We start from the raw sequence: 70807 nt of genomic DNA, 5'->3' as shown, positions 1-70807 counted from the left end.
ACAGGAGGCCTTAAAAGAGGAAATAAGTAAGTCCTTTAATGAAATAGAGGAAAATACAATCAAAGAGGTAGAGGTTTTTAAAGAGGAAACAATAAATATAAAGAAATACAGGAAAATACAATCAATCAGGTAAAGGAAGTGAATAAAACTGTTTAAGACCTGAAAATTAAAACAGAAGCAATAAAGAAAGCACACACAGAGGCAGCCCTGAAAATAGAAAACATAGGGAAAAGAACAGGAATTACAGATGAGGGTATCATAATCAGAACACAAGAGAAGCAAGAGAGATCTTCAGGTGTAGAACATACAATAGAAGAAATTGATGTATAGGCCAATGAGTATGCCAAATCTAAAAAGTTTCAAACACAAAACATCCAGGAAATTTGGGACACTGTGAAAAGACCAAACTTAAGCATAAGAGAAATAGAAGATGGGGATTTCCAGATTAAAGGCCCAGAAAATATCTTCAACAAAAATCACAGAAGAAAATTCCTCAAACCTAAAGAAAGAGATGGCTATAAATAAATGTACAAGAATCTTACAGAATACCAAAAATATTGGATCAGAAAATAAAATCCTCCTACAAAATACTAATCAAAGCACCAGATGTGCAAAACAAAGAAAGAATTTTAAAAGCTGCAAGAAAAAATGGACAAGTAACATATAAAGACAGACCTATCCGAATTACACCTCACTTCTCAACAGAAACTTATAGGACAGAACAGCCTGGACAGATGTCTTGCAGACCCTACAAGAGCACAGATGTGAGCCCAGATTACTATGCCCAACAAAACTTTCAGTCACCATAGACGGAGAACCAAGATATCCCATGACAAAACCAAATTTAAGCAATATTTTTTTCACCTATCCTGTCCTAAAGGGGATACTACAAGAAAAACTCCAACATAAGGAATGTAACTATACCCAACAAACACAAGAAATTAATAATTTCATAGCAAAACCGAAAGAAGACAAACTCTCTTTCTCTCTCTCTCTCTCTCTCTCTCTCTCTCTCTCTCTCTCTCTCTCTCTCTCTCTCTCTCTCTCTCTTTCTCTCTTTCAAACACACACACACACACACACACCACTAACATCAAAATAACAGGAACATTGGTCATCGATATCTCTCAATACCAATGGACTCAATTCCCCAATAAAAAAAACACAGGCTAACAGAATGGATTCGTAAATAGGATCCATCATTCTGCTGAATGCAAGAAACACACCTCTAAAACAAAGATAAACATGACCAACCACAGAGTAAAGGGCTGGGGAAAGATTTTCTAAGCAAATTTACTCAAGAAACAACTGTAATAACCATTCTAGATCTAATAAAATAGCCTTTCAGGCAAAAGCAATCAAAAGAGATAGGGAAGGACACCTCATACTCATCCAAAGTAAAACACATCCAGATTTTTGAATCCAAATGCAAGGACACCCACATTTGTAAGAAAAACATAACTAAAACTTAGATAACACATCTAAACACACACAATAATAGTGGAAGACTTCAACACCCCACTCTTACTGATTAAAAGGTAATCAACATAGAAACTAAGCAGAAAAATAATGAAATTAACAGAAGTTATGAATCAAATGAACCTAATAGATATCTATATAGACCATTGTACCCAAACACAAAACAATACAGTTTTTTCTCAGCACCTCATTGAACCTTCTCTGTGTACTTGGACACAAGCAATCCTCAACAAATACAAGAAGATTGAAATAACCTCTTGCATATTATCAGATCACTATGGATTAAAACTGGATATCAACAACAACTGAAACAACAGAAGCCTACAAACTCATGGAGATTAAACAACCCCCTATTCAATGACCACTAGGTCAAAGAGGGTATAAAGAAAAAAATCAAAGACTTTCTAGAATTCAGTGAAAATGAAGGTACAACATACCCAAACTTGTGGGACACTATGAAAGCAGTGCTAAGAGGAAAACTCATAACACTAAGTGCCTTCATAAAGAAATTGGAGAGTTTTCATACTAATGACTTAAAAGTACACCTAAATGCTCTAGGGAAAAAAATAAACAAGTGCATCCAAGAGGAGTAGATGGCAATAGATAATCAAACCCAGGGCTGAAATCAATCAATTAGAAACAAAGGGAACAATACAAAGAATCAACAAAATCAAGAGCTAGTTCTTTGAGAAAATCAACAAGATATAGAACCCCTTAGCCAAACTTACTAAATGGCAGAGAGACAGTATCCAAACTAACAAAATCAGAAATGAAAAGGGAGACATAACAACAGACAATGTCGGAACTCAAAAAATCATTATGTCTCACTTCAAAAGCCCATACTCTGCAAAATTGGAAAAAAATCTAAATGAAATGGATGATTTTTCTAGATAGATAGCACTTACCAAAGTTAAATCAAAATCAGGTAAACTATTTAACTAGTTATTTAACCACTAAAATAGAGGCACTCATTGAATTCTCCCCCAAAAAGAACAAAAACAAACAAACAAACAAACAATAACAACAACAACAACAAAGAGAGCCAGATAGGTTTAGCACAGAATTCAGAATTCCTCCCGATTTTCAAAGAAGAGCTGTCAATACTCCTCAAACCATTCCACAAAATAGAAACAAAAGGAACACTGCCAAGCTCATTCTAAGAGCCAGTCACCCTGGTACCTAGGCCACACAAAGACTCAACAAAGAAAAAGAATTTCAGAACAATCTCTCCCTTCTGAATGAACACTGATGCTAAAATACTTGCAAACTGAATCCAGGAACACATCAAAAACATCACCCACCATGATCAAGTAGGCTTCTTCCCAGGGAGGTGGGTGGTTCAATATACAAAAATCCACCAATGTAACCCACCATACAAACAAACTGAAAGTAAAAAAACTCACATGATCATCTCATTAGATGCTGAAAAGCCTTTGACCAAGTCTAACACCACTTTATGTTTAAAAAAAAAAATAGTCTTTGAGAGAAAAGGGATACCAGGCACATACCTAAACAAATAAAGTCAATATGCACCAAGCCAATAGTTAACATCATTTTTTATTTTATTTTTTTAACTTTTCACTTTACATCCAACTCACTACCTCACGCCCTGTCACTCTCTCCCACAATCCTTCCCCCCTCCCCTTCTCCTCTGAGCATATGGGGGCTCCCCTGGGTATCCCCCTTATCCTGGTACTTCAAGTCTCTGTGAGGCTAGGTGCTTCCTCTCTGCCTCTTCTCCCACTGAGGCCAGACAAGGCAGACCAGCTTATAGAACATATCCTATGTATAGGCAACAGCTCTTGGAATAAACCCTGTTCCAGTTGTTCGGGGCCCACCTAGAAGGCCAAGCTGCAACTCTGCCACACATGAGTGGGGAGATATACGTCCAGCCTGTATATGTTCTTCACTTGGTGTTTCAGACTCTGGGATCCCCAAGGGTCCAGGTTAGTTGACTTTGTTGTTCTTCCTGTGGAATTCCTATACCATTCCTGGTCTGCAATCCTTCCTCCTGTTTTCCATAAGAGTCCTCAAGCTCCATCCACTGTTTGTCTGTGGATGTTTGTATCTATTTGTGTCAGCTGCTGAGTAGAGCCTCTCAGAGGACAACATGCCCCTGTCTGCAAGCATAACAGAGTATCATTAATAGTGTTAGAGATTGGTGCTTGCCCATGGGATGGGTCTCAAGTTGTGCCAGTTATTGGATGGCCATTTCCTCAATCTCTGCTCCCTCCCCTGTGCCTGCATTACTTGTAGACAGGATAAATTTGGGGTTGAAAATTTTGTAGAAGGGTTGGTGCCTCTATTGCTCCACTGGGGTTCCTCTCTGGCTACAGGAGGTGACATCAACATCAAATTAAATGGGGAGAGACTTAAAACAATTCCATGAAAACCAGGAACAACTCAAGGCTGTCCACTCTCTCCTTATCTCCTCAATATAGTACCTGACATTCTAGCTAGAGCAATAAGACAACTAAAGGAGATCATAGGATTACAAATTGGAAAAGAAGTCAAAGTATCACTGTTCCCAGATGATATAATAGTATGCATAAGTGACTCCAAAAATTCTACCAGTAAATTCCTATAGCAGATAAACACTGTCCAGCAAAGTGGCTGGATACAAAATTCATGCAAAAAAAAAATAACAACAACAACAAAGAAAAAAACACAAAAAAACAGTGTGGTCCCCCTTTATACAAATAATAAGTGGACTGAGAAAGAAATCAGGGGGAAAATACTCTTTACAATATTATACAAATATTATAAAATATATTGCTGTACTGCTAATCAAGCAAGTGAAAGATCTGTATGACTAGAACCTCAAGTCTCTGAAGAAAGAAACTGAAGAAGATATCAGAAGATAGAAAGATCTCCCATGCTCATGGATCAGGAGGATTAACATAGGAATCCACCTTACCAAAAGCAATCTAGAAATGTAGTGTACTTTCATCAAAATTTCAACACAATTCTCTATAGAAACCCAAAAGAATAATTCTCATCTTCCTATGGAAAAAGAAAAAAATCCCAGATAGCTAAATAAAATAAAACAGCTTCTAAAGGTATCATTATTCCTGATTCCTAGCTGTTGTACAGAGAAATATTAATAAAAACAGCATGGTATTGGTATAGAAACAGACAGACTAATCAATGCAATCAAATTGAAGACCCAGAAATACACCCACATACCTATAGACACTTGATTTTTTACAAAGAAGCCAAAACCATACAATGGAAAACAGCATCTTTAACAAATGGTGCTGATATAACTGTATGTCTGCATGCAAATAGATCCATATTTATCACCCTGCACAAAACACAAGTACAAATGGATCTAAGAGTTCAACATGAAACTGGATATACTAAATCCCATAGAAGAGAAAGTGGGAAATAGCCTTCAGCACATTGGTACAAGAGATAACTTCCTAAACAGAACAATGGCTCAGGCTCTAAGTTCACAATTAATAAATGGGACCTCATGAAACTAAAAAGTTTCTATAAGTCAAAGGACAGTATCAATAAGACACAACATCAGCCTACAGATTGGAAAAATTCACCAACCCTACATCTGACAGAGGGGTAATATCAAAACTATATAAAGAACTTAAAGAGTTAGATACCAACAAACCAAATAACCCAATTTTAAGAATGAAGTGCAGAGGGGGTGAGAAGACTCAGCGGGTAAGAACACTGACTGCTCTTCCAAAGGTCTTGAGTTCAAATCCCAGCAACCACATGGTGGCTCACAACCACCTGTAATGAGATCTGCCGCCCTCTTCTGGTGCATCTAAAGACAGCTAGAGTGTACTTATGTATAATAATAAACAAATCTTTGGGCCGGAGTAAGCAGGAACTGAGCGAGCATGGTCAGCCAGAGCTAGCAGAGGTCCTAAATTCAAATTCCAACAACCACATGAAGGCTCACAACCATCTGTACACTACAGGGTACTCATATATGTAAAGTAAATAAATAAATCTTAAAAAAAAAAAAAAAGAATGGAGTGCAGAACTAAACAGAATTCTCAGCAGAGGAATCTTGAATGACCAAGAAACATTTAAAGAAATGTTCAACATCCTTAGTATTCAGGGAAATGCAAATAAAAATGACCCTAAGATACCATCTTATACCCATCAGAATGACTAAGGTCAAAACCCTCAAGTGACAACACATCCTGGAAAGACTCTGGAAAAAAGAGGAACACCCCTCCTCTGCTTGTAGGAGTGCAAACTTGTTCAACCACGCTGGAAATCAATCTGTTGGTTCCTCAGAAAATTGGGAATAGTTCTACCTGAAAACCCAGCTATACCACTCCTGGGCAGATACTCAAAAGATGCTCCAGCATATATATCACAAGGACACATGCTCCACTACATTCATAGCAGCCTTATTGGTAATAGCCAGAAGCAGGAAGCAACCCAGATGTCGGTCAACTGAAGAATGGATGCAGAAAATTATACAACAAAACACTATTCAGCTACTAAAAACTAAAACATCATGAATTTTTCAGGCAAATGGATAGAGCTAGAAAATATCATCCTGAATGAGGTAATCCAGACCCAAAAGGACACGCATGGTATGTACTCACTGATAAGTGGATATTAACCCAAAAGTACAGAATATCCATGGTACAACACACAGACTGTAAGAAGTTTAACAAGAAGGAAAGTCCAAGTCAGGAGGTTTCAATCCCACTTCAACAAGAGACCAAAATAACCATGGGAGGCAGAGAGAAGGAGGGAACAAGGTGGGAGGGGGAGGGAAATGGGGGAGGGTTAAGGTCAGCTGTGAGGAGAGATAGGAGAGAGGGCCAGAGGGTAAGAAGAATCAATGGAAATTGGTGGCTGCCTGGGTTAGATGGTGGGGTATCTCTAGGATGTGACAGAGATCTGGTATGGGAGTGGCTCCCAGGAGTCTATGGGGGTGACATTGCTGAGACTCCTTGTAGTGGAGAGATGGAACCTGAAGTGGCCATCTCCCATAGCCACGCATGACCACTGGTGGAGGGATAAGGTCACCAACCCACCCACAAAACTTTTGACCCCCAAATTTGTCCTGTCTACAAGAAATGCAGGGACAAAGGTGGAGCAGAGACTGAGCAAATGATCAACCAATAACTATCCCAACTAGAGACCCATCCCATGGCAAGCACCAGTCCCTAACACTACTAATGATACTCGGCCATGCTTGCAGACAGGAGCCTAGCATAATTGCCCTCTGAGATCCTCCACCCAGCAGCTGATTGAAACAGACTCCAAGACCCACAGAGTCCAGACAAAGCAGGCCAGTTAGAGGACTGGGATCCAAGACAGGCAGCAACTTTAGAGACAGTCCCCACTCCAGTTGTTGAGGGAACAACATGAAGACTGAGTGGGACATCTGCTACATATGTGGAGCTAGGGGAATGAGGCCCAGCCCATGTGTGCTCTTGATTGGTGGTTCAGTCTCTACGAGTCCCCAAGGGTGCAGGTTACTTGACTCTGTTGGTCTTCCTGTGAAGTTCCTATCCCCTCTGGGGTCCTCAATTCTTCCCCCAACTCTTCAGTAAGATTCCCTGAGCTCTATCCAATGTTTGGCTGTATGAGGGGGGAACATTGAGGGAAATAATCAGCATATAAAGTGAGTAACTAAATAAATTGATTAATAGGAAAAGAAAAAATGAAATGCTGGAGCTGAAGAGATGGGTCAGTGGTTAAGAACACTTGCTGGCTTTGCAGAGGATGGGGGTTCAGTTCCCTGCACCCACACTCAAGGGCTCACAATGGCCTATAGCACTATCTCCAGGGGGATATGACACCCTTTTCTGGCTTTCAAAGGCATCTGCATACATAGACAGAAACATGCTCATAAATAAAAAAATAAAAACAAAGACAGTAAATGCAAGTTTACTAAGATTTTGAGAAAACAATGGAAACACTTTTATACCTTACTGTGAGTATAGGACATGTACACATATTACAATGTTCAGATAATAACTAACCTTGTAAAAATAAGATACTGACCTTTGCTCTAGATCAAATTTGATCAGGGTACTATGAGGCCTCACTACAATAGGATACCTAGTTCTTGCTAAGCAAGCACACTTTTCTACACGCCATGGGTCTCCATGGAGAGAAGTTAGATTAACACATCTAAGATGGTATAGCCCTGCACTCACCAAAGGCTGCTTCTGGTTGCTCTAAAGTAAGGGTAATTTTAGCCAGCATTTAGATGTAACACCTTAGGGGAGGGACAGCAAAGCAAAGCTAGTAGAGGAGTCTTACAAAAGAGCCGAAACTCTATAGGTAGTTTCTGAATCTATATCCTGGATGTCAGCAGAGGCAGGAGGAAACGCTCCCCACATAGAATGTGAGTAAGTGAGGAACTCCACAGACAATCAAAAAGGAAACAGAAGAAATAATCAATGCAGAAGGACAAGGATTTTTCAGATTGTAGAAACCTCAGACTGTTACGGCATCTGCTTAGATTCAGCACAACTCAAACATCATGTCAATGCAGATGACCAAAACCAAAATCATTATAATCAAGCCACTACTGGTCCATCAGGGCTGCAGAACAGTCTCAGGAGCTGGACTGTGACCCTGAGCCAGAATGTTACAGAGCTTTTAAGCTGGAAAACCACAAACATCTATGGCCAGCTACAATCACGTTTTTCCACCAATCAGGATTTAGGGATAGGGGCTTTCCTTATGTGGTTGATCTATGTCAAATGATACAGAATGTAGGTTTTAAATCCAACCAGTTAAATCCATTTGTTCTTCTGTGGTGAGGAATAGTCATTCTGTTTGAGGGGAACAAAAGATGGGTAATGGAAGCTGGTCGGCTATTAGGAAATCCTCAGCATTCCCTCTGACGTGGGAACTTGAACCTAGTTTCCCCTTGTGATTGAAATGGAGTCTCAGAACAAAACAGCAATTTTTAGGGCAAGTTTCTTTTGCTTGTTTCCCAACAAGACACAGACTATAAAAGTCATACATGAAAGATTTTAAAGGGTGAAATGGCTTCTTTCCGCTGAGGCAGTGTTAGCCCTAGAATGGCACATTAGTGAACTGCCAGCCCATGGGCCAAGGTTGACTCACAATCTGTGTTTGTGTCTCTTGTAGATGAAGGACAATTCTTATGCCTTTAAATGACATTTAATGACATGCAAGACTAGTACTTAGTACTCAGGGGTCCAGAGAAAGCACATGAAATACACGGATCTTCGTCTCTGGAAGATAAATAGATTAAGTGGATGGGGACCTCATGTCCTTTGTCTCAGTAGGTTTTCTTTCTCTCATACATCCAACTTTGGTGCAGGAACCAGGAACCCAAAAGCACCATTAGTCACAGGCAAAACCAAAACATAACAAAAGCATCTTTGTTCTTTGTAACTAGAGAAGCAAGAAAGAGGCAACCTGGACAGGCAGGAAATACCAGAGAAATGATGGTGATGACTGCTGTCAGCGGAGGTGGAGTAAAGATTCCCAGCCTTGCACCACCCCCCAAATGTTCTTGTGATGTCCTCACAAAAGGAAAACTAGAAGTCAGGACCATCCACCTTACCTGCCACCAAACATGCCTCCTGCCACAGGAGAAGCAAAATGTCCATGCAACACAGCAATAATGCACTGCTTCTCTGTTTCCATAGGCAAGCCAGTGGAAGCCTTTATCCTCCAGTGATACTATAGCAACTCCCATTGAAGGGACCACCTGGGAACAGCATCTTCTCCCAGCAATAAGGAAGAGGCTCAACCCATCACAGTACTACCAAGGGAGCCACAGGTGAGACTGTCTACATCCTCTTGGATGTAAATGGCAGCCATCCACTCCTATGCTGGAGGATCAGCAGAGAAAGCCACCTCAAACAGATGTGATGAGATGCCAAAACCAAGATCTCCAAATGATCAAGAGAAGTGAAGGGGGACAATTCCGAAAGACTGTTGGATTGCCTGATTCTATTTCTGTAATATTGAGTGACATAATTACAAAAATAAAAAACAGACCAGCGCTCATGAGAGTATGGAAGTGTGTGTGTTTGTGTGTGTGTGTGTGTGTGTGTGTGTGTGTAGACATCACTATGAATAAGAAAAGAGGAATCTAGGTGAGGGAAACCATTCAGTGCCTTGTGTGTACAGGTGTGAGTACTCTGCCCGTTATACTGTACTGTAGCTTTCAAAATACTTCCTGCAAGGAAAAGTAGGTAGAGGGAGTGTGGATATTTAGAGAAATCCAGGTTAGGGAAAGAGGATATAGCCAGTTGGTATAGTATTCACTTAGAATGTACAAAGCCCTCATCACCAGGAGTAATTTTTTTAAGGTGTTAGGGGTATTGCTTTAACACAACACTTTCAGAGGGAGAAGAGAAGAATCAGAAGCCAACCTCAGCCATGGCTACATAGCAATTTCCAGGATAGCCTGGTCAAAAAGAAGGACAGACAGACAGACAGACAGACAGACACACAGATGAAGGGAGGGAGGGAAGAGAGAGAGCGAGAGAGGAAGAAAAGAAGGAGGAGGAAGAGGAGGAGGAGGAAGAGGAGGAAGAAAAGAGAAAAGAGCCGAGTAGTGATGGTGCATGCCTTTAATTCCAGCACTTGGAAGGCAGAGGCAGACAGATTTCTGAGTTCGTGGCCAGCCTGGTCTACAGAGTGAGTTCCAGGACAGCCAGGGCTATACAGAGAAACCCTGTCTCAAAAAACAAAAACAAAAAACCAAAAAAAAAAAAAAAAAAAGGAAGAAAGGAGAAAAAGAAAGAAATTAAAATGCTAATCTATTTGGGTTTTGAGATGGGTCTTGCCCTAGAACTGAAGAATTCATTCCTCTATCTTGAGGCCTAAGATTCCTACCTCACCTTTCCTCGGGCTGAGACTACAAGCATGAGTTATAAAATTCATATTTCAGCATCTACAAATGGCTGTACTGGAGCATAGCTGCCCTAATCCATTTACTTCTCACCCGTGACTGTCCTCACATTTCCGTGACACAGTCAGTAATGAATCACCAGAGCGGACTACATAACACACAATAATCTCTTGGCCTTTATTTAAAACAAACAAACAAAAACCCAAATAAACATTGCTGACCTATACAAATCAGACCAACAATAAATCCCAGAAAAATTCATGAGCACAGATGTGCATAAATACATACATTTAGACATATACAAAAAAAAGAAGGAAAAAGAGAAAGAAAATAAAATGAAATGTGATTCACCTTTTTGTCATTAGATGATGTTTCTCTCCAGAAGACGTGTTTTCCACCTGGAATAAGCAGTTGCAAAACTGATCCATGGGGTTGAGAGACGGCACAGCAATGAGAACAGAGATTTGGTTCCCACCACCCACATCAGGTGACTCACAACAAGCTCCAGGGGACATGACATCCTCCTGTGGCTTCTGCAAGCACTGCACACACATGCTGCACATACGGGCATGCATACATATAAATAAAAGTTACTACGTTTTTAAGAATTACAAATTTTAAGAATACCTATTATCCCAGCACTTAGTCGGTGGAGGCTGGGGGATTAGCCTCCATGCCTACACCCAAGATGAGTTTAGTAGTAGAAACTTAGAAGTTGTCTGACAAGTCCAGCATGGCGTTGGTAGGGGTGGAATGACATGGTTGCTGGCTATGGAAAAGGGCCAACAAGGCATAGGCATCCACGAGTGTCCATGGCTTCTTTGTATAATAAACTACATATTTTCACATTCATCCTTCAAGGTATGTCCTCCCTGTTAACATTAATGACTCTGAGATAATCAGAGGCAGCCTGAGTCTAGAGGCGAAAGTGTGACTAATGCCTCAGCAAAATGATAGGCTGCTGGAACCTTCAGGACAGCCCTTAAAGCATGAGTTCAAAAATATATCCTTTCTCAACTATGTAAAATGTAAGGGTGCAATATGAATTATATTGGGGGATTCACAAATCTAAAGGAACAAAAGCAGTTGTGCTGTCAGCCAGCTTGTCAGAAAGATATTAAGGAACAATATAAAAAGATTTAGGGAGTGGTGATAGCAGGAGATCCCACCCAGCTAAGATTTTGTTTATGCTTTATACAAGGGCAGGCAGTTTCCTGAGTTTAGGGTTGGCTGGGGACATAGCAATGTTAGGTCTAGCTGTGGTAGAAATAGTAATTTCAGGGTGGATTCCCACCTAACCAGTCTATTGTCTGTGCTTATAAGAGGTGGGCAGATCTCAGAATTATTTTGCAATGTTAAAAAAAAAAGTATGTGTGCTTGCTGTCCTCTAAGAATCAAAGGGCTGGGGCCATGAGAGGCTGGTTCATAGGACAATCAAAAGGGCACCTGGGGTAAATGACTGGATTGGTGTGTAAAGACTGGGCTTGTGATCTGCAAGAGATGAGCTATGCAGAGAATTTTTTAGAACAGCAAGAAACAACTGCTTGGAGAACTGTCTTGATCAGAGAATAGCAAGAATAGCAAGAGAAAGCTAGAGAGAGAGAGAGAGAGAGAGAGAGAGAGAGAGAGAGAGAGAGAGAGAGAGAGAGAGAGAGAGAGAGAGAGAGAGAGAGAGATGTCTGGAGATCTCCAGAGAAAGCAGAACACAAATCGCCGACGAAAGCTGTCTTGAGCAGAACGTCTCGAGCAGAACATAGGCTGCCAGCTTGGGCCCATGATTTGAAGGGGTGAGAGACAACGCTTCTCTCAGAACCCCTCTTTAAGCTGAGGCTGGCCGGTCCTTGGCGGTTATCTACATTCTGACTTGAGGGAAGTGGTGGAGTCAAGGTTAACCTGTCAGCCTCACTTGCTCAAGGACAAGATAACTTTCTGGAATGCTGGGAACTGTAGTTCCTGGGAAATAACAAGCCCCGTGTTTTCACTCCTCTAAACAAATTCGTACCGGATGTGCCCGATCGAATGTGGGCAAGAGGCACACAGGCAGAAAATATGTCAGGATGTATGCTTACCCCCTATTGGACCTGGAGGAAAATGTAGTAAATTATGGGTTTTCCCTTTATAAGCCTCTGCAGATCCTGGCCATTCCCCAGGAGCCCATGGATAGACCTTGCCAGCTTCCAGTTAGGCTCAAACTGTGAGACTGTTGTTTGTTTGTTTGTTTGTTTGTTTGTTTGTTTTTGTTTTATTTTTCTTGTAAATCTAAGGCTTAACAGAAGCAACCTGGTTCCTAATGGTGGACTCTGCTCCAGGTGCAGCCTCACCATCTTGGATACTCTAATCTGAGGATAGTCTACCTGGCCAGACTTTTACTGTTCCTGGGATCCAAAGGGACTGGAAGTTTCGACAATGGCCAATTGCTGTGCCTTCCATTTTGAAGGGAGATGAAAAGTTAGATAGAGAGACATTCCCTGAGTGACCAATGTGTCTGTAGAACGAAGCAGAGGGAAACAGACACGGAATGCAGGCAGAAAAGCAGCAGGCTTCCATACTGCACTCTGTTACCCTACGAGCTCAAGTGAGCAGTCAGTTTTGTTGCTTTATGAAAAATCAATTACAAGTGCCTGTGGTAAAATGAGAATATCTCCTTTTGTTTTTATCTTATTGTTTAGGGTCTGGCATTCTCCGTGTGAATCAATGCTACTGAATTTGAACTGAATTGATCATTTTTGATGCCTAAAATTCAAATGCCTCAAGGAACCCTGAAAATATTTTTGTCTTAGAGTTACTATTACTACGAAAACACCATGGCCAACAGCAAGATGGGGAGGAACGGGTTTATTTTGCTAACAGTTACACACCACTATTCACCAGCTAAAGAAGTCAGGACAGGAACTCAAGCAGGGCAGGAATGTGGAGGCAGGAGCTGATGCAGAGGTCATGGAGGGAGGGGTGCTGCTTACTGGCTTGCTCTTCATGGCTTACTCAGCCTGCTTTCTTACCCAGCACTGTCAGCCAGAGAATAGCAACACCCACAGGGGTCAAGGGCATGGATCACCAATTTAAAAAAATGCCCTACAGGCTTAGCTGCAGTCCAATCTTAGGAAGGCATTTTCTTCTTCTTTTCTGTCCATAATTAATTTGTTTTCACCTTACATCCCAGTTACAGCCCCCTCCCTCCTCTCTTCCCAGTCCCGCCCTTACAAGTCTCTCCACCCCCCACCCCTGTTACCCAATCACCTTCTCCTCAGGGAGGGGTACGCTTCCCATGGGTACCACTAAGCACCTCCTCTCCCATTAAGACCCAGTCAGGCAGTCCAGGTAGGGGAAGGGGATCCAGTGCAAGGCAACAGAGTCAGAGACAGCCTGTGCTCCACTGTCCTCCACTGTGCCAAGCTGAACATCTGCTACAAGGGCAGTGGGAGGGCGTGCTTAGGTCCAGCTCTTGCATGCTCTTTGGTTCGTGGTTCAGTCTCTGTAAGCCCCCATGGGTCCGGGTTAGTTGACTCTGTAGGCATCTTCTTAATCTACGTTCCCTTCTCTCCGATGACGTCAGCTTGTATCAACTTGAAATAAAACTATCCAGCGCAGTTTTCAAGAGGGCGGAGACATTTTCTAAAATTCAGCATCTGTCTCTATTAACTCGAGAAAGTACTCACATGTCGAACACTGTTACCTAAAACAGCGGTGACCAGGTCTTCCTCTGGTTTCCCTTTTCCAGGCCTTGCGCTCTCTGTCAAGGGAACTTAGAGGAGACACAGTGTAGTGCAGAGGGTGGGAGGAGTTTATAACAAGGGAGAGTGGAACATCGTGAAGGACCAGAGTGACCAGAGGAACCACTGCGCCAACCTGCTACTTAGGTTGACTTTGTATGAATTCCCAAGCTTTCCTGAGCGAACTTTCCTGCTCACGTGACTGGAAGGCCCAGGTGGACTGACTCGGTGGTGTGGTGCAATGACAAAGGAAGCATCCCTCCACTAACCTCAAACTACCTTGCTCCTCCCAAGGGCAGAGACGACTCAGTGCTCTCTATATAACATTTATTTAAAGACCTATTCACACATATACATCTGTATTCTTGGATGCATTTTTATGTTAAAATTTACCAACCCAATATTGATAGCCTACATCATACTTTCTATTTTGTTTTTTATAGATATATAGATTTTATTAATTTTTTGGTTAGCATAAAAATACAAAAAATGGTATATTATTACATGTTATTATGTTTTGTTCTCATTTATTCCTCTTGACACATATTTTTTAATTAAAATACTTTTATTTTTTACTATTTATTCATTTTTAGGGGTATGCATTCAACAACTGAACATGTGTACTTCTTAAGAAAACTGACGAAGATAAGGAGAGATAGCTCAGTAGGTTTGGAACACTAGATGTTCTTCCAGAGCATCCAGCACCTACATGGCAGCTCAGAATCATCTCCAATTTCAGGCAAGCAAATGCCCTCTTCTGGCCTCTGCTGGTACTGCATGCACATAATATTAATAGATAGATAGATAGATAGATAGATAGATAGATAGATAGATAGATAGATAGATAGATGATAGATAGATAGATAGATAGATAGATAGATAGATAGATAGATAGATAGATAGATGGATTATATATAATATATATATGCAAAACATCCATACACATAAGATAATTGAGGGATTTTCTTTAGCAGCATACCAATATACTTTTTTTTGTTTTTTGAAACGGGGTTTCTCTGTGTAACCCTGACTGTCCTGGAACTCACTTTGTAGACCAGCCTGGCCTTGAACTCAGAAATCTGCCTGCCTCTGCCTCCCAAGTGCTAGGTTTAAAGGTGTGTGCCACCACTGCCCGGCTACAAGTATGCTTTTATTTTTACAATGACTGTTTTTATATTTTGCATATGAGTGTTTTGCCTGAATGCATGCCTGTGTGTCATGTGTGTGCAGTGCCTATGAAGATCATATATATATTTAAGATACTAGGTAGGTGATAGATAGATGATATATATGTGGCATTTAAATGTGTCATATACTTAAAATACTCAATACTTTTTTGCTGTTTCGCTTTAAAGTCCAAAAGGCCTATTTACTCTTTTTATTCTTGACCATCCCTTCACTGTTTTTGTTATTGTTTTTCTTATGTTCTCAAGTATAACAGCAAATGGTGAGTGGATACAGTTTGAATATTAGTTAATATTTCTATTTATGTTGATGAGTAACATGCCCAGCAGAAGTTCTAACTATGATAAACAAATGAATCAGATGTGTTTACATGTGTGTACTACAATGTGTTTACATGTGTGTACTACAATGTGTTTACATGTGTGTACTACAATGTGTTTACATGTGTGTACTACAATGTGTTTACATGTGTGTATTACAAAAAGAACTATTTTATTGAGATCACCAACCACGGAAGTCACTAGAAATAATAGCTGGGGTCGTGTTAAGGAGCTTATGACTTTGGTGTAGTTGGGATGAAATAAAGCGGGGTAGGTTTAAACTCATAAGATGTTTTTGGACGACACAGAGGCAACTCCTTTCTCCACTTTACAGTTATTAAAGTTATTCATGAGGAGCGGCAGCTTAATGAGGGAAAGGAGTTGCAAAAAGCTGACGTTGTGTGTGCTCAGAAAAGAAAGCAAGCAGCGGACCCAAGGTGTCATTCAAAGCTGAGGAGCAAATGGTCTCCTGTAAAACAATGAAGCAGTGTATATCGATAATGAGATATAGAGTCCCTATTACACAGATTGGCTATCCTCAGAGTTTAAAGAATTAAAGAGGCATCAATAAATACCAGTGTTAGACGGAGACGATTAAAAAGTGCCTTAATATTAAAATCAACCCGCCAAGCGAGACAATCCACAAGGCCACAAAGATTAACAGCAAGGTACGAGAGGATACTGCAGAGGAAAGAGGTGAAAACAACTCAGCCATTGCTGAACGCCATTCCTCAGGCAAATGAACACTAGGAAACTATAACTATTAAGAAATGCTATGTTTTTGCACCTGTACATTTTTACTGAGCTCAGAATTGGGAGTTAGAGGCTAACTTCTTCAACTATTCAACAGTATTTGATTGTCATAAAGATGTCATAAAGAACGAGTTTTCACAAATGAAAATATCCCATTGCTATGTGAAGGGCAGCAATCGAGACTATTCCAGAGGATTCGAGTTCTTTGCCTACAGAATAAGAAGAGGCTCGCTTCAACCAGCTTCAATCAAGATGTGGGCGTGGTAACAGCTGGAAAGGCTGCCTCCAGATTTTCAAACGCAAAACACGTGGGAAATACTCATACGGACTAAGTGTGAGCTTCCGGGCACCCGTAGTCCAGTGTCAGTGGCCCGAGCGCCGGAAGTGACTTGTGGGCAGCGTCTCTTCCGGGTAGAAAATAGCTGGAACTTTCACCAGTGTTCAGTCTGCCGCCAGCCCCCGGGGAAACCATGGAGGCCGCGCGACCGGCAGGGACATTCGTGGTGGTAGGAGGTGGCATCGCTGGCGTCACGTGTGCCGAGCAGGTTCGTGAGCGCGTGCTCCGCCCCTTCTGGACCCTGTTGTCCTGGTTACGGGAGATTGCGGGGCCGCCGGACGGCTTCGCGGGTCGCTCTTCCGGCTTTTCGCCACGCCCACTCGGCGGCGCCGCTGGTGGGGAGGCTGCGCGGAGCCCCGCTGGAGCGTTTGGGGCCAGGAGGAGTAGACAGTGCCTGGTTAGCTAGGAATCCAAAAGCGAGCCAGACTCCGGGTGGAATGGTGTGCCAGTGGGCAGGAGGACTTGGCATTTGGACAGAAAATTCTCCCATTTTTCAATTTCCTTCACACATGAAATTTAGTTTCTTGATAGGTGCCACGACGTTAATAAATAATTTCAACGTTACCTTGAACTCCAAAGATAAAATTTCACGTCTAGCAGAAGTTTGGGGCAAAGGACTACAGATGAGGAAATTCTAATCATAATAAACAAATGAATCAGATGTGTTTACATGTGCGTATTACAGAAAAGAACTATTTTGTTGCGATCACCAACCACTGAAGTCACCAGAAATAGCAAGAAGTGCTTTTTAGAGTTGTTAAACTTGAGTGGTGCATCTCCTGTTTATCCATCAAAGAGTTCATATTCTAAGTCACGTCATCACTGTGTTACCTTAATCTTAGGAGTTACTGGTAGGAGTGAATTAAGGTACGGGGTAATTAACTTCTCTCAAAGAATGTGTAAAGATTACCAGATAGAGAAGGAAAGCACACTCCACAGTGTAGCCTTCATGGGAAGAAAGCATGACTTAAATTGCAAGCAGAGAAGCTGATAAGAGACAGAAGCAAGGAAGACTGCCAGAGTTCAGACCACATAGGTTGATACGACTTGCTGTGTTTAATGAAAGTCTGCAAATAGATGGTTTCCAGTTAGGGGTGAAAGCTTTGTAAATCTGATTAGATACAGTGTGTGTGTTAAGGACAAATGGTCGACAGCTGTGTGAAGCAGGAAGCTAACCTGTAGATAGTTCTCAGGAGTATTAAGTTTTGAGAACTTGATCCAACAAGAAATATACAAGATAGATTACAGAATATGAAGAGGAACCAAAGGCAGAGAGTGGTCAAATATAGGACATTCAAATAGGTTGAGTCACAGGACTGTTATATGTCCTAAGGGTGTGGGGTTGAGGGTTCATGGGACATGAACAGGGACATGGGACAGGCAGTGGAACAGAATCCAAGATGAGCAAGCGATTCCCCTCTGGAGTGTAGGGAAAAGGTAGAAATCGTGAAACTGCTGCATGTTAAGTCTCTGCATTTTGTTAAGCTAAGGTTCAAATGACTCTGTCTTCCCTGAGTATGTACTAGTCAGAGAGGGAGTGTGAGGGCCATGGGAAGAGTCATGCTGAGATTCTGTTTCATATCGCAGCCTTGCTTTAATTTTATCCTCAGCGAAGGCAAGTAAAAACACTATTTTAAAATTAATGGAAGTAAGTAAGCAGTTTGTAATTGGCTGTATAGCTTTAAACTGGTATATGGAATAAGTCAGCCAAAGATACTGCTGTAGTGGTTTTACGTGTTCAGGTCTTTGGTCTCCTTTATCGTGACCATACTGTTCATCTTATCACTGTAAGGGTTTAACATTACCAGTGCTGTACCACTATGGATAACACTCAGAATAACACGATTTTACACGTGAGACACTGAAGTTTTATTACTTACAGTGCCATAGCACCATGACAGCATCATTTACTCAGTAATGCCTGATGTTCTCTCTCCTATCCTTTCTCCTTAAAACTCAGCTGGCTGTCAGTTTCCCAGAGGAAGACATTCTCCTAGTCACAGCCTCTCCTGTTATCAAAGCCGTTACAAACTTCAGACAGGTGAGAGGCTCTGCGGAAGATGTTGAATTTGTTGTGTCTTGAGAAGTCTGAAGCTTTTTTCCATTAAGTCTACATGTTCAATTGTTCAATGTATATTAGATAGTTACTTTTAACTGAACTAGAAAATTCTGAGGTTTTAACTTTTATCTCTTAATAAGACAAATCTCACTGTATTCATATAGGCCTCTAGGTTCCTTGGTAACTCAAAAAAAAAAAGTAAAAAGCTCCTGAAAATAGGCATGTTGCAAAAGCCGTACAGTCAGATTTCCATGCAGTGTTTGAAGAGCAGCCAAGGTCAATCAGTGATCTGCAAAGTTCTGTGCACCATTACACAAGCGAGGGAGTTTGATCTGTAGGGAGCTGAAGGATTGTTTGTGGTTGAAGACATGGCGGCAGAGCCCAGTTCTCACTCCACTGTAGAAGGCATGTGGTAATCCACTTTCTGTCAACATGGCAAAGTGCCAGAGTCTTTCATCCCCTCAAGGAACGGGATGAAAGAGGAGGAAGGGGGTTGGTCAGTCCTGATTAGATGGCTCAGTGTTCTCTCCTGCAAGAAGGTGGAGCATGGCAGCCAGTGTGTGCTAGAACAAAGCTGCCCACTGCTCGTCGGCTGAGAAGCGAGGGACAAGGGACTGAGTTTTAGTCTTCCTCCACAAGGAGCCTAATGTCCCTGCCTTTGGGTCTTTGGGAGATAGAAGAGATCAAACCGCAGCACTGCAGTGGGCTAGCCTTGTTTGAGAGTATGAAACAGTACTGTATAAGACAAGGCTCCTTAACATGTGCACTGAAAAGTCTGTTTGATCTCATAAAGGTTTCTAAAGTGCTGGAAGAATTTGATGTTGAAGAACAGCCAGGCACCATGCTGGAAAGTCGCTTTCCCAACATTAAGGTCATCGAATCTGGAGTAAAGCAGTTGAAGAGTGAAGACCATGTAAGACTTCTCCTTGTTAAATGATAGTTTGCACTGTTAAATCCCCAGGTTTGCTTCTTTTTTCCTAAGCATACTTCTGTCTCCACTATTATCTAAGCCCCTAAACTCTGTAGGCTAGAGTCTAGCATGAGTCCCGTTATTACATAAGTTACCTGCTGGGATGAGCTCTGTGCTTCCGGTTACACGCTTCAGATTCTGGTGGTGTTTGTAGAATACCCATTATCCAACACAAGGCACTGACATACAGCGGGAATAACACTGGGTACTTGGTCCTATGAATTGTCCATGTCATGGGGAGTGTACGCTACATTATAATAGTGTACAAAGGTACAGGCATGAAATTGCCATCAAAGCTCAGGTGGCCAAGATCCAGTAAGACTTGACAGAGGGAGCGACAAGCTTGAGCTGGGCCTTTTAAAGATGGTGAGTTAGAAGTTTCGAAGTAGAAAAGGGCATTCTAAGAACTGTAGCCCCCACAGAAGGAAATAGGGAAGACAGATGGTGAGTCGGTGGGATTAGCGGGTTGTGGAAAGGAGGCTGGTGAGCAAGCCTAAGAACATAAGATTGAGTGACTTCAGGGTTATTTGATAGCCATTTGGCATTGTAACGGTGTGGATAGTACAGCATTATAAGTGAGATACAGCTAACATTAACGTTGAGATGAACTGAGCTGAAACGAGTAGCTCTTGGCCAACCTCAGGTCACAGCCCACTTGCAGCTGCCCAAGGTAAGCAGGGCCGGGTTGGCAGGCACAGAATGACTGGAAAGGGTCCAGGTTTGAGCTAAGTTTACCAGCTCCTCAAGATGTTCCTCCTCACACAGGAGAATGGGTAAGGAATCTCAGGGATGCTGTGTCTGCATGCGAGCTTTAGGAAGGATGGGAACGGTGTCTCTAGTTGTCTCTGTGAGCAGCTCTTAAGTTATGAGTAAAACACAGTTCACTAAGAACAAAGGAAAAGTGCCTTGTTCCATGAAAGACAAGAAATTTGAACTCCAAGTCACAGTATGTATTCCTTGTTACAGAAACAGAGTCCAGATAATAGCTCAGTTATTTTTTACAAGTGGAAGTGAGCTCTGAAAGGCATACCATACAGGGACACTTACAAATCAGAATGTCTCCCAGTGACATCCAACAGCATCCCATGTGTGGTTCCAATCTCCATCTCTTGTATGTCACCTGTTAGGTTATAGGAATTCTGCCTTTGCTCTCATGTAGCTCAGGCTGTCCTTGAACTCCTGATTCTCTTGCCTCCTCTCTCAGTCCTGAGACAATAGATGTGTCACTGCTGTGCCAGCCTGGACTTCCACAGCTACTTCCAAAAAGTTAGCAATAGCTGATTTAAAAAAAAAAAAAATGTTTTGCATTTTAACCCATCTAAATGTAAATTAGTTTAAAACTCTGGTCAGTGACTTTGCCTTCTGTTTGCCAGACCAAATTCTGAAGGGAGACTGGGACGAAGTTTCTGTGTGAGCTACACTCTGTTGGATTATGGGGTTGCTCTTGGTGGAAAGTATGTGGGTAACAAAAGCCTCAGTGGGGAGTGAATGCTGTGATTGCCAGAGTTTGCCATCTCATACATCTGGCCCAGATGTGAACCCATTCGCCGTCCATATTCTCCTAGTGGCAAGTACTTCTCGGCTGTTTGCCTTCTAAAAGGTACTAGCTAGATGCAGGTTTTTCATTCCACATGAAGGCACAAAATGTAATTTTAGACTCACTAATGTTGACATAGCTTTAAAGCCATGGTGCACTAGTTTTTGAGGTCAGCATGTTTTCCACTTGAATTAAAACACAACACTCCATGATCAGGCCTGGTGTACTCCTGTGCTGCAGGCACTTTGGAGGGGAGACAGGAAAATCAGAACCTCGAGGCCATCCCCAGACACACTAGACATTGGCGGCTGTGTCGGCTGCATGAGAGCCTGCAGAACAAAACAGAACAAAAGTATTTTCTTAAATGTACACAACTTTTAAAAAGTGCACACGTAAAATCTCACTATTAAAGCTAGTAAATATTACTAAAGCTATTGTTACTTGTACTTAATAATTAAAATATCTTAATACATTTAATATTTCATTTTTCAAAAGACATAACTGCAACATGCACTGATTATTTGAACCCATTACAAGTATAAAGATTATTAAGGTATAATACAACTAGAATCACACAGTCTTCAGAAGAAGTGGGGGCAATATCATTTTAATTCGAAGTCACCATAATTCTGAGAGTCTCTTAATGCAAAACTCTTTGTTTCAGAGGAGGAAGCCTAGTGTCCATCTGATTCCCCACGTAAATTATGGCCAGTGCTTATCACCCCCTCAATTAGCTTTAATAGCTCTGAGCATGTAACGCCCCCCAGAAGCAGCCGCTAGTAGCTCCTGGTTTGCTTTTTTCTAAAACTTTTCTGCTTTCCTTGCCTGCCCTGGGTTTACAGTGCATCTTCACAGAAGATGGCCGTGAGTTTGTATATAAGAAAGTCTGTCTGTGTGCTGGAGCTAAGCCAAAGTTAATCTACGAGGGAAATCCACGTGTCCTGGGAATCCGTGATACAGACAGTGCTCAGGTAATGTCTACAGGGGGCGTCTGTGAAAGGGAAAGTGAGTTTCCTTGCGAATCGAGTGCTTCACTGACCATTAACTCCTACAGTGTCACACAAAGCTTTGCAGTTCTGACCCGTCATCATTTAGAGGCCACAGGATGGCTATGCTTTACTGCTGCCAACTTCACTTTGCTGACGAGGACAAAGACAGTGCTTGGCATTATCTTTTGTACCAACACATGTTCATCACTCCATATTGGGAATGTGAGATGTGCACCTAACAGTGTAACAATCATGTTTCCAAAGGAAAACTCATACTGAGCTTTCCCAGTAATTCCCCAGCAAGAAACAATCTCAGTAACATTTGCAAGGTCTTTGCAGGATTTGCTTGGCTTGTTGCTCTGCCCTGTAACAGGCAAGCCCTCCCAGGAAGCCTGCACTCTGTCCATGCAGCAAGGCAGCCTTCGTTTGTAAAGTATGTCAGGGTTTTATCACCGCTTGTTACCAGGAAGCTTTCTAGTTTCATCTCCACACCCAACAAGGGTGTGATTGCTTTCCATGTATATGACCCATACTCTTAAAAGCAGCTCACAGTTTTCTCAGGCTACTGTTGCCTTAATAACTTGGAAATTTAGAGGAAACTTTAGCAGAGCCAACTAGCTTCATATGAACAGTTAGGCTTACGTGACCAGGGCACACACACTAGTAACTGCTTCAGCTTAGCCTTCTAGTCCACAAACTCACTGACTCCCAGGAGGCCCTGCTACACAGGCAGCTGCATGGACCACGGGAAGGCATGTGTATTAGTTAGAGTTTTACTGCTGTGAATAGACACCATGACCAAGGAAAGTCTTATAAAAAAACATTTAATTGGGGCTGGCTTACAGGTTCAGAGGTTCAGTCCATTATCATCAAGGTGGGAGCATGGCAGCATCCAGGCAGGCATGGTTCAGGAGGAGCTGAGAGTTCTATGTCTTCATCCAAAGGCTGCTGGTAGAAGACTGACTTCCAGGCAACTGGGGTGAGAGTCTTAAGCCCACAGCCACAGTGACACACCTACTCCAACCAGGTCACACCTATTCAAACAAGGCCACACCTCCAAATGGTGCCACTCCCTGGTCCAAGAATATAGAAACCATCACAGCATGTAATACTAACTGGGTGCATACAGATAGTGTGCATTAGGGGGGTTATGTTAATATTTCCTTAAACATTGCAGAGAACATGGATCAGTATCCGTGGTACAAGTTGGGAGGAGGGTGAAAAAGGGATGATTTCCTCATCCTAGGGTAACTTCTCAGTGCTCCTTGTGTGTAGTTACTGTAAGGCAGTGCTCCTCAGCCTTCCTAATGCTGTGACTCTTTAGTACAGTGCCTCATGGCGTGGGGACCCCTAACCATAACATTATTTCACTGCCACCTCAGAATTGGAATTTTGTTAGTTATGAATCATAATGTAAATATCTGACATGCAGACTACCTGGTATGCGATCCCTGTGAAAGGGTTGTCTGACCCACAGGTTGAGAGCCACAGTTCTAAGGTAAATAAACACTGAGTAGTGCATCCTGTGTGCCTTTCGACTCTGTGCCCCTTTGTTGTAGGCCTTCCTGAAGACCTATGACCTGTGAGTCAGTTTTAGTTGATGATGTAAGTTTTTATATGAACTTGATGGCAGGGGTTAGAGGGGAGCAATGGAATCTGTGTTCTGATGTCATTCTATAGCAAGGAACACCTGAACTTGTAAGAGTGACAGAAACAGCCACAGGCTACTCGGAGCTCATCTTGATTTTTTTTTTGGGGGGGGGAAGGGGGAAGGGGGCTAGGGGTAACAGGGGTGGTATGAGGAAAGGTGGTGCAAGAGGCACGAATTGTCCTAAAATGGTAACATTTCTCCAGTGAATGTTAGACCATTCCTGCCTGCTACTCTTTAAGCTTCACGTACATGGTGTCGTCATCGTTCCCACAGACACTGGAAGACGTGGTGCCTTTGTTCCTTTTAGTGTGCAGCACAGGGCTTAGGAGGTTAAGTAGCTTCCCAGTCATCTCATTACAGCTGCTAAAGCCAACAACTCCTAATCCATGTGCCCTGCTTCTCAGTCCCTACAGCTGCAGGAGGTGAGGGCCTCTGTACCTAGGGCCTGCCTGCCAAAAGGAACAGATTCAGTCATAACTGGGTGTCTCTTGCTGAGGCTCTTGGGGCCTTAAAATGCGACAGAACGACAAGGGAACTCTAGAGAAGTGCTGTTGTCACGACCACAAGTGACACCCCAGGTGCAAGGGGAGGCCATAATGGTAATTGAGTATGGGTGCCCTGGCTCAGGGGGAATACGTTTTATTTTCTTGTCCCCCTGTAAACCCTGTAAAATATCCATGATTCAAATATTATCAATGATGCCTGTATGATGTCAAAATGCTATCTCATGATTTCTTCCTAACACAGGAATTTCAAAAAGAGCTTGCAAAAGCCAGGAGGATAATGATTGTCGGGAATGGTGGCATTGCTCTGGAGCTAGCGTGAGTATGTCTCCAACATTGAAGGGTCCGCTTAGATTGTGTGATTATTGGCAGATGAGAAGGCACATCTTGAGAGAAGTATACATGCTTCACCCATATTTTCAAAGAGAAATCCCAACCTGCAGAAATATTTCCCTAAACATGGCAGGTCCAGAATGTGTTTGACCTGGGCGGGTCTCATGATGTGTTCTACAAGTGACCACGGTTCAATGATCTGCATGTGTGTGCCTTTAGCAATTTCTAGTCACTGCTTCTACATCACCTATCTAGCTGGCAAAGCCCAGTTTGTTGTACTGGTTAGGGTGTTATTCTTACATCTTAATTTGTGGTTTGAAGAAATGAGAACACATTAATACAAAATATTTTCATCTTAAGAAATTTCAAAAGCCGGGCGTGATGGTGCATGCCTTTAATCCCAGCACTTAGGAGGCAGAGGCAGGTGGATTTTTTAGTTTGAGGCCAGCCTGGTCTACAAAGTGAGTTCCAGGACAGCCAGGGCTATACAGAGAAACCCTGTCTCGAAAAACCAAAAAAAAAAAAAAAAAAAAAAAAAAAAAGAAAGAAATTTCAATTTTAGTAAATACTGAGAATTTAAAGCAGGTGATAGTTCGTTAGAACTGCATGAAGATGTTAGCCTGCAAATCTCCTTCCAGCTTTCTTACATGAGCAGCTAGAAGAGCCAGGAGATAAAGCAGTGTTTTCAGTTCTGTCAGGTCGTACCCATCCAGCTATTGTTACTGCTTCCTTTGCAGCCGGATAAAGTGCTGCCTACCCCTCAAACCGCGGAAGCACAATGAAGAGGTGTTGGTGTTCACTGAACACTAAACTGACAGCCATTGTGATACACAGCCCATGCCATCACTGGGTGTATTCAATAAAGTGGATAAGCCTGCTTTAGTATTCATTCTAGTTTAACGCTTACTGCCCCTAAAGTGAACTCCACTCCTCTGTGCAGTCCGTGTCCATTACCTCCGCTGCACAGAACAGGTGTTCAGGGCTTCTCCTTGGCTTTCCTCCAGGAAACTGTACCATTCCTCCTAGGTATGAAATTGAAAACTGTACCATTCCTCCTAGGTATGAAATTGAAAACTGTACCATTCCTCCTAGGTATGAAATTGAAGGCTGTGAAGTAGTTTGGGCCATAAAGGATAAAGCCATTGGGAATACATTCTTTGACGCGGGTGCAGCAGAGTTTCTGACTTCCAAGCTCATGTCTGAAAAATCAGAGGCTAAAATTGCACATAAAAGAACTATATATACAGTTGAAGGTAAGTACAGTATCTGGCTCATTTCATTCACAGATGAAAAACTGTATTTTTAAACTGTAAGAAAATTCAGTAAAAAGTATTCAGGAGGCAGGAATGTAAGTATTTATTTCTTCATCTTTATATGAAATGTTCAGATTAGAAAATATATAGGGCGTACTCCAGAAGACCCAACAAGCAGCTGAAAGAGTCAGATGCAGATATTTGCACCCAACCAATGGACAGAAGCTGCTGACCCCTGTTGTTGAATTAGGGAAGGCTGAAAGAAGCTGAGGAGAAGGGCAACCCTGTAGGAGGACCAGCAGTCTCAATTAATCTGGACCCCTGAGATCTCGCAAACACTGGACCACCAAACAGGCAGCATACACCAGCTGATATGAGGCCCCAACACACACATACAGTAGAGGACTTCCAGGTCTATGTTCATTCAGAGATGATGCACCTAACCCTCAAGAGACTGGAGGCCCCAGGGAGTTTAGAGGTCAGATGAAGTGGAAGGTGGGGACATCCATGTGGAGAGAGTGGGTGGGGAGGAGGTATGGGATGTGAAACAGTTGGAAGGTGGAGGGGATGGGAATAAAATATGGAGTGTAAAAATAATAAACTAATTAATTAATGTAATGTAACTACTGACCTTTCAGAAGACCCAAAACTGATTCCCAGTACCCACATAGAAGCCCACCCCATCTGCAACTCTAGTTCCAAGGGACACATCACCCTCTCCTGGCCTTTGAGGGAACCAGGAACACAAGTGCTGGACAGATACATGCAGACAAAACACCCGCACACATTTTTTTTAAGTATAAAAGGGTATGGTAGCATGCATCTTTAATCACAGAACACAAGCAGTGGCCTGTCTGGTTCTAAGCTAGCCAGGGCTACAGAGTAAGACCCAATCTCAAAAGCAAAACAAAACAAAATTTGAACAACTTTCTTTTTTTTTTTTTTTTTTTTTTTTTGGTTTTTTCAAGACAGGGTTTCTCTGTATAGCCCTGGCTGTCCTGGAACTCACTTTGTAGACCAGGCTGGCCTCGAACTCAGAAATCCACCTGCCTCTGCCTCCCGAGTGCTGGGATTAAAGGCGTGCGCCACCACCGCCCGGCACAACTTTCTTTTAAGTTAATTAAAAATAGAAAATAGCCTGGCAGTATATATATGGGAATTTTAAATAATTGGCCCATTTGCAAAACAGTTGCTGCAATTGAGCAGTGTCCATGACTATTTTCTACAAAATCCACTGAGAACAATACTCAGTAGTTTAATTTTAATAATCTTCCAAGAAATTTTTGGCTTATAAAATTCAAAATGAATTTTCTAAATTTTGGAGACAATACAAATTGACAGAATTCAAAATCTAATAGCTAATTTGTGTACTCATTAAATTAGCAAGTAGACTGAGAAGACATACTGGGTGCTTACAGACAATGTGTAGGTGCACGGTTACCCACTCAGCGGCTGTGTCCTAGGGCACTCAATGAAGAAAACTGCTAATAGAGTGACAGTGCCACCGTGCTGCGTGCCTGCATGCAACAGTGCTGCCGTGCTGCGTGCCTGCATGTGAGAATCAAGACACTGCACAAAGGCTTCAGAGATTCTTTACCCAGCAGTTTTCAAATCATCTGTATTCATTTTTTAGAAGCAAAGAAGGAAACCAGAACCAAATCTAAAGCTGATTATGTGGGCAGTGCCCTTGGACCAGACTGGCACGGAGGCTTGGCTTTGAAAGGAACTGAAGAGGTAGGTTTCCATAAACCAACGAAACCTGTCCAAACACCAAATTTCTGGGTCACTTGACGTAAAGCATACCATGAAGGAAAGGTCTTCAAAGCCACTGTCGCAGTTGGCCACCCAAAACAGCAAATATGAAAACTGTCTAAGACAGCTGTTCATCTGGAGACACCTGCATACAGATACAGGGATAACCGCAGTTCTCTGTCTTCTGCTAAAGTCACTTAGATGCTCACACTGCTCTTACAAGGGTTGTTAGGTGGAGGCAAACATGTACTTCATATTTCTAACTGAATAAGCAGATGACTTGCTATCACTTATCTTGACATACACTTTAATGTTTTAGGTTACAAAAAAAAGCCATCATTCAGATATTGCAGGAATACAAATATGTCTATTTATTTTGAAACTTTCAGGTTTAAGTGGGTGGGAGGGGAGCTGGCTAAATGATATCTAATTGGGGATAGGAATGACATGAAATCACTGCTCCTGGATTCTTGGGTCTCCTAAGATCGCACTTTAACATCTACTGAAGGTTTTAAGAGTCCTTCAGCAAACACTGCTGCCTGCTGCACGGCCAGGGGGGCCACACTGTGTCTCTGCAGATGTCATTTCCAGGCCCCCTTCACTTGCCATTCGCTTGGCCTTTCCGGTGCTAGGTGGGTGGCTCCTGCTCACCCCTGTTGCCCTCAGCCTGAGAGGCTTCCTGGGAAGCTCTGCTTGTCACTGTCTACACAGGCACTGTCTGAAGCCTGCTGACCAGTAGTTATTTTGCTTCCAGTTTTCTCACAGTATTCACATTGAAACCAGATGTGAAGTAAAGAAAATCTACCTTGAAGAGGAATTTAAGATTATGAAGAAAAAGTCCTTGGCTTTTCCAAAGGATCACCATAAGTCAGTTACAGCTGATAAAGGTAAAAGGAAAATTATTACTTAAGTTAGTCTTGCTATATTTTAAACTGCACGTTTTCATATAAAATTTGGCCTAACTACAGGCCCTCATTTCACTAATTCCATGTCATGCAATTTTCCATTTTACTTGTCAAACCCTTGACAGGATTTGGACCATCATGACCCAACCCAGTCAGTCAGTATTTCACAGATCAAAACAAACTAGCTCTCATAAGTATCATGCCTTCTTCACTACAAAGTCTGTGTGTTTGGGACTAAGTGCAGATCCCCAGACTTACTCTATACCACTTGTGAGATGTGGAATCCTCCACACACTGTCCTGTGAATAATCAACACTGCCGTCAGGCAACTCATGTCCTGTTGTCTTCCAGCTTTTTGTAGAAAAGGGGATGGTAGAGTTCACAGAGAGACTGAACAGTGAGGAAAAACATCAACAAGAAAAAGTAGGGGGCTGGAGAGGTAGCTCAGCAGTTAAGAGACTGCTCTTCCAGAGGTTCTGAGTTCAACTTCCAGGAACCACACGGTGGCTCATAACCATCTGTAATGGGATCTGATGCTCTCGTCTGGTGTGTCTGAAGAGAGCGACTGTGTATTCACATCATAAAATAAATCATTGATAAAGGAAGAAAAAGAAAACAAGAGGATTAAGCACCGAGTGACATGAAGTGTTAATCAAACTGTTTCACAGGTAGTTTAGAAAGTGATCGTGTCTGCCCGACCACAGGACAGTACTTAGTCTCCTTTAGAGTACCGCGCTCTTGAAGCTGCCAGGTACAAGACTGCCATTGCGCTCAGTTGTCTCGGCCAATGGACCTTCAGAAAATAAAGTGGCCTTCCTTCTGAAGCCGTCTGCCTTCTCGCCGTTCCTGTTACATTCACATGACACTGTGGATAACTGCTAGAGATGACACTGAGAATGTTTTTCTTTTCTTTAAAGAAATGTGGCCTGTGTATGTGGAACTGACCAATGGGAAAATATACGGCTGTGATTTCCTTGTCAGCGCTACAGGAGTCACCCCAAACGTGCACCCTTTTCTTCATAGAAACAATGTAAGGTGAATTCTTTCCACTTGCCTATTTCTTATAGTCCTGATCTTTATTGTGTCTACGTTTCAAACAGCCATCATTTTAGTATTAGCTGTAACCTAAGATGGCAGCAACACATGATTTACAGTATTCTCTTCTACTTAGCATCCAGCAGTTAACATCCCGCTTAAGACCATCTGGAGCCATAGCTTCCACTTTGTTGGTGACAGACTAACCTGTAAGAGTTCTCAAGAGTAAAGCTTACAGACTGTTATATTAGCATTTAGCTTTTCAAGTCTTAAAGAATGTTCTTCTGATTAGGGCTGAGGTAAACATTGACTGTTGGGTATTTCTGAGGTTGAAATTCTGGGACATTTGGATCTGTTCAGTAGGAACTGGATCCCTGGACAGTCTGGCCAGGCATGTGCACTCCGCAGCTCCTTTCCCTTTCTGACAGAGCTTGGCATCCGTTAGCACGTACAGGCCCGACTTGCTCACTAGAGTGAAAAGTCACGCTCTGACTTTGTCATCCTTACGCTAATGAAAAGCTGCTCAGTTTGCTCTAGGAGAAGATGGCGGCCTGAGAGTGGATGACCAGATGCGCACGTCACTTCCTGATATCTATGCTGCTGGAGACATCTGCACTGCGTGCTGGCAGCCGAGTCCAGTCTGGCAGCAGGTGAGCCTGCACGCGTAACTGTGTGTCTGTTAGTCCATGAGAAATACAGCACTGGCTACCGATGAGTCCAGCTGTCTGTTGCAGCTTTTCTACTTTAAACTGGAAGCCACTGGAGCCAATTTCTGATGAGTAGCAGAATCCCACGTTAAAGTCACACTGTATTACAGTAGACTGAAATGTTTTTAATTTATAAAGTTGTGGGCGTTAACATTTCTCTTTTGCTTAACCCCTGCAGAGCAATTATATCTTTATAATTTGATACGGGGGGGGGGGGGGGAGGGGAGGGAGACAGCTCAAAATAAAGACACCCCTTATTCTGAATCTCCTGGTTTCACATCCCAATTTGCTTTACATCGCACAATGCAGACTAAAGGAGTTGCAGGCTCAGTGAACTCTGTCAGATGTGTCCAGCCCATAGCCAACAGGCTTGTATCCAGGATAGCGATGAATGTAGCCTGGCACAAAGCTTTGAACTTAGTTAAATATTTGTGATCCTTTCAAAAGTTGGTCCCTCAGCTCTCCAGTGTGAGTTCTGGAGACGGTATCCGGCCGCGGTGTCAGAGGTCACACAGGCCCACTAGGTAGTTCCAGTGCTGTGGCTCTGCAGGCTCTTCTGAGGTCCTGCCAGCTGTGCTGTGCTCTGTCTGCTCTATAGCAGAGCCTGAGTAAAAGTGAGCACTCTTCTGGACACACCCAGAGCTCATGCCCGCAGCTGGGATGTGTACAGGAGGTCTGCACTAGGAACACCCTCCACACAGAGGGTAGACAGACAGAGGGAACTCATCGTTTAAAGCCAGCCTGTCCTCCCAATCACCCCGGAGCAGAGGTAGTGTTTATTTCAGGTGAAGAACCTGAAGCTGAGAAAAGTTAAATATGGAAACGCTTTATTAGTAGTTTACTCTCCTGTCCTCCCACTCCTACTATTTCTGTCTTAAATCAGGAGAGTAAAAACACCTCTGTAAAATGTAATGAAAACAAAACAAAGGAGAGACAAGCACTGCCATAAAGAAGTTAGGCACTAACGTCCACCTGAGTCTGTCTGACCAGAGTCAGCTCAGAGGCTGTCACTGTCTCTAAGGAGCAAAAGCCTGAGTACAGGATAGACTTGGGAGCAGGGACTGAGGACATTTTGTTCCACCTCATAACACCTAAAATGCTTCACCATATTAGTTGAAATTATATTCAAGTATACATCTGGGTATTATCCTTTCATGTTTGACACACTTAGAATTAACAAATACCATCTTGACTTGTGACCATTAAAGATAACACTGGCTGGATTAAACTCACTGGAAGTACACTTAAGGGAATTTATAAGATTGAAACTTTAGTGCAGAGGAAGTAGTTAAAGTGGATATAAAAGCTCTTGTCACAGAAGTATGAGACCAGAGCTTTGAGTTCCCTCAACACATGTAAAAGCTGGATTCAGCACAAGCTACTATAACCAGCACCACACTGTGAGGTGGGAGTCCCTAGTGAGCCAGTCCCTAGCTAAGCCAGAGTACTCAATGGAAAAACAACAACATAGACCCCACCTCAAACTGAGTGGAAGTCAAGACTCAAGGCATCTACTGACATTCATTCGTGCACCATGGCATGCATGTGCCCAGATTCCTGCTCACGAACATGCCCTATGCCCTGCGTGCACACATTCACATTCAGATGATAACCAGATACCATTTCCTACCATTTCAGATGAGATTGTGGACACAGGCCCGGCAGATGGGGTGCTATGCAGCCAAGTGCATGGCCGCAGCTAGCATGGGACATCCTATTGACATGGATTTCAGCTTTGAACTGTTTGCTCATGTCACAAAGTTTTTTAACTATAAGGTAAGATGGTCAAGGGAATGGACATCCTTTTGGCTTGAAGTATGGCAACTATGGCTCTTTTTTCAAATAGTTATCGTTTTAGTGATGTCAAAAGTGACATTTCAGGAACTGGAAAGATGGCTCAGTGATTATTGCTAATCTTGAGAGGACCTGAGTTCAGATCCCTGTTCCCACTTTAAAGAGTGCATAGCCACCTAACTCCAGAGCATCTAACATCCTCTTCTAACCTCCCTGGGCACCTACACACCCATGGCACAAGCACACATGTATACACATACACACATGTACACACACACATCATTAAGGAGCCAAGCGCTCTGACAGATATTTACCTTTTTCAGTTCTCTTCATTCTAAGCTAGGTCTCCTCTTTCCAGACGTGCCAACAAATCTCAATTCTTTATTAAATGTTTAAGCCATGATTCCAGGAAAATGTGGGTTCATTTTGTGTGTGCTCGTTCATGATACAGATCTATCATTCATAAAGACTTTATCCTCATACATTTTCTACTTTTTATGTTAAAATATTAATAATGAATATAGTCACTGACATTTAATATGACTGTAGGCTATGTGGCAGTATTATCTACAGAGTATATTCATGTCATTTAAATGCTTTCATTGGACCCCTCCCACTATATAACTGTAGTTTTTTCTGTCTAAATTAACCTAGATAATTTGGACATTATGTTATTTGGGGTAGTTGGAGGGAGCTGCTCAGAAAAATAACTTTTCATTGTGCTGCAGGTTGTATTGCTGGGAAAATACAATGCACAAGGCCTGGGCGCAGACCATGAGTTGATGCTGAGGTGCACCAGAGGACAAGAGTATGTCAAAGTCGTCATGCAGAATGGACGCATGGTGGGAGCCGTCTTAATTGGTGAAACAGACTTAGAGGAAACATTTGAAAATTTAATCTTAAACCAAATGGACCTTTCATCATATGGGGAGGAGCTCCTCGATCCAAATATCGACATAGAGGATTATTTTGATTGAAATTGAAATCTCCTCAGGAATACAAAGTACAAAATAAGGAGAAAAGAAAGTACATGGGGAAAGGTAACCACATGGAGTGCATGGGCACTCAAGTAGAGAATGGAGACACCAGACTGGAGATTGGAAAGAAATAAAGAAAATTCTTGGGATGAATTCATTTAATGATTCATTTGCAGATGAACACTCCTCCTTTAGAGTTGACAATAAACCTTGACTCATACAAATACACCAGATCCTTTGTTTGCCTGAACATCAGAGTAAGGCTGGGGTTTCGGGAGGCCTGCTGTCTTGATTTACTTAGAATATGCAGACCGTTCTTGCTGCTGATACACTTGGTACTGATGGCTGTTTTATCTGAATTATAACAGCAGCTTTTCTCACCAGAAGTCATCTACATTGCTCAGCTTAAAATGTGACCCATTTGGAAAGGTGAGCCCAGGTCAGCATAGCACTGCTTTAAAGGAGGGTTACATCATCACAAGATCACAGCTAGTTACAGCAAGGCGAACGGACGGGCTTACAAAAGTTATGTGGACTTAATGTGAGATATATTACATTTAGACAACTTTACATAAAAGTTGTATTTTTCATTATTGTATAAGGTAAGCTCTGAAAATACAGCTTTATATGTATAAAATATGAAGTTGTTTCAAAAATTATAGCAGATTATAAAAATGACCCAGACATGAACATACAGAAACAGTTACATTGTACAATATTAAGTAACACTCAAGCATCATCAAGTTTTCTTTTCTTAGCGCCTGCGTTCTTAGAGCCAGATGGCTGAAGCCTGTTTTTAGACTTCTGGAAGTTACCTGAGCTTTTTTCTTCCCCCTTCGAATCCACTTGTTCCAACTGACAAGCTTCAGATGATGCACCCTGCAACAGAATGACAAATCGGTACCCTGCAAACTCCAGCCGCTCAGTTTTCTCATGAGCTCAGAAGTCTCAGAATACCCCTTCAGAATCATCAGCCCTTTCCTATCTACATATGTCTACTCAAATATGGGCAATTGTCTTTAGTAAAAGAGGATGTGGTAAAGGGTGAGTCCATGCCAGCATAGTAGGCACTCTGAAGAGGACAGCAGTTCCCAGAGGCTGCCACAGCACTCAGTTAAGGGGCTTGCCACCTCTGGAAAGCAGACTTTGTTTTGACATTTTTACCATAGATGTCAGAAGACAGTTCACAGAATTCGATCCTCCTTCGCTAGAGGGCAGCAATCGGCCTCAGGAATGGAGCTCCGGTTGTCAGGGTCACAGAAAGGGCTTATATTCCTAAACCATAGTAATAGACTCCAGCAGAGACTTAACCAGAACAGATCCCACCCAGTATTATGAGGGAAGGATCTCGTGGGATGAAGACTTTAACCTGCAGTCTTCATATTCCAAGTGGTTACAGCCTCCCCTACCCCCTACTCTACACTGGGCCAGTCTAAAGTCCTACACTCTTATCTGTCCAATATCAAACATAGGAAGAAAACTGACATCATTTGTGTCTAACCAAACCTAGTAAAGAACTACAGAAAAGCAGGCACACACTGAAAATGAGTAGCCAGTTACCCTAACACTGCTCTGTGCTGACTTCTTCACTTGCATAGTGACAGCATGGGCTTCGTTGCTGAGAAGACAAGCTCTGGGTCCCACCTTCAGATAGGAGATGGTGGCGTAAGCCGTGAAGCTGTAGTCTTCTCTGGAAAAAAAGAGCCACAGAAACTTGAAGGAGTCACAGAAAACATTTAAAACATCAATATAAAAAACACACTAGATCAGCACAGACACAATCCTTAAAGGAAATAGTGGGTTTTTTGGTTCTGTTTTAAAGTTTTTGACTTTGTGATCAAGGTCTAAGACTTGGGTAAACTGTTTCCTATAATGCTTCACAACAGATAACTGCAAGGCAGTTCACTCTGCCCCAGTCCAGTGGGAGAAACAGGAGGACAGAAGACAAACGGGCTGTGTACTTGAGATACTGCTGCAGGAGGGCATGGGCGATGATTCTCTCCAGGTCTTCCCGGGGAAGGGCCGGGGCAACAACGCCAGCCACTCTCAACTTGGCTGCTCCCTTTCCCATCCAAGCATCAATCAGCTTCAGCGGGGTCAGCTTTTCATTCAGGCGTTCAGCCTGCTTCAGAATCTTTATCAGGTCCCGGCAGTGCTGTGTCACATTCTTTTTCTCAAATGCTGCAAGGAGACATGATGGGCAACTGGGATCCAAAGGTGAGGGCAGGAAGCCACCTCTGGTTAAACTGGCTCAGTTAGCACTATGGCCGGGCCCCTTACACATACTTTTTTTTTTTTTTTTTTTTTGGTTTTTTTTAAGACAGAGTTTCTCTTTATAGCTCTGGCTGTCCTGGAGCTCACTTTGTAGACCAGGCTGGCCTCGAACTCAGAAATCCGTCTGCCTCTGCCTCCTGAGTGCTGGGATCAAAGGTGTGCGCCACCACGCCCAGCTCACATACTTTTTTTTAATGTGCTCAGAATTAAGACCAGGGTGTTCAAGGCTTTATCACCAGATCAAATCCTGTCCCTAAAGTATACATAGGGATTGTGGTAATGTAAAGAAAATGATTTGACTATCAAAGAATGAAGTGTGTGCTGGTAACGGGTATCTGCCAGATGTCACTGGGAGGTAAGCACTGCAGGAAAAAGTGCCCTTCCCTTTCTTATCTGATTCTGCTCATCACACATACTATGAAAGCCAGTCTGGGCTCTAGAGAGCATTCTAAGTACATGTCCCCAAACACTAGACTTAGCATCCTGACTTGCACATTGGATTCACGCCAGCTTGGTCTCTGTAAGACAGACTTTGAACTAGTAAAGCAGCATCGTAGCTGTCAAGTTAAAAGTCCAGAGACTGAAGCATCACAACCCTCGTCAGCCCAGCTTCCCAGAACACAGCCCCAGGACGGGTTCCTGTACTGTGAAAAGCCACTGACCAAGAACAAAGACTATAAAGTACTAGAGATTGTCTTTCCTTATGTAACAGTACTTCTATTTAGAGGATGTCTAACTTCTTTAAAATGTGCTGCCCCCCAGTTTAGCAATATAAAATGTGACATACACATTTGACCTACTTTGGTTTTCAATGATTTGTATCACTTTTGAATCTGGAAAATTCTGATCAGTTTGTCTTTTCCATCTGTTTGGAGGGTCTAACCTTCCCACAGGAAGTCCTCACTGCATTTAGCCTCTCAAGAGTCTAAAACAACAAGCAAGCTTACAAACATCTTTACAGCAGTTGTCACACATTTTGTTACAGGCATCTGCGTTCCACACTTCATCAAAATGCTGTGCTATTAACACGCGGCGACACCTGCAGACACACGAGAGAGAAGTTACTCAGACTCCGCTTCCGAGTCCAAAAAAAATCTTAACGTCAACATGAAGGTGATGGCAGGCTGGGTGCTTCTGGAAGCCCTAGTCTCTGTGGCCTTAAAACTTTCTAGAGGCTGTTCACACTCCATGGCTCCTGGCCCCGTCCACCTTCAGAGCTGTCAACTGTGAGCTCAGTCTTCTCTCAACAAACTGACCTCTCTACTCCCTCTGCCACTTAAGGGCCCGTGACTATAGTGGACCCACCCAAGGAGTCTCAAGCAATGTGTTGACAACCACTGCTTCAGAAGCTATCTGTCTCACTTTGAGGAGACTGTTTCATGATGAAGTAGTTTCTTATATTTTAGACTAAATCTGAAAACAGTCTTCATAGAAGTCTCCTGGACCTTTAAAGAAATTTTCACCTTCTTCCTTCCTTTGACTACTGAGGCATCAGTTGGAAAGCAAGTACCATTTTATCACCGGCAGGTCACTGCTTACTTCAATACTTCTGAGCTCTTGAGTGTGTGACAGGTAATAAGACACAGGATGGTCAAGGCCGCAGGGCCTCCAGGGAGCTGAATGCTGTAAGCAGAGACTGCCATCTATTTCCTAATGAGAAACTTGACTCCACCCTGGATTATTCGGTGACTCATAACCAGGATGAATGGGCTTGTATGAACTTCAGTCTGAAATTCCTATCTTCCTGAATGCCTTCCCACAATCACTATAGACAGTTGAACACCAGAGCCAAGGGGAAAAGGCTTCGTTCATAACCTTCAACAGACTGGCCGTGAGGATCACCTCAAAGACAAACTGACTTTTCCTACATGAAGGCAGTCAGGGGTCTAGGGCTGTCCCACTGTAGGCATCTGCCTTTCCAGTGTTCTCCAGCACTACCAGCAGAGTATTCAACAGGTACTCAACTGCCACACAACATATGACATGTTACAGGGAGGCAGGGCTCACTGCCACAGAACATATGACATGTTACAGGGAGGCAGGGGCTCACTGCCACAGAACATATGACATGTTACAGGGAGGCAGGGCTCACTGCCACAGAACATACGACATGTTACAGGGAGGCAGAGCTCACTGCCACAGAACATATGACATGTTACAGGGAGGCAGGGGCTCACTGCCACAGAACATATGACATGTTACAGGGAGGCAGGGCTCACTGCCACAGAACATATGACATGTTACAGGGAGGCAGGGGCTCACTGCCACAGAACATATGACATGTTACAGGGAGGCAGGGGCTCACTGGCACAGAACACATGACACATTACAGGGAGGCAGAGCTCACTGCCACAGAACATACGACACGTTACAGGGAGGCAGGGCTCACTGCCACAGAACACATGACACGTTCCAGGGAGGCAGGGCTCACTGCCACAGAACATATGACATGTTACAGGGAGGCAGGGGCTCACTGGCACAGAACACATGACACGTTCCAGGGAGGCAGGGCTCACTTGCTGACATTCTGGCAGTATGACACCATCTCATACAGCTTCTGCTGCCCCACGTTCTCCATGACCACCATCGAGCTGATCCTGAATATGTCCCCAAAGCCGTAATACAGAATACAGTCTGCTCTCGAGTCATCGCGACCTGTGCTTGGAGGAATCTTGGGATTGCATCATTGCTTTTAAAAATCCAGAACATGCAAAAATATGTCAATATGACAGAACTTCATAATACAGCTAGAAGTTTTTTATGTGAAGTTAATATTCAAGAGTAACCCGGGGTCAAATGATTACAAAGAGGCTCATCAAAAATCAGCTTGTTAATATAGAATAAAGAAAACCCCTGAGTAGTTCACTTATTTTTGGTTGTACATGTGACTCTACTAAGTAAGAATTCCAATGGCAGACATGAACATCCTATCTTACAACACATAAGAAACAATTTTTAACATCCCAACAGAATGTGTAAGAATAAGTATAAATCTGATTTTTAAGAAGACTTGTTCTAAAAGTTAGTACCTAAAAACAAGCATTAAAAACTCAGGATATTTAAGTTTAAAAACGTAAACATATCCTCTGAGATTACTTGTGGATTGGAAACCTACATACCGGCACGCCCGCTCTCTTGATAGTAATTCTCCATGGATTTGCTCATTGAATGATGGATGACAAACCTCACGTCTGGCTTATCAATTCCCATGCCAAATGCGACTGTTGCCACTACCACCTAAAATGTGTTAATATTTGGTCAGTTAATTAAGTCATTTAAATATTTTTAAAGGTAAATTAGGCTTTCAAAAACTACATATACTTAACCTGAAGCTCATTGGCTGACCACTGTGTATGAACCTTGGTCTTATCTTCTGGTTCCATATTGGCATGGTAAGTGCCTGCATGAATTCCCAACTTCTGTAAACTAATGGTAATTTGTTCAGAGTCTTTCTGAGAAAAACAGTATATGATTCCTGTAGTAAAATATGGCCAAGTATTAGATACATATGCAGGTCACATTCCTGGGGGGTTAATGTGTAACATTCTCAAGTCAATGAACAATTACAGGGCAGAAAGCAGAAAGGAGTTATAAATTTCCAAGCCCCTGACACATACTTACTGTTGGTGATAATCCAAGGTTTGATATACAGCTTGTCAGAAACAGAAATGAGCCCTGATCCTCCAGCTAGCGTTCTCTCTGCAACTTTATCCCCACTACACAGCACTTCCTAAACTGATGTAAATTCTCTAAGACGATGTGAAGACTGAGTAGTGTGCCTTGGTGTGGTTACACTTTCCGTCTCCAGCAGCCATGGCCCAAAGGTGGAGGCATATCCTCCAGGAGGGGCATACAGCTGTAGCGGCTCTCAGATTTACCTGACTCAGGAATTCCTTTTACCGGGATACCATTACTCTCTACTAACAACCTAGAGGACAGTGATGAAGGGATGGTAGGCTTCAGTGTCACTGGTGTAACCCTTAGTCCTGGAACTCTGAAGCAGATGCTCCCAACTTTACCCTCCTTCTCCTGGTAAATGTGTGCAGTGCCCTTCCTGTAAGACACTGCGTCTTGTATCTCTTCAGAATGTTGAGACTCACTCAGTGATACTCAAGATACTAACACACTTGTCAACAATACTTAGCACTGTCGTCTGCTCCACAGGAGGCAAAGCAGGCAACTTCCACTCCAGCTGTGACAGGGATGTCACACAGAGTCTCCTAAACCAAGTACATGGATTTGACCTCATTTTCTGGTGTCAGTCATATATCACTGGAGGAATCATGTGATTTCATAAAGTCTATGAAAGTCTTCCCCAAGCTGATTGGCTTTTAGCATTACCTGATTGTCCTTTGTACCGTCCATTAATTAGCTTGACTATGTCCTCAGTAAAGTCTTCAGCACTTGAGGGCTTTTGCCGAACCTACAAAAAGCTGTCTCATTAAACAGTAGGCTCACCAGGGCCATCCAAGTTGTACCTGCTAACAATCTCTGCGGTATGCTTCCCTCTTGGGTAGTGTCCCTTCCTGTCACACTTTTCCTGGCTTCACAGGAGTCACCCATCTGACTCATCCCTGCCTCTATCTAGCCTCTCTCCTCGATTTTCAGACCCTAATCTGCCAGAGATGAGGAGGCATAGAAACAGCAGGTAACTTGTGAAGATGAAGGCTTTTCTATTGTTTGATAATTTAATAAAAACATGAAGCACAGTATGAATGCAATGAAAATGCAAAGATTAAATCTGTCCTTAAAACAACTTGAAAGAATTCAGAAAGCCACTAGCACATTTTACCTTCAAGCATATGTATCAGATAAAATCCACATGGAAATACTGGCAAACTCATTAGAGTGTATTTATATTCCTATTACTTAGTTACACAGATATCAGTAGGGCTCTTGGTTTCACCTCTCCTTGCTCTGAATCCTGTGCAAGAAAGGATTTAGCAAATATACCCTACTTGCTCATATTGTATAAATTACAGTCTCATTTAACACAGGATTTTCTTTCTTTCTTTTTTTTTTTTTTTTTTTTTTTTTTTGAGACAGGGTTTCTCTGTATAGCCCTGGCTGTCCTGGAACTCACTTTGTAGACCAGGCTGGCCTCGAACTCAGAAATCCGCCTGCCTCTACCTCTCAAGTGCTGGGATTAAAGGCGTGCGCTACCACGCCCGGCAACGCAGGATTTTCTATATAGCCTAATGCGGATTAAGCTATACAAGACACAGATAAACTTAGGCACTAATTTATTAGTGTCCTAATAATAACTTCATGACATTAAAAGTGTTTATACTAAGTCATTCTGTCATAAACACAGTGAAGAAGTATAACCTCTGTGTACCTCATAAAAAAGATTTGGCCGGTTGAAAGACGCTGTAAACGTCAAACACTTTCCCACACACAGGATTTTCTGTGCGTCCTTCAGAACATGGTTGGTTGCTGTTGCAGTGAGCCCCAGCAGTGAGATGTTGGGAAACTGGCGCTTCAAGATGCCAAGAGCCTTATAATCTGAAAAAGAAGACAATGGTCTGTCTGTCCCTCAGAGAAAGAGTAAGTCAGGTCCTTAAGAGCACAGATGAGTGACGGCCACCTCATTTTACTTGCAGACTTGGATATAACTAAATTTGAAGGCCTGACACTTCCTGAATTCAGAGGCTTTGCTGCACTTTTCTTCAGAAATAGTGTTTTTGACAGAGATAACATTAATTCCCTGTTGAAAGCAGGTGTTATGCTTTCTTTAGGGTGTCATCAGGACGAGGTTGGCAGCTAAAGTACTACTAAAATGTTTCATCACACTTCAGTTTCTCCGAGCTGAAACCAGAAAGATGAGAGTACCTTTAAGGTCCTACAAACTCTTCAATTACTAGGAAAAACCTGGAACGTGAGAGATGCAACACGGGCTGGTGGGCATGGGTGGCTAAGATGCTGCAATAATGAATGGAAGGCAGAGCAGCTGAGTACCACGCCATGAGTGGACGGTTTGAACAGAGGTAGGCCCTTCCACCGTGATGAGCAGAGTGGGGATGCAATCCCCGGAGCAAGCATCCATACCAGGCCTGAAGTCATGACCCCACTGACTGCAGCAATGCACTTCATCCACTGCCACTCCCGTCAGCCTCCCGGCTTCATAGGCTTTCTCCAGTCTTGACATGAACATCTTGCTTTTTGCAATTTTCTCTGGAGTCACATAAATCAGCTTTAACTGGGAGTTTTTATTCACCATTTCAGCATGCACCCATTTTACATGTTCCTATTAAAGACAAAATAAAAACTATCAGAGTAGAGTCAAGTTGGTGGACCACGATACTAAGTGAAAAATCTGTGTTCATTACTAAAAAGCAACAGAAGGACAACAGCTGGGCTCTCCCAGCAGCAGATGCTGGCTCACTACAACTGAGTCCACCCCGGGTAAGCTCTGTGGCAGCTGTGCAAGCAGTGTCTAGGTGACTCACATCCAGAGTGCTGAGGATAAAAGTCAGTCACTTGGCAAAAAAGAGGAAGAAACGTGAATGTGTCAAGATTCTCCAATAAACAATGTGTATAATTTTACATTGTTAATAATAAAACCTAAAATGTGAACCAAATACAGTAGCTGTGGCCATAATGGTAGGTTTTCCAAATTCACTCATTAAATTTATAATTATCCACCCATGAACAAAACTATTTAGCTGTTTTAATTATGGCTATTTAATGGAGTTATAAAATACCCACTTAAACAGGTAGACTCGTGTGCACACTCACAGTTAAACATTTTCAGGGTTAGGGTTTTAACAGGGTGATGGGTGGCACTGTGCTTTCTTCCCCTGTACATGGGCTATGGAGATGGCTCAGCAGGCAAAGGAGCCTACTGCCAAACTGATAACCTGACTTCAGTCCTCAGGGAGGAGCCACATGGCAGAAGGAGAGAGTGACCCTGCAAGTTGTCCCCCAACCTCCACCTGTGCATGCAGTGTGGTGAGTTCACACCCTACTCCCCCAACCTCCACCTGTGCATGCAGTGTGGCGAGTTCACGCCCTACTCCCCCAACCTCCACCTGTGCATGCAGTGTGGCGAGTTCACGCCCTACTCCCCCAACCTCCACCTGTGCATGCAGTGTGGTGAGTTCACGCCCTACTCCTCCGACCTCCACCTGTGCATGCAGTGTGGTGAGTTCACGCCCTACTCCCCCAACCTCCACTGTGCATGCAGTGTGGTGAGTTCACGCCCTACTCCTCAGACCTCCACCTGTGCATGCAGTGTGGTGAGTTCACGCCCTACTCCACTGACACACAAATAAGTATAACAAGACAAAACATCTGTAAGAGTTATTATACACTAAAAAAATCTACAGTTAAAACATGAGACCTGGCATTTGTTTGTATGAATAAATCATGAGGCTAAGGGTATAGATGGAGAATAGCAACCATTTGTCTATTTTTAAAGAATTCCTTAACAGAATTTACAAGGAACAGCCTGGAAGTGGTCTGTCCTACAGATAAGGTAAGACAGTCCATCCCCACACACATATGTGCTCTTTGTAACTCATCCTCTGTATTAAAATAGACTGCACAATGAAAGGTGGTGTATATATATGTACGTGTGTGCGTGTCACATGGAGTCAGCATCAGAGGTCAGAGGGAACCTTCCTCCTTTATATGCCCCAGCTTATCTTTTCAAGACACAGTCTTGCTGAGACACTCATCAATTAAACCAGGCTAGCTGGTCGGCGAGCTCCAGGGAGCTTCATGCCACTAATCAAACTCAGGCTGCCCTCGTGCTGCAAGCAGAGTGCCCACTGTGTACCCACCGAACCATCTCCCAGGGCCTCCTTGCATTTACACTACATAACAAACCATGTTAGCAAATGCTTCCTCTGAAGTGCTAGACAGGAGAAAGGCTGTCATGTGGAATGCTGTCTCCACGAGCACTAGGCTGAGTTGCTGTAGGGCCGAAGCAATACCTAAGAGAATAAGCTTGCTGATCCAACAAGTTTACTATGGACACGGAACCCAAAGTCTATGACTTCATGTGCAATACAATACTAGCTTTTCATAGTTTGTGGGGTTTTTTTTTTATCTTTATAAGTAAAAACAGGCATGGGGTATACAAAAATAGACATTGTCCAATACTAGGCTGTGAGCAGAAGCCTGTGGCTCCTGACATAGTATTTAGGGTTTATACCTTACAGGCAACTCAGATGCCAATGAGACTCCCGCATCAGTTAAGACTTTACATCTGAAAACCGAAACCACACTCCCATACCTTAGAGGTAGAAGCATTCAACATAGTAGCTGAAATTCCCAACTGTTTTAAAACCATCAGCTGATCTTCCATAAGAGAGATGAGTGGGCAAATCACAAGTGTAAAACCTAAAAGAGAAAAACAAAGCAAGACCTACTTTCACCTCTCCACTCCCACCACAGTGCACTCCAGTAGCCACTTTCTGCACCCAGCAGGCCCTGTAGTTGCCAATTCAGATTTATCAGTTCAAGAAATAAGAGAGATGGGCAGAATAAATGAGCAAATAAGATGAATGTAAGGCAAGTAAATAAAGCATAGACGAGTCACTGTGCTGGAGATGGCTTGGCAGTTAAGAGCTGAGCCTCACACAGTGCCGGGATTCAGTTCTCAGCGCATGGTGCTTCACAGCCTTCGTAACTCTGGTGTCAGGAGATCCGGTGCCTCTTCTGAGCTCAGGAATGTGGACACAGACGCACACTCACACACGCAAAAACTCAAATCATAAGTACTTTTTAAAAGAAAACATAAATGTCTACCTTTCTTCAATCCTACAGAAATACATTTTACTACTTTTAATTTGTTACCCTCTTTAACAACAAGTATGGAAAATCTCAGTGGAATAATACACACCAGGCCTAGTACTACACTGCTGTATCAGGGAAAAATTATTCAAAGCTGTCCAAAAGAACATAGCCTGTGCTGCTCAGGGCGGCAGGCACATGCAGCCTTCACTTTTCACATCAGATAGGCAGCCTGAGGGCAAACCAGTGGGCAGTGCAGTGAAGGAAGGGACTCTTCATGTGCGAGCTGCTGTGTGCTGCTGAAATGACATAGTCACATTTCTACTCTGTGTTCCTTACAGTCACCTGGCAGAGGAGAGTCGGATTTAAATATACTGACCCACACAGGACTCTTGCCCTGTCTGTTACTCTCTTTCCCACACTTTCACCTTCTTCCTCATTGGAACAGGCACTCAATACACTTCAACACAGTCATGACCCCATCTGTCAGAAATCAAGATGCCTGCAGTGGTCTGAATCCTTGTTGGAACCCAATGCACACTGGGAAGGTGTGAAGAGCACAACCCTTGGGGAGGAGAGTCAAGAAGGGTGAGGCCTCGGATCAGTGTCCCAGTAAACAAAGATCAAGAGACTGGCCCTGTGATGTTGGGATTCAGCAAGAAAGAGCCACATCTGAGGCCACATCTGAGGTCCATTCTAGACATCAAATCTGCTGCAGAACTGTGAGCGATAAACTTCAGTTACCTATCAACCGTCCAGCCTAAGACAGGGTGTTAGAGCGCGTCAGACAGACTAGCACTGCTCCCTCCCCTCGTAGCCATTCTTTCCCACAGTACCCCACCCTCAGAAGCTCGGCTCCCAGTCACTCACTAAGACGTTTTCTTTCTGGGTGCCAGCCATGCCAGATCTACCTAAATTCAGAGCCAAGGGCAAAGACTATTCCCAGCCTCTAACCTAACTTTCAGGTCCTGGTTTTATGTGACGTTCTGCCAGCAGCTGTCAGAGGTTAAGGCCCCTCCCACCTGTCCTATCCCTGGGCTACCCACAGCACACTCTCCATAACACACATTATCCCCCTGTGCTCGTGTAGCCTCAGCTTCCAGCATATTCCTCCTTCTCTTGCTTCAGGTGTCATTCAGAGCCCTCCTCTCCCCCATGCCACTTGGGAGGACACAGTTCACTCTGGTGGGTTCAGAGGCATTTGTGCAGCGCAGGCTATCTCACCTGGCCCAGAGCTATGTCACCCCATGCCCTCTCCCACTGAAGCCTACCTGAATGCCTGTAAGCACTGTGAACTCTCTATGCCCAACCCAGACTTCACCATTTCTCTCTGTCCTCACATAAGCTCTTTCTCCCGTGTAGCCAGGGTAGTAGACAAAAACAGTCTGGTGAGGCATGGGTTCGAGTCATATCAGCCACTTCTTCCTGTACATACCGTCTGAGCACAGCGCAGGCAGCTGGTAGCATAAGCTCTTCCCTCCTCCTGTGGGCATGACAAGAAAGATATCCTTTCTAGCCATGGTGACATTGATGGTTTCCAGCTGCAGAGGTCTGAACTTTTGCAGTTTAAAAACATTTTGCAGCACATCTTTTACCTTTCCGAACCATGGAAAATCTAGAAAGAGAAAAATTAAAAGGATAAAGACTATAAATGGGATGTGAATGGTGATATTTTTCCACATAAAGCTACCAGAATATATACAAATCACAAAAGTGCATAAAACTTTGAATATTCATGAACCATTAAAACATAGTAATTTTGTAATTTGTGTAACTAAGTACTCAAGACAAAGCATAGTGACTGTTTTATGGTTATTATACCAGAACCTATTGGAAACACGTGCCAGTAACTGAAAAGTAGGAGGGGGGTGCTCAGCCAGGCATGGGAAGGACAGTCAGGGGTGACTAAGGAGTTCACAGAGCTAAAGCACCCAGCATGAATGAGATGAGTTAAAGCACCCAGCATAAATGAACTTAATTACACGCTGGACTCGGGCCGAAGTGTTTTGCATTTAGAGACCAGGCCTGAGAATAATCTCCACACATAGACAAAATTAGAATTTCCTAAAATATTTCATTAAATGTAATAGTAAATATGTTTTGTACAACAGTTTTTAATTGTTTGTATGTATGTATGGGCGTTTGCACACATTTATGTCTGTGTTCCATGGGAGTGCTTGATGCTTCAGAGACTAAATAGAACAAGGTGTTATAGACCCTAGAACTAGAGTCCGTCTAGCTGTAAGCACTAGGAACCAAATCCAGCAATCAGCAATCAGTGTTCTGATTGCTGAGTCATCTCTCTAGCCCTTCATTCAAGACTTTAAATTAAGTATGGTTTGTTCTGGGTTGAGTGTGGCGGCACATGCATTTAATCCAGGCATTCAGGAGGCAGTCGGATCTGTGAGTTGGAGGCCAAACTGGTCTACATTAGTTTCAGAACAGCCAGGGTTAAAGATTGAGTCTCAGAAAGAACAAAACAAAACCAAAAACAAACAAAGAAAAAGCCCAAGGGGCAGGGTCTGTTTGGAGAGTTTAGCTAACTTTTTGTTTTAGTTAATGCTTAAAATTTTAACTGATATACTTTAATTTCTTTCTTTTCTTTCTTTTTTTTTTTTTTTTTGACACTGATGTTTGCTACTAAGACCATACACACAGAAAACAAAACCCAAGTTTCAAGTTCACATGTAAAATATTATAGCACATGAATAAAGAATATCTGCCTGCAAGTTCCCCATGCTAGCTTTATCTCCCCGTACACACTGATCCACAGGGTGATTTCATTCTTGATTACGACAGTGGGAAGGCAGGAGAGTGGCAAACCTTCTTTATTCCATGCAGCTGGTGATGTGTCCGAGTCGCTGCTCGCCTCAGCCCCAGAGTCCTCCAAGCACTGTTTGATTTTCTCTGTCAGGACTGACTTTCTCTGAAGGAGCTCTTGCCGCCTCTCTGTGAGTTCCTGAATCTGGATGTCAATGGCATGAAGCTCACTGGCTACGGATTCCAGTTCCTCTGTCAAAGCTGGGAGAGGAGAGAGAACAAACACTGTGAGGTTCCCGATTGGGTTCTGGAAAGTCCTCCGTCTACATTACAAGCCTAAAAGTAGGAGAGCAGAGGGCTAAGAGCATGTTCTAGAGTCAGAACCTGGGACTGGTTCCCTTCCCAGCTAAATGATCTCAGCAGAGCATCAGTGAACTTCACTGTCCCCTTCTACCAAGTGTCCATAATATGCTCTTAATAAGACCAAAGTAATGTTGGGAAAGTTCAGTGATTCATTCAACACGTAGGGAGTCCCTGATGGGCACTGGTCAGAAGCTAAACGTGTAGTAAATGACAGTTGCCGTTCTCATCATGTCACACAAAACTGGCCTAACAGTCTCCTAAGTCTCTGCGAGCGAGCCACCTGGCACCTGAACCGCACAGACACCTCCGTGTTTGGACTGATGCCGTGCATGACAACAGCTTCCAGTCATCCCAAGCAAGCTGATGAAATGTGTGGCGTGACAAACGGTGCTGTGGTAACCTGCTCTGCAACACCGTGGCTACGAACTTACAAAGTCTCAGGATCAAGTACTATTCAAGTACTGATTCAAGTATCAAATCACAGTGAGGCTCAGATCAAGGCAAGTGAGAGAAATTTGAAAGCTAAGGGCATCACGTGTGCTTTAGTAATTAGTGTACTGGAATGCCTCTTCCTTGGATCAAATCTTGTGGTTATGATCGGAAGGGAAGAAATGAGGCAGCCACCAGGTTCTCCCTGGGATGTCAGGCATGGGGTCAGGTACTCCTGCATCTCCCTCATGTCAGGGACCTGCTGGTGCCCCTTGTTCCCATGGTGGGGAAGCCAGCTCCTGCAGTACCTGCTGCAACTTCTCTGTTCCTGGAAATCTGGGGTAGGTTCATTTGCAAATCTATGTGACTGAGGTCTTGGCTCTTCAATAGGACACAGCATCCCCTGACATGACAGCACAGTGATGCAAGTCCCAGTGAGCATCAGATGACTCCTCCTGAGTTCTAGCTTATCCTACAGGGTGCAGCCCACCCATGTAGGCCTGAGCACATCCTTACCTTCCCGTGCTCCGTACCCATCTCCCTTCCTCACTATTGTCACAGCCAACCAGGCACCACTACCTACCTAACTCTCACAATAAGATCTTACTATTGTTGTTATTTTATCTACGCAGTGCTGCACCTAGGACCTCAGGGAGACCACACACACAATCCACCCCTAACCTACAGACCCAGCCCTCTCTGTATTCTGAGAAAGAGCCTCACTGACAGACCCAGGCTGGCCTTGAACCTATACTCCTCCTCCCTCAGCTTCTCTGACACTGAGATTACGACGTGTGCCATCACACCTAGCTGCCCACATCTTCTAGAGATGCTTATTACGTTCCTTCTGAAATCATCTGTGGCTAGCCCCAAGTCTCCCAAGGAAGTAAGCTACTGTGTTTTCTGCGCTTCCTACCATTAGCACATCAATTCATAAAGCACACTGCCAGGACCACAGTGGAGGCGGCTTATGAAAAAGCGAGTTCAAGCAAGTGATAAATGAAGGCAAGAACAAGGGGTATAAGCCTATCTTGCCCCTCATCATCCTCAGGACCCTATGACCTCTCAGGGAGTTCCTTACACCTGGGTTCTTATTAGACTGAGGAAGAAACACACACAGGGTCTGGGGAGCACTGTGTAGGAAATCCACACGGGCATAACTGTGTAGTCACTTGTGTCCTCTGTGAAGGCCCACTAGTAATAATTAAAAAGATGCTAATTCATCAAACGGACAAAACCATCCGGATATCAGCCAAGCCTGTTCTTGTACAACAGCAAGAACAAGCTGCCCCTCTTCCAGCACCAACGTCCACCCGCTCAGACTAATCTGGTCAGCGCCCAGTTTACAGACAGCTTACAGCACATTCTCACTGAGCCTCCTCTGTGGCATCATTCTTAAGAGGAAGACCAAATGACTGGCAGCAAGTTGACAAGACACTGGGACCTTCTGTGATGCAAGTACCTCACTCAGTTAGACATGCTGTGCATGGGCTCACCTTCCCCGACATGCTTCCGTGAAACCTACTATACTTCCATTTACAACATGCCTCCTGGACCATATCCATAGTTTACACAAACTGCTTCAAAGTACAGCCCATGAAATGCTAGGGAAATCAGTGATCAAATCATGCCCCCAATGTTTACAAGTGGCTACCCTGAGAGAATAACCAAAGCCACTTCAAAAGATCAGTTATAGTGCCAGCTGGGCCCAGTCAGTCACACACACACACCTCAGTGAGTTCTGATGCCTCTCCTGTAGCTGCTCCTCCTACTCTGACTTGGAAAGAGCTGCTGGTTGAACAGCCGCTCACCCTTGAGAGGCTGCTGGTCTCTCTGGGGATCTAGGCCTCAAGGAGAAGATGCTTCTACCAAGGAAAAGAACAGTGGCTCAAAACTGGAAGCCAGTGGCCTGCACTTGGGCACTAGGAAATCAACAGGCAAGAGGCAGCTGAGCTGGCAGGGAAAGTGACCATGACTAAGGAGGAGGTGGGTTGCTACCACACCATAGAGATAAGGGCTGTGTCTGGAACAGGGGTTCATGGGGCACCCCCCCCCACCATCCCCATATATATAGTTCTATGATTAAGCTATTACAAAGTAACAATGGTAACTCTAAAAAGCATACCAATAAGGGAAGTCTTCACATAGAAACAAACCAGAAACAGCCCACATGGAGAGCTGGAGAAGGCAGCTCTGAACACCAACTCTGACCGCTGACCACCAGAAATAAGACCTGCACACCATGTCTTTCTCCTTCTCTTTGTGCTTTGCCTATTGGCCGTGCTTAATGCTTTCTGATTTTAGTTTCTTAGTTCCGCTCCTATTTCCCAAACACCTAACATAAAAACACTAGTCCTCCGTCAAGCTGTGACTGAGATGGATAAAGGCAATCTGTGATCTCTCTGGGAGGCTGGACAAGGGAGCATGCCATGGCAGAAGCATGACTGCACCACTGCCCTCATTTGTACGTTAAGTAAGTCAGAGGCCAAGGGTGGGATCTGTGCTGTGCTGCCTTAGCCAGGCTGGAACTATAGCATCCCCTTCTCTAACCAGTGCCAGAGAACTAGACCTTAGAGCTGAAACAGACACCTAGCTTTCTGCATCTACACATCTACATCAGTGTCAAATCAGGGCTAATAGCCTTCCTGACATGAACTGCTGTGAGGTAACCTCAGGAGAGCAGCAGGGCCTCCAGAGCCTGTTCTCCTTCAGTTCTCTGAGCCTAGAGCCAGGATGTGTGCAAGAACAGCAACTCTGTGAGTGTCCTCCTCCTTCCGAACTGCGTGAGAGCTGAGAAGTGGACCATGGGATAAGAACTTGCCGTCCGTCCTCACGGGGAGTATTTTGCCTTTGCTCTCAAGGTTCTAGATCTCTTCTCACCCTGCATGCCTTTCAGCCACCTCTGACCTAATACCATACACACAGACAACATAGAAGGAGGGCTTAACTACCTCCCATGGTCAAGTAAGGGTTAATCGCTGCAGTACATCTTTTCAACAGTCTTGGCACTTCTGCTCTTCTGATCAAATTCTGCCTGATCCAGGTGTTAGTGTCAACCTATGCAACAAAGTCAGCACTGGAGACCCCTACACAAAGTCCCGATGAGCAAGGATGTTCAAAAATCTGGATGCTGAGACATTACTCAAAATGATGCTATTTCTAAAGCTAGCCTCTACGATACAGGTCACAAGCAGTGAGAGTCAACACTCAGTGAATGACTTCAGCAACCCACAAAGGATGCCATGACCGAGAGCATGGGGCACACTGCTGCTACTCTATCTCAAGAGCATGTTGAGGAGCCTAGGCCACACACCTGTGTTCCTAAATTTGTGGTTCATGTCTAGATATTCTAACAATGTCCCAAGCTGACATTAACAAACAGTCTCCTCCTATCAAATACAAAGCAACAAACCAAAGGCAATTTCAGAGGGTGCTTCAAGTATATATCAACAAACAGGCAGAACAGTAGACAAAATAGACTAACTTCTTAAAATGGACCCACTCCATTATTTGATTAGCTTTAAATCATAGCCCATTGGGAGAGCTTAAGTCAGGGTAGGTACACTAAGATGTGGAATCCAAGCATGCCCACACTGTACCTCCGTTCTGCAGCACCTGTTAGTCTCATCTTGATGGAGAAGTAATGACTACTTGTGTAAGGATCTAGACAAATTAGTATTACTGACTACCAACCCGTAGGATGTGAGAACAGACAAAACCAAAAACTTAGGTCATCTATCCACACTGGCATTAGGCAAACTGTGACACTGTGTGCCTGTTTGTGTGGTGGGTGGTGGTGAGCAGAGTGTTTTTCTAAAAAGAACTCCATCTTGTTTGCTAACTGGTAGGGTAGCATGCAGCAGGCCATAACCATCACACTCCAGAAAAGATTGGAGCACCATCCTAGTTTAAAAGTTCCCTGTCCTTGCCAGTCACCCGTCAATCAAACCAAGAACAAGATCTCATATTACTGCATAGTCTGAACACATAAAACCTGCAATGGAAGGGAAGACACCAGCACACTGAGAACTGACCTGAGGAAGGCCAGCGTCAGAGTCACTGCTTCTGTGAACTTAAGGCACTACTCAGAGAGCCACATAAAGATTTAGATCCTTTAATGTTATCAGAGGTTGGGGGTGGAGGGGACCAAAAGTTTAAATAAGTAAGGTCAGTTTAAAACAATGTCACACACTTCAGGCATTGTATGAGGCGAGAAAGAGGGAGAGGGGGACAAGGATGTAAAAATACATAAATTAATGGAAGAAATAAAACCTATTAAATCATAAAAATTTTAGTACCACATCTGAAGTCTATTCTTGTTTTTTCAAATCACATTCCAAAACTGTACAAATCATTAAAACTCTGGTTGAAAACCGAGAAAGCTGGTGCTAATTAGTGTTCATATTAACTGGAGCAGTGGGGTTGTTGGTGATTCATAAGTTCTTCCTTGTATGTTCTCAGTCTTCTAGACATCAGTCAAAAACATTCTCAGAGCCCTCATGCGCTGCTGATGGGACGGTAAATAATGCAGCCACTGTGCAAAACAGCACCAGCTCCTCAAAACCTTAAACGTAAGATCACCATTTCATCAGTAGGTCCCATTCTAGGTATACGCTCAAAAGAACTAGGGAGATGGCGAGTGAGTGGTAATGTTTGCTGTTGTAACCCTAGAATTCATGGTGGAAAGAGATCTGAATTTACCCTAGAACCAGGCACACATACACCCATACACACACGTACACACATACCCCCCGCACGAAAGCACTACTAAACCAAATTTGTCAAATTTAGTTAAAAAGAACAATAAAACATCAACTACTCAACAACAGATAGACAAACAAAACATAGCACAGCACATTACATACAATAGAACATCATTGGCATTAAAGGAGAAAATACTTTATACTTTGATATTGTGCCATATGAGGTTAGTATAACAGGTCAAGTTCAGAAAGAGGAAGAGAGTACGAAGAGTTTTACGGACCAGCATCCATCTGGAGATGGACAGCAATGACAGTCACACCGTGCAGACGCTCTGATCATCCGTGACCTGTTTACTAGTACTCACAAGGGAAAGTCTGTTGTGCATATTAATAAAGTAGATTTAAAAAAAAAATCATTTCTAGAATCAAGATTTTTTTCCAACTTTTTTAATCAAAAAAACAAAACAAAACAAAGTAGAAAAAAAAAAAAAGTAACATGCAAGGAATAATTGCATCCACTGACCTGAGACGGATGCCATTCTAAAACTGAACCGGAGATCCAAAGGTCCTTCTAAAGTGAAAGAACAAACATGGTAACATGTCTACCAGCAACACTGTGGAGGTTGGCAGAGGTCCTGCTAGCATGCACAGGCATTAGTGACCAGGTGAAGCAGGCATCTTCAGGGCAGAGGCCTGTGCAACACACTTCCCAAGTCTCCACTACTATCAGCTAAAACCGTTACGGTGCCAACTGAGTGTGCGGAGAAGTGGAACCTTCCCAGTGTTCCTGCCCCGTATGACTATGAAGTTATCCTAACCATTCCTCTGTCTTCCTTTGTTCCTGGAGGGCATCGTTTTCAAAACGATTCCATTCTCCTTGCCTCCTGATGGCAACACACCTTTCTCCACTCTCTTTGTTTTTGGGTTTTTGGGTATTTTTGTTGTTGTTGTTTGTTTTGTTTTGTTTTTTGTTTTGTTTTTCGAGACAGGGTTTCTCTGTATAGCCCCCGAGTGCTGGGATTAAAGGCGTGCGCCACCACGCCCGGCTACCTTTCTCCACTCTCGTAAGTCTTAGCTCTGCATGCTTTGCCTTTTGGCTTTAGCATGTTCAGCTATACAGGGTCATGAGTTTAATCTCTAGCACCACAAAACAAAAACTAAACAAAAACCAGTACTATCAATAATGCTCAGTCAATGACAATCTGTCACTATTACATACAAAAAAGTTACAAAGCAATATAGTTTTTAAAAAAATCTTATAGATGTTGGTGCCAAATAGAATGTCAACAACACTCACCAAATAATTCTCCCACTAGGCCCATGTGTACCTTAGCAACATGGCACACTGTTCCTCTATGGCTTTCTCTCTGACTTAAAAACTGGGGTGACTGCCTCCCAGGTACTGAAACTAAAGGCATGCACAGCCATGCCTGGCAGGACTCACCTTACAAATAAGGAGGATAGATTTTTTTAAAAGTAAATAAATGAATGGATAAACAAATAAACTACTTGGCAGTATACTGCACAGTTGCTTTAGAGAGTTACAGTTAAATTCCTCCTTAAAAGAAATTAATATTCTAAGTAGATAATTTCCAGAGCCTCCTCTCTTCTTCAGGGAGCTTACTCCATTTCTCTATAAAATTTGCTCACTTGCAGAGGGGGGTGAGGTACACACTAGTACTCTCTTGGCTTAAAAGAATTTGGGACAGTTAAAAGTGGAAGAAAACATGACTTATATTAAAATTTAAAGATTAAAACTTAGGCCTGAACATTTAATTCCCCAAACTGTTATGAACAATTATTTTGCTCAATGACAATCTGTTACCATTACATAAAAACAAAATTAGAAAACATGTTATGTTTTGCTTAATTTTGTATTTTTAGTAATTATTTGGGTAGGCGTGTAACCTGCCCAAAATTCCCTTGGAAGAACGTAGGTTTTCTGCCTATTTAAGTTTCAATAGTTTGCTAATTTCAAAGTCATTTCGTGCTCAGTTAGAACACCGGCTTTTATTAGGGGTGGTGTTTTAGTTTTCTATGTTAGGAGCCAAGGACCTCATTGTGTTCATGAACTGTTGTGAACAACTTTTTTGCTCCATCAATGACAATCTGTCACCATTACATAAAAACAAAAACAAACGTTTGAAAGCGTGTTATATATTGCTTAATTTTATATTTGCTAAATCTAAGAGTGTTCTCCAAAAACAGATTCTGCACCCGTCTATTCTCACTTGAACTGTTTCCTTTATCGAATTTGTACCCTTCCTGTACAAGGCTGTTAAGACAGATAAGCCCTGATTAAAGAGTAAGGACAAAACTAACGGACATTTAAGGATGGGTTTAAGTCAAGACTCCTCCTTCCTCAGGTATGAGAGCATCTCCTTATCACTTCCTAGACTGATACTATTCTGCCCATGGACTTTAAGATCCTCTATCATGGCAGAGCCTGAATCTCTTCACTTTTGTAAACAGCCTGGGGGGGGGGGGGGGGGGGCGGGGAATGCCTTTTCCGGAACCTAAATAGAGGCGCTTTCTCTTCCCTTAGGAGAGATTCGGTCTAAGTTCATTTCCTTCCACTACTTCAAATATATATATTTTTTTGGACTTTGCTGCCAATAACCTACCCCTTGCCTAAATTAGGCAACTTCACAGCAAAACATAGCGCAGCACGAAATACATTCCAAGAACTAAGTTACAAAGAGGTCAAAAACCGTGAACCAGGTCCACTGTCATCAGTGCGGAAGGAAAACGCACGCTAACCCTGAGCGCATCCCTCCACCCCGCCGGCACCACAAGACGAGGCAGAAGCGCAAGCTGCGGCGACCAGGGCTCCTGAAAGCGACGGCAGAGACGACGCCCGGCTCCTATCCGCCCGGCAGACAGCCGCGGCCCCACGCGCCGGAACCGGCACCTCCACGAACCTGTCAGCCGCTCCGCGCGTAAAAACCTTCCCGCCGCCCGGCTTGCAGCGCCCACCCTTCCGGATCAGCCCCCTCCACCAATCACAAGCCATTGCCTTCTCTGATTGGCTGCGTGGTGTGGCGTCCGGGCGCACATCCGAACAAGAGCGCGTGCTATTGGTCTCGCCGCAGCCAATGGAGCGCGGCCTTGCGGCCCGGCGGCGGCGGCTGCGTGTTTCCGGAAGACGTGGCGGCTCGGGCCCGGGCGGCGTCGCCGAGGCTCTTCTCCGGACCAGGCTTCGCAGCGTGGGCCCCGAGGCACCGCGGTCCTCGCCGCCGCCACCATGATCTCCCTCACGGATACGCAGAGTAAGCGCTGCCGGGCCCCAGCGTTGGCCGGTGCTCCCGCCTCAGCCTCTGCTCCGCCCCGCAATGAATGGAGCGAGCGCGCGTGGGGCGGCGGCCCGCGGGAGGGAGGGAGCCGCGACGGGAGGACCGCCGACCTGCCCCGGCCCAAGTGGCGCCGCCGCCACCTTCGCCCCGGTGGCACCCGCGCTCTGTCCCACGGAACAGCCGTCGGACCAAGTTTCCGGGGTGGCGGGAATGGGACTGTCCGCCCGCGCGGAGGCGCCTGCAAGGCTGGGGTGGGCTGGGGGCGTAGAGAGCGGTGATCAGACGCCACTGTTACCAACCTACCCAAAATTCCCCTGCAAGGACTTCGGTTTTCCGCTCGTTTAAGTTTCAGCCAAGTTTACTAATGTTAAAAAGTCACTTTGTGCTCTGAGCATTGACTTCGATGGTTTAGATTTCTGGGTTAGGAGTCAGGATCACACTGTAGGCTAACGAGGCTCATTGTGTCAGTGCTAGCCTTCCCACTTGTAGTCCTTCTGCTCCAGTCTCTAAAGTTCTGAGATTACAAGCATGAAAGACTCTGCCTGTTTCTACAGGGAAAGGATTTCTTTATTCGTGTTGTAGTCTGTACTTCGTGGCGTGTTCTATTTTAGCATCCTGTTTCTGCCTATCTCACATTCTGATCAGCTTTGCAGTCTTAAGTCCTGCCTTTTTTTTTTTTTTTTTTTTTGGTAGCCCCAGAGATTAGAGCATCGCAGCCAAGTGTTTCTGCAGACTAGCAGAGCGTTATCCCTGTCTCCATCGTTTTCTCTGTGACTTCCATTTTTCTATCTTTTCTTATCGATCTTAGTTATTTTTTTATTTACGAATTCTACCCAAGCTGTTTACTTTTTAAAGATATCTTTATGGGTATGACCTCTTTTTGCCTCACTTTTGCTCATTACCATGAACTTCGTTTCTTCAAACTATAGTCACCTTAGCTTTTCAAGATTCTAACATCCCACTGAAGTGAAACAAAAACCTTCCTTGAAGTTATTCAAAGTGGAGTTTGAAGATTTAGATTCAAGTTGTGGCACTCTGGAATGTCACAGATCCTTTATGAGTCCCTCCACACCCTGGCAGTCCCCTCTGTCTTACTGTGGACTGCACAGCTACCTTCTCTAGCCCAGGGTTGTTGTCTTTTGGTCCAGTCAGGCTCATTTGGTTCTAGTCAGAAATAAAAGTGTCCCTTTTTTCCCTTCTGTCACTAAGTCTTGTGAACCTGTTTCAGTTTACTGCAACATGTAGTTATATAGATAAGAGTGATCTTAATTACTTGTTTAAATGTGTTTTTTTAACATGCATGTGGGGACCAGAGTCATAGGATCCTCCTGGAGCTATAGTTACAGACGGTTTTTAGCTGCCTGGTGTGGGTGCTAGAAACCAACTTGGATCCTCCAGAAGAGCAGCTTTTATTACTTACATGTTTAATTCTTACACGAGTGTGGGAAGGCATGGACCATTTATGAATTGGGACGTGTAAGACATTGAGTTATACACAAAGGCAGAAACAGCCATGGTCCTGGGAGTTCTGGTTCACAAGCCTTTGCTCTTGTCACTGTAGGGCTAGCTATCTAGCTTCTGAGGAGACTTGATGTCAACATTCACGTCTTGGGATGGTACAAGTCTGTGGTGTATAAATTACCCTGTGCACAGGGCAGAGAATGTCACTCTCCAACAAAACTAACACAGCGAGGGATTGAATTCTGGGCAGAAGAAGCTGTTCTCCCCTTGTTTTACCACATTTCTTGGGATGGTGAAATTCTGTGATGTTCACTTGTTGATTTCTGAGGTGAGATGGTGAGTTATAGCCAGTGGTTAAGGAACCAGAGCTTGTCAAATTCAGGCTATATCTGTGTCTGTGTTGACTTCGAGGTTGAACCAGTAGCAGCCCAGAAAGGTGCCAGCATGAGTCATGGCTTTCAGATGTTGTGAGGAGGTTGATCAGGCTCTGAGCGACTGCTCAGAGATGCCAGTTCATGATGTGCTGAAGATTCTGTAGTATGCCCTCCCCCATACCAGCAAAGCCTAAAGAAATGCCAAGACTTACTCAAGGAGATGAAATGGGGGCAGCTTCCAGCTCACATCTGGATTGTCACATTAAGTAAAATGCCGCTGTGGTATTTGTTTACATAGTTGAACTCTTCTGTTTCCTAAAGGGTGTGATGAGGAAGGCGGGGCTACTCTTGCTCTGTGAAGGTGTCCCCATCACTAAATGCCAGCTGTGATTGACAATGGGCTAAACTGGTCTTTATAAAATTTCTCTAGTATGTCTTTTCTTTATGTTAGCGAATATCTCAGATTGCTTTTATCAAGCTTCTTTTTTTTTTTTTTTATGGGCAGAAAAAAATAAAGAGAGATTATGTTTTCCCAAGTATGATACAGGCAGGAAGATCACTGCAGCATGTAGGCCTTTTGATTTCAGAAAACTTGTAGCTGGGTAAGGATAGGGACAATGGAAAAGGTGGAGGTGAGAAAGGGGTGTGATAAGGGTTTGACCCATTTCATGGAGGAATCCTGGCAGCACTGAACTGGTGCCAGTGTGGTAAAAGAGTCTACAGGCAGCTGTCCCCTTCTGACCTGTACTTCGTGAATCATGGCTCTAGTAGGATTGTAGAATGATAAGACTGGGTCTGTACTCTCCCTGCTGCCTGTGGTGTGGCCAATTCCCACACTAATGCTTGAATACAGCAGCCAGGAATGGGTTGCTCATTGGAAACTTGAGCCTTGGTTGCTACTGGGTACCTCAGAACTTTGTTAAAGGAATTGTGAGGCACTGTTGGCACTGAGCTGTGAAGAGCCTTATAGGATATCTTTTCCACTGCAGCTAACTCTTTTATTATATGTAAGTACACTGTAGCTGTCTTCAGACACCCCAGAAGAGGGCATCAGATCTCATTACAGATGGTAGTGAGCCACCATGTGGTTGTTGGGATTTGAACTCAGGACCTTCGGAAGAGCAGTCAGTGCTCTTAACCGCTGAGTGGTCTCTCCAGCCCAATCAGCTAACTCTTAAAGGTGTGATACCCACTGAGTTGTTCTAGACTAAGATTAAATTTAAATCGTTTATATTCTGTGCATTCCAGTACCCTTGAGTTTAATGAGTATGTAATGGTTAAGATAGACTAGATACTTAACTTTGATTTGGAGCAGCTTAAGTCTCCTCTCTGTAGGTTATCCTCTGACCCCAAAGTGATGTGAGTCTGACTACAGTCCAGTGCTACTGGGAGGATTGTATAGTGCATATTCTCTGGGAAGTACTTCATAGTGCCTGATTCCTGACAGGTTCTCAATGCATAGGAACTATTGCCATATTGTTTTCTTCCTTTATTTTCAAACCTGAGGAATGCCTTTACTTTGTGTGTGTGCACGTGCGCACATGCACTTTGTGGCCAGATTGACATTGGGTGTCTTGCTCATTCTCCAACATTCATACATACATACACACACAGGACAGGGTCTGCACTGAACCTGGAGCTCACTGATGTGGCTAAACTGCCTGGCCAGTGAGCTTCAAAATGCCCATCTCTGCCTCACCAACCCGGGGAATAGAGGCATGACCCCGCAAGTCTGGCCTTTTATGAAGATGCTGGGGGTCTGAATCCAGGTCCTCATGTTTGCACAGCAAGCGCAGTACCAGCCCGATGTCTGTCTTCATGAAGGAACATCGTGGGTGCTGTGTCATTCTGATAATTTGTGAACTAGACGGTAGCCACAGTCAAATGACTGGGCTGTTAGGATTTACTTAAGAGAGTTTCACTTCTCCTTCCTCTATATTTTTCTCTGGGAAATTAGAGTCTGACACCTAAATCATTGTTTTAGGAAATTTTCCTGAGACAAGAAAGTATTCCTTTGGTATTTGCATCTCAAATACATTTAAATTAGAATGGTGGTAGACAGGCTTGTAAATTCTTTCAGACTAATTTTAGAATCAAAATGGAAAGTAGTATCAAAAAATGTAGAGTTGGGCATGGTGGCGCATGCCTTTAATCCTAGCACTCGGGAGGCAGAGGCAGGCGGATTTCTGAGTTCGAGGCCAGCCTGGTCTACAAAGTGAATTCCAGGTCAGGGCTACACAGAGAAACCCTGTCTCGAAAAACCAAAAAAAAAAAAAAAAAAAAAAAAAAACAAAGGCCCTGGAGGCACAGAGGTAAAGGTGATAAAGTAGTGGCTCATCAGCTGAGCCTTTGATTTTGCTGCCCCACCCCCACCCTTGGTTGCAAGGGTTGTAACTGGCCTGGATTTTAGCTCTCTAGAGCTGACAGGAAAATAATAACAGGTCAGAAAATAACAATTCTTTAGAGAAAAAAAAAATTGCAAAGTATCCTTTAACAGCTAAAGCAGTGTGACCATGAGGTGGCCGGCACACTTGGCGTTGAGTATGTCTGCCTTGTACAAAAGGGAAGGCCTAGGGAATCCAAGGCCAATGCAGCATTCTTACGCGGAATAGGCTTCATTAAACTGTGCCCACCACGGTATTCAGTACCTACAGCAGCCCTTGGTCTCTCAGAGTGGGCTGGCAAGTGTTAGTTTCTAGGTAAAGAAGTAAAAATGGAGGCTAGGTTAAGATTTCAGGCTCTAGTTTTAAACATGACATTGGTAGTGTAAAGTTTGTAGGCAATAAACAGTTAAAGCCTATGCATGTTTGTCTAAGGCCAGAGCGGTGGGGGGGTAGGGGGGGCGTTGAGGTAAAAATGTCTTTTCCTGTCTCCTGCCTAAGAACTGGGGATTCTGTTCCTGATTTACATTGGATGTAATGTAGAACTAGTGGTGCTGCCTTGATGCTGAAGGAGCCTGGCCTGCCGCGCTGGGGACCTGGGGCATTCTGTGCTGGGTTTATGAGGACATTGAGGACCTGATTCTTCTTTAACCGTGTGGTTTATGTTGCAGAAATTGGCATGGGCTTAACAGGATTTGGAGTGTTTTTCCTGTTCTTTGGAATGATTCTCTTTTTTGACAAAGCACTGCTGGCTATTGGAAATGTAAGTCTTTGAATATATGTGTCTTTTAAATTTTCATCAGGCAGTTTTATCTACTTGCTAATCGTAGGAAATGACTGTCAGGGTTACTGTTGGCAGCAGCAATGAAGCCCTCAGCCTTATGTGACCAGCAGAGAAGCTTAAAGCTCCTACCAGGGCCACCACCCTACTAAGTGGTTATGGTGGGACTTACAATGGATTGAGTGAGTGCTACCCCTGAATAGGAGACTGAGGCAGCTGACCTAGCCAGGCATGGTAGCTTAGGCCTGTTTGCTCAACATATAAAAAACTGAGATAGAATCACCACAAATTTAAAGTTAGCCTGGGCTACAGAAAACGGTGCTGTCTCAAAACGTAAAAGAAATATGTCTTGCTAGTCCTTTGCCTTAGTAAACTTATGAAAATATTTTTAATGAGAATGTCTAAGACTGTACACATGATTAAACTGTGTAACCTAAAAGCTTTTAAAAGGTACATCCTTTTTGCCATGATGGCTCAGTGAGTAAAGGGGCTTACCGTCAGCCAAACCCTGGAACCTACTTGATAAAAGAAGAAACCCGCCTCCTCTGAGATGTCTAACCTGCATGCACGTGCCCCCACCTGCTCTAAGATAGTGTCTAACCTGCATGCACGTGCCCCGCCTCCTCTAAGATAGCGTCTAACCTGCATGCACGTGCCCCTGCCTCCTCTGAGATATCGTCTGACCTGCATGCACGTGCTCCGCCTCCTCTAAGATAGCATCTAACCTGCATGCATGTGCCCCCGCCTCCTCTGAGATAGCATCTAACCTGCATGCACGTGCCCCCGCCTCCTCTGAGATATCGTCTGACCTGCATGCACATGCTCCGCCTCCTCTAAGATAGCATCTAACCTGCATGCACGTGCCCCCGCCTCCTCTGAGATAGCATCTAACCTGCATGCATGTGCCCCCGCCTCCTCTGAGATAGCATCTAACCTGCATGCACGTGCCCCTGCCTCCTCTGAGATATCGTCTGACCTGCATGCACGTGCTCCGCCTCCTCTAAGATAGCATCTAACCTGCATGCACGTGCCCCCGCCTCCTCTAAGATAGCATCTAACCTGCATGCACGTGCCCCGCCTCCTCTAAGATAGCATCTAACCTGCATGCACGTGCCCCGCCTCCTCTGAGATAGCATCTAGCCTGCATGCACGTGCCCCCAGGCAGGTAAGTAAGTAAATAAAGCAATTCATTTTTTTCTTGCATACTCGTACTGTGGTGTTAGCTGACCTCCTTAGAAGCAACATGCCTTCTTTCCTTGCTTGTGTACTGCCCTGTCTCTGTGTTGGAGGTCATGCAGGAGCTCCAGAAGTAAGCGATCCCCCTTGGGAGAAGGTGGAGAACTCGTGCAAGATGTTAGGTGTTTTTGAAGTCTGTGGCCTATTTTAATTAAAGAGAGAAAGGGTAACAAAGTAGATGTTCTATGCCAGTGCTATGGACAGCACTGCTGAGCGAGAATGTGACACTTAGCTAGTGGGCTTGCTGTGTATTGATTGGTAAGGAGTAATTTTTCTTGAGGAAAGCTAATGGGGGAAGTATTTCACACACAGTGAAGGAGAGACAAACTCAGGGACAATCTCTTACCCACACATGTATCACTTCTGCTGCTGGGCTGCCTCCCGAGCTTCACACTGCTCTAATGCTGTCTGCATGGCCATCCCCCGAATCTTCCATTCCATTCATAGAAACCTCCACAGAGACAACTGCAGCATCAGGGAGTACATTTGAGCGTCACACTTTAATGCAGGCTGGCCATCCAGGCCTTGCATCTCTCTATCCTATCACATCTTCCTCCTTCGTGGGGTGGAGATAAGCAAAGAATGAGGCCTGTGAGGGCAGCCGGGCCTGCCAACATGCTCACCCCAGTCCCTGTTCCTGCTGCTGGGCATGAAAGCAGGGACTCATGAGGACTCTGGCATCTGTCACATCAGAGGCCAAGCAAACTCCTCACTAGGGTGCTGTCTAACCCTCTCTGTGTTGCGTTGTCTTTCTCCTCTAGGTTCTGTTTGTGGCTGGCTTGGCTTTTGTAATTGGTCTCGAGAGAACGTTCAGATTCTTCTTCCAGAGGCACAAGGTGAAGGCCACTGGGTTTTTCCTGGGCGGTGTGTTCGTGGTCCTCATTGGTTGGCCTCTGATAGGCATGATCTTCGAAATTTATGGATTCTTTCTCTTGTTCAGGTGAGGCCCTTCTTTTCTTTCTTTTCTTTCATGAGCCAGAGTCTGAGAGAACTATTGCAGAAACCAAGGCAGTTGGGCTAGTGTGGGAGACTCTTTTCCTGAATGACCACTGCTTATATTGAGTTTTTATTGTAAGTTTAGATCAGTCAACTAAAAAAAAAAAAAATGTTTCCTAAATGTAAATGACTGCCTGAGTGAGATAATAAAGTATTTATAAAATATCCTCAGTGCTGCAAAATTCATTTTATTGCCATTTGTGAGGTGTGTACAGCATTTGGCATTCTTAACAGGATGGATAGGTACGTGGATCTGTCACTGTGTTACGTAATGTTTCTTCATAGTGGCTGCTACCTGATGGCAGAGTGCTCAGTGCATGCACGTGGTGAGGAATCCGGTACTGAGCACTCTGGAAATGCCGTCAGTTAGCCAGAAAACACTGCATGTGAGATGACAGACCATGCTCATCAGTCACCTAAAACATAAAAGTGAGTTAAGTACCAGACCTGTCTTAAGGAGCGACCATTTCTAATATGAAAAACAAACTGTAAAGCCTTCAGAAGTGCAGTGATAATGTCATGTCACCATAGAAGGACACAGAATATTCTTAAGGACGTGGTAAGAGAGGAGCTTATCCAAGCACAAGAAGGATTGTTCAGATAAGCTGAGCCTTAAAGAACAGATCAGAGCTCTTCCTGTAAGTCAGCACAGAGAGGTTGGTTGACTGACGGGGCTTAGACAGAGTTGTGAAAGCGGTTGTTTGTTCTGTAAAAAGGAGAGCAGTTCCCCATGGGAGTGTGGGCCACAAGCCAGAAGAGGCTGCAGACTTCTCTGAGGTGCCAGAGAGCAGTGTCTGCAGCAGAGAGGCAGGGAGGGACACAAAAGATTCTTAAGCCAGGAAGGCATTTCTGGGCAAATACTCACCAGGCTGGCATGCACATCAGGATTCAGTGAGATCACTCTGTGGCTAAATGTGTTCACCACTGAGCCTGAGGACAGACCTGAGTTGGATCCCCAGGGCCTACGTGGTGGAATTAGAGAGCTGGTTCCCATAAGCTGTTCCCTGACCTCCACACATCAGAGTATGTGCTACCTGCTCACACATGCTCACATATACACGTTAATAGAAAAAATTAGGGTGCGTTTAGGTAACAACAATTGGAGATAGAAAAAACATTTAAAAGGCTCAGATTTGGTACACAGTATAAAGTTAGGAGATTGAACGGCTGTTTGCCGTTTGAAGTGGGAAAACAATAAAGACAGCAGAGATGGCAGTGAAGGTCAAAAGACCAGAGTTGACTCTTGATGCTGGTGTAGAATGAGGTGCTGTCATTTGTGCGTAAGTTGCATTAATACATTGGCTTCGTGGTTTGAAGAAGCTGCTGGTAAACCCTGTGCTTGTGTTGGGTTTTGTGTGTGCTGAGGGCATCTTGGCTTGATCTAGAGTCAGGGTCCTTGTGGCTCTTCAAATGCATAGAACCCTAAGCAGCAGCATGTGACGCCCGCCACCTGTTGTGTTTTTAAAGATACCTTTAATTATCCACTTGCACTTGGTGCTCCAGACAACCTGCATGTCTGGAGCATGCGCCTCAGTGAACCATAAGGGCTGCTCCTCTGTGGGTTACATCACTCACTTCCTGTGGGCTCAGCTCCATGACTTTTCTTCTCTGTGGTGCTTTCATCCCTGTGAACTACATTTTAAGACCCAGATGCAGTTTATTTCTTGAGCATTCTCAAATTCTGTAACTTTCCTGGGTTCACTGATCTACAGTTAAACTGATTCGAGGCTGTGTCACTTGAGTGGGCATGTATTGATCCCAGAAACTGACGCGATGTGAGCCTCCCCACTGGTAGGTGTGCTGTCACTGTTGTGTTCATGGTTTTACACAGCCCATTTCTTCTGGTTTACCCCTCCCCTCTACTCCTGTTGCCAGCAGTAGAACAGAAAGCCTGTGGTCTGATCACGGCACATCTAGGTCCCATTCTATTCTGGGCACCCTTTTACCACCAGTCAAGTTGTTCACTGCACTTGGAACTAGTGATTCAAGTATTCGTGTGACTTGGCTCGTGGTTCCTCCTGTGGAGAGCACTGAGCTCTAAGTACCTTGTCTTCCTCCTCCCAGGGGCTTTTTCCCAGTGGTCGTCGGCTTCATCAGAAGAGTGCCTGTCCTCGGATCCCTCCTAAATCTACCTGGAATCAGATCAGTAAGTAGTCACCTGGTTAGCAAAGCGCTTTCAAGAACCACCCAGATGTATGGATTATGATGCCTTTTCACTGGGAGTTTGAATCATTGATGTGATTGCATAAGTATGGATCCTGGTTACCATGACAACCAGAAACTAATCATTCTTAGACCTATGAAACCTGACATTTTGTTTGAACATGCCATTTTTAGTATCGTTTTCTATTTTGATGTTACTCCGATTGATAATGCTAAGCTACCTTTATGAATTGATAGGTAAAATCCTTCCTGTACTCAGAGTCTACTCTGGATGCTTGATGCTAACTGGTCGTGGGGGCTGCCATCTCTTGTGGGGTCTCAGAGCTTCTCAGGACTTATCTGCCCTCCTTGTGCACACCTCTATCATAACATTTACCTGTTTTCATTGTCAAGAAGGGAGCTCCAGACCTGTGGCCATAGTCGTCTGGGGCAGAGGTAAATGGCTGTTATTCTTCCCCAGGACCCAGTATAACGCCTGCCACTCAAGATAAAAACACCAGACATTTCCCCCAAGTGAATGAATGAAGCATGCTTGTGTCTGGTGTCAGACCCAGTCAATCTCATGGCAACTCCAGATGATTTCATTTTAGCCGTTTTTCTTAATCTGAAAACCGAATGAGATCGTGAACTCTGGAGACAGTGCTGGAGATGGAGTCCAGCTGAGAGGAGACACTGCTTTGGGCTCAGAGCAGCCCATGTCAGAAGTCACCTGCCAAAGAGTCTTTCGTAGTTCTACGCTCGTGTAGAACAGCTGGGCTAAAGCCCAAAAGGCTTTTGAAAGGCTCATTGAGTATGTGTAGGAATTGCAGAGAGAAACAAGGACTTCTAGAAGGAGGAACACTCCTGTAAGCCCAATCCCGAGCCACGTCAGGTCAGTCTTCGACGCAGACTCTTAGAGGCCTCCTGGCACGGCCTGGGGATTTGCAGTCACCTGTGAAGAAGAGATGTGGTGCTTTACTTTTAGCCCCTGGAATTTAAAGTTCTAGTGACTCCACATACACTGTGACAGTCACCTCTTTATGATCATTTCAAGGGTTGGTATGTCAGCTTGGGGTGGGGCGTACTGAGGCTCCATTTGTCCTTATTAGCAGACTCAATGTAGATACTGCTTTTAGAGAATGAATTTACTTAGACCGTAGTTGCACTCGCTTACAACTTCTGTTGTGATCGTGTAAGTGGGCAGCCAGTACAGGAGGGATTGCAGTCATTGCCTAAGGAGCAGTGTGAAGTGTCAGGGCAGAGGCACTGCTGGCTAGAACACACGGTGCTCCATGTTGCAGCATTGCCACTGATCATATACACGTTCCCCTCTGGATGCTGAAGAAAGACAGGCTTTCTGACTGGGGATGGAGTGGCCAAAGTTAGTAGCCATTTACATGAGTGTTTGTTGAAGTTCTTATTTGAAAATTACAGATACTCATTGGCAGCACTTGAGTGTTTCAGTTTTGCCCACTTCCGCATGATGTCCAGAATGCTCAGTTAACATATTTTTAGTTAATAGCTGTTGTTGATTACTGAACTTAATTGAGTTAAATCTGTTTGTCCAAAGACCACGTAGGCCCAGAAGAGATGCACAGGAATGGTCAGTGGAAATATCTTATTGGGTTCACTACTGCATGAGTGGCTGGCATTTCAGTCTTTTCTTTTTGTTGAGCTAACAGTGTTGGTGTCATTTTATTTATTATTTTACTCATTGTGTTGCATTTTTCATGTTTCACCCTAAAATTCATGTGTATAACATGCCATGCAAAAGCGACTTTTAAAAAGATAATTTTATACACATCTGAGAAGATGGTGGTGGGCACCATCCAGTTAATGACTGTCAGTCATGCCTTGAATTCCTGCAAATGTTATAAAACTGGATGTTTTAAACCAGGGTTTAGTCAGTGCTGTACAGTGTTTGAGTTCCCTCTGACTCTGTTTTTCTTCTCCTTACAGTTCGTAGACAAAGTTGGAGAAAGCAACAATATGGTATAACAACAAGAGAACTGAAGAACTTAAATACTGTATTATTTATAAAGCCCTTTTGAAGAATATTCAGCACAAAATTAAATTTCACGAACTAGGGTGTAAAGTTCCTTACAGAAGTTTAAAATGTACGCCTTCCAAAGTCCCAACAGCTGTGGCAGAAGCAGTGGCAGAAGCAGCGGCAGGCTTGTGAGACTGAGGTCGGAAGATGAGGAAGATGGGGAGGATGAAGCCTGTCGATGCTTAGTGGCCTGAGAAGGCTGTCTCCTCGTCTTGCTGCAGTATGTGAAACAGCCGTTCGTGCAGAACCATGGTGTCTGTTACTTTCTTTTTTTTTTTTTTTAAGAAGATTCAGGAACACCAGTAGGCATTTGATTTTTTTTTTTTTTTTTTTATGATGTCCATTGTGGTGGCCCAGACATATCTAGGTATGCTGGGTTTCTAATAATGATGCCTGGATTGGATTATGTCATCTCCATGTATCGACCCAAGGAAGCCCAGTTTCATGTGTGAATCACTCCTTTTTTTTTTTGTTTTTGTTTTTGTAAACATGGATAAAATAAAACTTTTGTGGTCCTTTTGAATCTTAATATTTTGGGGCCAGGTAAAAATCTGAACTAGATAGTCATTTTTGAAATACGCAGAGGTCATTCTGAGCTGTTATGTCCTCAGTCACAGCTGACCTCATTCTTTCTTGACTCTCCAACAATCTGGAAGTGCAGATCTCTCGAGTGTGGCCTGGGTGTGTTCATACAATCTGTGCCGTGCAGAAGCCGAGCAGAGAGCGTTCTGACCATGGAGTAGCCTGCTACAGAGGCTATTGGAGTCCATTTGGGGATCCTAAACCATACCATATGAGTTCTCCCATGCCATGATGTAGTTTTTCTCTTTGGGTTCTTAATGAAATTTGGCCATTGCTTCCCACCTTGTTTCCATAACTTACAGTGACGTTGAAGGTGTGCGACACATTAGAGGCTTGTTCCGTGACTGTGAGGAGGGCTGATTACTTCATCTTGATTTTTCCTCTTATTTTCAGCCTTATTGCAATATCCAAAAATTAGCATGCACCGCATCTGCTTCCCTCACTGTTGTCCACCTGAGTTAGGACGGAAGGCGCCCCCGTTGACACGTAAAAGCTTTTTCGTTCTAACTAAATTGGCCTAGCTTCTTATAAACAAGATGCTGGGGAAACATGCCCTTCGCCTCATCTGTCGCTGGTTTGCCCACAGGGACAGTGATACTTTCCTGTTGGACACGGGAGCACTTCGTCAGACACAGTACTACTTATCTTACCACTAATGATTGCACTATTTATTTTTAACAGTCTCAAAGTTTTTTAATGCATAAAATCATAATTGAAATTGTATTTATTTACAAGCCACATCTATAAGACATTACAATGTTGTTTTTAGCTAAATTTCTCAGTGCCAGGAGAATCCCCAGCCTTGCCTATCTACAGAAGGAAGAACTGGTTTGTAGTGGCATGGCTCGTTCTTGTGGATGACTGTCGTGTTTGGTACTTGCATCTGACTTTCTGGTGTAACCTGTGAAAACACGATAAGTGGAGAATCCTACCTCAATAGCTCATGGGATAATAAAAGACCTGGCGTTGTGTCTGATGTTCCTCAAAAAGTCACACCTTCCCTGAAGTGTCAATGCTATGCTTTGAGAACTGACCTGTGTAAGGTGCCCTGTATATTTATAATCAGCTTTGGCCTATATGATTGACAGTGGCTAGGTATCACTCCTGTTAGAATGAGAGTCTGCCATTTTACTCCTTTGTAGACATGACCCTATCAAAGTGGTTTTCACACTACAGCAAACATCCCTTTCAGCAGTCTGATTTCAGAAAACACTGGACCTGGGAAGAATGAGAGGCTCATAGTCTAACTTAGTAAGGCTGAGGCAGCTTTCAGTTTAGGGTGAGACTAGTCTGCAGTGAGCCTAAACTGCTTGGCCTCCCTCATAGCTTTTCTCAAGCAGAACCTCGAGGCTCTGCTTTTAAACAAAGCAGCCCTCAGACTTCTAAAAGTCCTATTGTGAGTTCCCTCAACCCTACCCCCTTCTAAAAGGAGCCTTCTGTCTTTAACAAAAAACAAACAAATAGTTTGATTATTCCCCCCAGATGGAGGACAAGGTCCAGTACTTAGCCTTAAGTGTTTCTGTCATGTTCAAGTGTATCTTCTGTAACAGAAACATACCTGCAGTGTTTCTTTTCCCTTACAATTCTCTGGAGTTCAGCTGCTTTAGAAGTCTCATGGTCAAACTATGTACTCTAGCAATGGCGTATTGTAAATACACTGTCTTACCTCAATAAAAGGGTACTTTTCTATTCAGTGGTGCTCAAGTTTATCTTTACTTTGAAGTCTTTAAACTTAAATAACACTATAAAATAACATACCTAACATACCCTATTTTTAAAAGTGGGCATTGTGTAATTTTGTCTGTCACATGCCCTTGACCGTTTTTATATCCGAAGTGCTTAAATACGGCCATGTAGCAACTATTCCCAAAAGCACATTTGGAAGCTGTTGAAATTTATAAAAGAATTTTGAGGGGGATCCAGACTTGGTTCCTGACAACTACGTTGAGGCTCATGACCTTCAGTGCCTGCAGGTCCAGGGGACCTGGGGTCCTCTCGGGTCCTCTAGCACCAAGCATGCATGTGGTGCACACACATGCAGGCAAAACACTCATACACATAAATAATGACTATTCAGTGCCTTGAGCCATATGCTGTTTTTTTTAAATGTCAAACTCCTCTGGGCATGTTGGTGCAGACAGGTTCCTGTGGGTTCTGGGGCAGCCAGGAACGGATTGAAGCATTTGGTTATTCAACGGACTTGGGTGCTTAAAGCCCATGGCCAAATGTCAGGCAGCAATTAGAAAACTCATAAGCCCTACCCATAAGGAATTTTTAACTAACACCTGCAAGCGTACTGAGTTGCCCTGAAACAGATGGTGATAGAAGAATATCCAGACATCTGAGCCTTTTGAGCCTTGCATTTTCTTCCACTCGCGCTTTTAGGAGTGTTGAACTTCCTTTCAGTTGTGTGTCATACATTCATGTCTTCTAGATTCTAGGCCCCATAGAATGAGCAAAGGTTATGAAAGGGACTAGCTTGAAGGCAGCAGCCTAGCTGTTCCTGTCTGCGCTGAGAAGAAATAAGAATGCTGGAGTTTCTCTGTCCAACAGCCTAGATGCCTGAGATCCAACCTGGTGAGGAAGGCTTGGGTTCTTGGAGAGTTGCAGTTCTTCAGTCCACGTTGAAAGACCAGAGAGGCTGAGCTCCAAGAACAGCAAAGGGCTGAGGCAGGGGTGTACACTCAGCTGCAGTCCACCTGGGTCACTGTTGGAAGGTTCTGTCCACTCCTGAAGGGTGTTCCATGTTTCAGTCAAACTGTCCAGTGAATACCCTGTGCCTGTCTACAACTGTCTCCTTGACCTATCCCAATGTTATCCCTATCTTTGGAGGACAAAAAAGGTGTCAGCATTAGTTCGGGAGTCCCACCCCCCCCCCCAAGAAAAGGAAGGAAGGAAGGAAGGAAGAAAAAGAAAAAGAAGAAAGAAAAAGATTGTTTTAAAAAGTGATTTTTTTTTTTTTGCTCTAATAAAAAGGTGTTTCTTGTGGGGAATTGTCTCTGTTTGTTTCATGGAAACTTCAAGATTCAGAACTGTCATTACTCCTTGTGTAACAAGCTCACTGGATTTTTTTCACTACAGGTAGTCGGAACTTTTTAGGGCTGCCATTAATTACAGAATTTTAAAAATGGGCAGTGAATTTTAAAATGAGTGGA

The 70807-nt window shown here is 43.7% G+C and overlaps 3 protein-coding genes across 8 annotated transcripts; 2 read left to right on the top strand and 1 right to left on the bottom strand.

Moving 5' to 3' along the window:
• The first annotated feature begins 16685 nt into the window (after positions 1-16685).
• Pyroxd1 (pyridine nucleotide-disulphide oxidoreductase domain 1) lies at positions 16686-33250 on the top strand. The gene is made up of 12 exons (XM_021164545.2): positions 16686-16831; positions 18584-18664; positions 19476-19595; positions 22032-22160; positions 24577-24650; positions 25758-25918; positions 27552-27652; positions 28425-28557; positions 29493-29605; positions 30138-30260; positions 31956-32093; positions 32840-33250. Exons 1-12 carry the CDS (start codon positions 16757-16759, stop codon positions 33086-33088), a joined length of 1497 nt encoding a protein of 498 aa, XP_021020204.1. The 5' UTR covers positions 16686-16756; the 3' UTR covers positions 33089-33250.
• Positions 21457-55333, bottom strand: Recql (RecQ like helicase). Of its 5 annotated transcripts, none has more exons than XM_029478614.2 (16): positions 55278-55333; positions 52880-52927; positions 46925-47122; positions 45537-45716; positions 43602-43708; positions 41411-41609; positions 40701-40867; positions 39704-39785; positions 38689-38837; positions 38482-38599; positions 37879-38017; positions 36310-36401; positions 35050-35269; positions 34649-34778; positions 33904-33967; positions 21457-21518 (listed from the first exon to the last, which is right to left on the bottom strand). In XM_029478614.2, exons 2-16 carry the CDS (start codon positions 52893-52895, stop codon positions 21484-21486), a joined length of 1896 nt encoding a protein of 631 aa, XP_029334474.1. In that variant the 5' UTR covers positions 52896-52927; positions 55278-55333; the 3' UTR covers positions 21457-21483. The 5 variants fall into 5 exon arrangements, with proteins under 5 accessions (XP_029334474.1, XP_085695924.1, XP_029334473.1 ...); XM_085839798.1 differs by lacking the exon at positions 21457-21518 and adding an exon at positions 28621-29421; XM_029478613.2 differs by lacking the exon at positions 21457-21518 and having other exon boundaries at positions 32984-33967.
• A 145-nt stretch (positions 55334-55478) lies between these two features.
• Positions 55479-69345, top strand: Golt1b (golgi transport 1B). Of its 2 annotated transcripts, XM_029478879.2 has the most exons (6): positions 55479-55625; positions 60537-60628; positions 62644-62822; positions 64943-65024; positions 66591-66623; positions 66980-69345. In XM_029478879.2, the coding sequence occupies exons 1-5, from the start codon at positions 55601-55603 to the stop codon at positions 66597-66599; spliced, it is 387 nt and encodes a 128-aa protein (XP_029334739.1). In that variant the 5' UTR covers positions 55479-55600; the 3' UTR covers positions 66600-66623; positions 66980-69345. The 2 variants fall into 2 exon arrangements, with proteins under 2 accessions (XP_029334739.1, XP_021020584.1); XM_021164925.2 differs by lacking the exon at positions 66591-66623.
• Positions 69346-70807: the final 1462 nt, after the last annotated feature.

Source organism: Mus caroli, unplaced genomic scaffold (assembly GCF_978045245.1).
Source record: "Mus caroli unplaced genomic scaffold, Mus_caroli_1 scaffold_7, whole genome shotgun sequence".
Taxonomy (NCBI): Eukaryota; Metazoa; Chordata; class Mammalia; order Rodentia; family Muridae; genus Mus; species Mus caroli.
Note: the sequence above shows the minus strand (reverse complement) of the source record. Positions and strands in the feature narration are given on the sequence as shown.

What these genes read in the sequence shown, in the direction of transcription:
- Pyroxd1 (XM_021164545.2), top strand. Translation starts at nt 16,757, where the DNA reads ATGGAGGCCGCGCGACCGGCAGGGACATTCGTGGTGGTAGGAGGTGGC. An exon ending in GCGTCACGTGTGCCGAGCAG is followed by an intron (nt 16,832 to 18,583) that starts GTTCGTGAGCGC and finishes CTTAAAACTCAG; the next exon opens with CTGGCTGTCAGTTTCCCAGA. An exon ending in AGTTGAAGAGTGAAGACCAT is followed by an intron (nt 19,596 to 22,031) that starts GTAAGACTTCTC and finishes CTGGGTTTACAG; the next exon opens with TGCATCTTCACAGAAGATGG.
- Golt1b (XM_021164925.2), top strand. Translation starts at nt 55,601, where the DNA reads ATGATCTCCCTCACGGATACGCAGA. An exon ending in CTCCCTCACGGATACGCAGA is followed by an intron (nt 55,626 to 60,536) that starts GTAAGCGCTGCC and finishes TTTATGTTGCAG; the next exon opens with AAATTGGCATGGGCTTAACA. An exon ending in GGATTCTTTCTCTTGTTCAG is followed by an intron (nt 62,823 to 64,942) that starts GTGAGGCCCTTC and finishes TCCTCCTCCCAG; the next exon opens with GGGCTTTTTCCCAGTGGTCG.
- Recql (XM_085839798.1), bottom strand. An exon ending in GCCTGCGCTGTGCTCAGACG is followed by an intron (nt 43,709 to 45,536) that starts GTATGTACAGGA and finishes TTTCTCTTTTAG; the next exon opens with GTTTTACACTTGTGATTTGC. An exon ending in GGGTCATGACTTCAGGCCTG is followed by an intron (nt 40,868 to 41,410) that starts GTATGGATGCTT and finishes CTTCTTTTTCAG; the next exon opens with ATTATAAGGCTCTTGGCATC.